This window comes from Humulus lupulus, chromosome 8, assembly GCF_963169125.1.
Source record: "Humulus lupulus chromosome 8, drHumLupu1.1, whole genome shotgun sequence".
NCBI classification, from domain to species: domain Eukaryota; kingdom Viridiplantae; phylum Streptophyta; class Magnoliopsida; order Rosales; family Cannabaceae; genus Humulus; species Humulus lupulus.
The window spans coordinates 40,386,293-40,457,818 of record NC_084800.1 but is presented as its reverse complement, the minus strand read 5'-3'; the positions used below and the strand labels follow the sequence as shown (position 1 = coordinate 40,457,818).

The window sequence follows — 71,526 nt, the reverse complement described above, 5'->3', positions numbered from 1 at the left end:
TGCCTCCGGCGTTGTCTGCCGTGCATAATGTATTTCATGTATCAGCTCTTCGGAGGTATGTATCTGATGTGGGCCATATTCTGAGTTATGAAGATTTGGAGCTTGAGCCAGATCTCTCCTTTGAGGAGCAGCCAGTTCAAATACTTGATAGAAAGGACAAGGTCCTCAGGAATAAGACAATACCTTTGGTTAAGGTATTGTGGAGGAACAGCAAGGTCGAAGAGGCGACCTGGGAGCTGGAGTCAGATATGCAGAGTCAGTATCCCGAGCTGTTCAGGTAAATTTCGGGGACGAAATTTCAGTAAGGAGGGGATTGTTGTAATGCCCCGAATTCTCCGATGTATTTAACGGCGTGAACAGTAGGCCGAGAGGGCCGTACTTGCTTAATTATGTTATTAATTGATTAAATGCATGTATATGTTGATTATATTATGATATGATGTGAAATGCATGCATATGTGTCCATATTTCTTTATACAGGGGTGTGATGGTAATTTGACCCGTTGAGGGTAAATTGATTATTTATTCACATGTTGGTGATATAATTTGAGACCACATTATAATGTGGGTTTGTTCGAGCTATTTGGCATGAGACGATCAAGGAATGTTAAATATCGGTTTGGTCATAACGGGCTTAAGCTCGGGGCTCGGGGTGAGTCTCGGGGTGCTTTTAATGTTTAGAGTGTTACCGGGTATTAAAGGGTAACGGAATGTGAAATATTGGTGTTTGAGAATATTGAGATTAGCGAGAATTGGGAAGCGTTAATTATCATTGACGGTGTAGGTGGAAAATGTCAAAATTGCCCTTGAGTAGTTTTAGAGACTTTTAAAGACCTAGGGGCATTATGGTCTTTTGGTATATGGATATATATGATGTATGGAAGGCTGTAAAACAGAACCCAAAACAGAGCTCCCTTCTTGTCCTTCCCGTACCTTCTTCTTCCTTGTGAGTTTTGTGAACTTGTTGAAGGTTTGAGCTTGGGAGCTAAGCCTTGATACTTTGGGAGAGTGTTCCACAGTGGAAGAGCACCATAACCTGAACTTGAGGTAAGATTTAAGCCATTAGTTTCCATGTATGCTCTGTTTTCGTTCATAGCTTTCAGCTTTAGATTTTGGTATGGAAAGTTGGAATCAAGAGGAGTTCTTGGGATGTTTTACTTGGGTTATGATGAGGGATAGTTATGAGTGATGTTTGGAGGTTTAAATGGGTGTTTGAGAGAGGTTTGGGTGGTGTTTAAATTGGGTTTGAAGGGTTGGTTTCAAGGGAAAACGCAAGGGAAGAAAAACAGGGGTTTTGGCTGAAATGGGCGTTGCGCCGCGGCATGGCCAGGGTGTGCCGCGGCCCTTGGGAGCTGCTGGGTTTAGGCGCCTCTGTTTGAGGGGCGGGCCGCGGCATGGCCAAGGAGGGCCGCGGCCCTTAAGGCATTTTTGGCCAAAGAGAGCTTTTTGGCTTGGGGATGCAAGCCTAAGGCCTCGGGATTGAACCTACTACCCGGTTGAGTAGTGTTTGAGGTCCTGAAGGTTAGGTTTTGGTTTGGGAACCTTTTATTATTCATTTTATTGATGGAATCCCATGATTTGGTTATGACCAGGTAACCGCTAAAGGACCAAAAAGTCGATCGTTCTCAGGGTTGTTCTTTTATTCGTTCTTGCTCGAACCAGAGGTAAGAAAACTGCACCCCAAATGTGACATGCGTGGATATACATGAGGCATGTGATTGTGAAAATATGGACATGGATTGAATATAGAATGCTTAGCATATGTTGCTCATTTGTGCATGGCACTGACTTATTAGTCAGGTTTGGCAAGGGTGCTAGTATCAACTGTGAAGCTGTGACTTATTAGTCAGGTTCGGGGGTGGTACTGGGCACTGGTCACTTTGAGCTGGCTTATTAGTCAGGACGGCCTTAGCGTGTGTCACGCAAGCCAACAAGTTTTGATCTGATAGATCACCAGCATTGAATGGCTCAGAGAGCATTAATGCCAGACCGACCCCGAGGGTCGATGAATGAAATAAGCGCTTGGAGGCTAGTGGCTTACTCAGCAGCCACTCTCCCATCTGAATTAGTGACTTGCATGGCAGTCACTCAGTGTGGTTACCAGAACCTGTTGAAGGCTAGTGGCTTACCCATCAGCCACTCTTCCATCTGAATTAGTGACTTGCATGGCAGTCACTCAGTGTGGTTTATCAAAACCTCATGTGGTGTTCACCCATTTGTTTGAAAGCTTTATGCTCAGTGTGATTATAATGATAATCATTTGATAATGTTATATAAAGTGTTATGTTTTCTTGCTGGGCCTTGGCTCATGGGTGCTATGTGGTGCAGGTAAAGGGAAAGAGAAGCTCACCTAGCCTTGAGTGGAGAGCTGATGTGGTGGTGTGTACGTATGTAGCTGCTTGACCACCACGGTCAAGGTGTTCTCAGAGGAACTAGGGGGTTTACCCTATTTTTGCCGCTTAGGTCGGCGGGATTGTAACTTTACAACAGTAGTGACCTTTTTGTACTGAGAACAGCTTGTAAACGTTTTGTTTAGCTCTGCAGAGCAGTTTGTAATAAAAATTTCCATTTCCTTTTTATTGGTTTTATGCCTTAACCTGTTAATTACACTTAGAGCACGTTTTTGACCAAAGGACTCAGGTAGTGAGTCAAATTTCCAGTCCACCGTTCACCGTAACTGTTCTGGGGTAGCCAGGGCGTTACAGCCAGTGTCTAGAGCACCATAAAAAATGGCCCCAGATGAGTTGAAAGAATTGAAAGTGCAGTTGCAAGAGCTGCAAGATATGAGTTTCATTAGACCTAGTTTCTCACCCTGTGGTGCGCCAGTTCTGTTTGTAAAGAAGAAAGATGGTTCTCTGAGGATGTGTATAGATTACAGGGAACTGAATAAGTTGACAATTAAGAATCGATATCCTTTGCCAAGGATAGATGACCTGTTCGATCAACTGCAAGGTATGAAGGTATTCTCTAAGATCGACCTTCGTTCTGGTTATCATCAGTTGAGGGTCAAGGAGGGAGATATACCGAAGACTGCCTTTCGTACCAGGTATGGGCATTATGAGTTTCTAGTTATGTCATTTGGGTTGACTAATGCCCATGCTGCTTTCATGGATATGATGAACAGAGTGTTCAAGGATTATTTAGACCAGTTTGTGATCGTCTTCATTGATGATATTCTGGTATATTCTCAGACTGAGTTAGAGCATGAGCAGCATCTGAGGTTGGTTCTACAGAGACTGAGAGAGCACAGGCTGTTTGCAAAGTTTAAGAAGTGTGAATTCTGGTTGTCTCAGGTATCCTTTCTTGGGCATATTGTCAGTAAGGAGGGGATTAAGGTGGATCCAACAAAGATCGAAGCGGTCAGAGATTGGCCAAGGCCAAAGAATGCTTATGAGGTTAGAAGTTTCCTTGGATTGGCAGTTTACTACAGGCGGTTCGTGGAAGGGTTCTCGAAGATTGCTGGTGCTTTGACTGAGTTGGCACGCAAGAGCCAGAAGTTTGTGTGGTCAGATAGATGTGAGAACAGCTTCCCGGAACTGAAGCAGAGATTGATTACAGCTCCGATTCTGAGTCTTCCGACAGATCAGGAGAAGTTTGTGATTTACTGTGATGCTTCTAATCAGGGTTTGGGCTGTGTTTTGATGCAATCAAAGAAGGTTATTGCCTATGCTTCTCGTCAGTTAAAGGAGTATGCTTCATGTCCGGGATGAGACTAGGCTTTATGCCTTGCGACCCATTTGGTTTTAAACCCCCTAGACCATTCATGTCGGGGATGGGACTGGGCTTTGTGCCTCGCGTCCCATTTGGGTGTACCCCTCCCGGACCATTTTTGTGTCCAGGATAGGACTAGGCTTTGGGCCTTGCGTCCCATTTGGTTTTAAACCCCCCAGACCATTCATGTCGAGGATGGGACTGGGCTTTGTGTCTCGCGTCCCATTTGGGTTTGTACCCTCCCGGACCATTTTGTGTCCGGGATAGGACTAGGCTTTGTGCCTTGCGTCCCACTTGGGTGTGCCCTCCGAGACCATTTTGTGTCCGGGATGGGACTAGGCTTGGGCCTTGCGTCCCATTTGGGTGTGCCCCTCCCGGACCATTTTGTGTCCGGGATGGGACTAGGCTTTGGCCTTGCGTCCCATTTGGGTGTACCCCTCCCGGACCATTTATGTCCGGGATGGGACTAGGCTTGGGCCTTGCGTCCCATTTGGTTTTAAACCCCCCAAACCATTCATGTCGGGGATGGGACTGGGCTTTGTGCCTCGCGTCCCATTTGGGTTTGTACCTCTCCCGGACCATTTTTTCAGGGATGGGACTGGGCTTTGTGCCTCGCGTCCCATTTGGGTTTGTACCCCTCCCGGACCATTTGGTGTCCGGGATGGGACTAGGCTTTGGTCCTAGCGTCCCATTTGGTTTTAAACCCCCCGGACCATTCATGTCGGGGATGAGACTGGGCTTAGGCCTTGCGTCCCATCCCGGACATAAAATGGTCTGGGAGGGGCACACCCAAATGGGACACAAGGCCCAAGCCTAGTCCCATCCCGGACACAAAATTGTAACGCCCCAAACTCCAGGAACCGTTACGGTGTGCCTTGTAAACAGTGCTAAACTCGCTAACCGAGTCATTTGGCCAAAACCGTGAACTAAGTATGATTAGCGGTTTAGGGATTAAAAACTTTGGTTAAGATGTAACGTCTCACTAGAACGTTTAATATATACATTGGGATCTCGAAAATATAATTTCAAAGTTTATTACAGAAAATATTTACAACAGGCCGTTCTAAGCGGCAAAACAGGGTTCAACCCTAGTTCCACTTTAAACCTCGGCCGTGGCGGACGAGCAGCTGCATATGTACACGTCATCACCTAAGCTCTCCAACTCAAGGATGGTCCAGCTTCCTCTTGCCTTTACCTGCACCACGTAGCACCCGTGAGCCGAAGCCCAGCAAGAAAACACAATATAACATGATATAATATCAACTATAACCATAGTAACCATTTGGAACCAATGGTCCATCCAGATAGGTGACAATAGCCAAAAGTCACAATAGCGAGCATCGCTCCCTCTAGCCTTGTGACGATAGGGTCACCTGGGCTTAACCGATAAATGATCCTTTCTTAAGTTCGAGTAGGACAGGTGCAAGGTGATTAGTCACCAACATAACCTTCCTCACGACCCTAGAGTCGGAACTATGGACAACGTCCCTTAGCCATGTGACAAACGGTCATCGGGGTCATATACCTTGGCTATAGTCATCTGGTCGTAGACCAGGCAAGCGCTTATAAGATCTCATTGACCTTCCGGTCGGTCCAGCAGTAATACCCCATATGAGTCATTCAATGCCGACCTTGATTAGATCTAATCTTTATTTGGCCTGGCGTTCACAACGCACTGCCACTTCTGACCCTTGGGTCGGTATAACACAACCAGTGCTCAGCCCGCGGTGAACTTAACTAATAAGTCACAGCTTCACAGACGGATCTGGCACCATTGTCGATTCTGACTAATAAGCTAGCGCCATACACAAGTAAGCCATGCCACCAAACATATATCACATGTCCAATATCCATAAACAAGGTATTTGGCACGCTTACTAACTAGATACCAGTACAATTAGGACCATGCACAATCACAGAGGCTCAAGCTCCGAACAATATCATACCCAGTATATAAAGCATGTCCTAATCACATGTTTCTCATGCATCATATGCAATATATCCAGCAATCCAACATGCACCAATAACAACCATGCATGTCACGTTTAATAGTCAACCAACACGCATCAAGAATAGCCATGCATGTCATACATAATAATCAACCGACATGCATCAATAATAACCATGCATGTCTCATATACACAGGGTGCAGTTTTCTTACCTCAGGTTCGAGCGAGAAGTATGATAAGGACGACCCCTGAGAACGATCGATCTTTTAGTTCCTTAGCGGTTACCTAATCACAACCAATTACAACCTCCATTACTGAGAATCCATAATAATAGGGTCTTAACCTAAGAACCACCCTCGGGACCTCGAAACATGTCCACACAGTGAGTAAATTCGATCCCGGGCCTTAAGGATTGAAACTCCAAGTCAAAAACCCTTAAAAACACTCAAAACGGGGTTTCGAATGAACAGGGTAGCGCTACAGCGCTCAACCCCTAGCGCCACAGCGCTCTACACAGAGCCTCCCAAGCGCCAAAAAGCCTCTTGAGGAGCGCTATAGCGCCCTAGGGTGGGCGCTGTAGCGTTACCTCCAGGCCCAAACACCCCTGAACCGACCTTCTTCAACTTCTTCGATTCTAACTCGATTTGCATGCTTCCAAAGCCTATTCTTGATGCCAAATAAACCCAAAAACCATCCCAACACACCCCAAACATCACAAGCATGGGAACCATAGCCAAAACTCCCAACAAAACCATGAATTCACCCTAGTAAACTCAGCTGCAAAACAAAACCAAAACAGAGCAAACCAGAGAAAACCATGGTTAGAAACTTACCCAAAGCTCGGCTTATGATGGTCTTCAATGGTGGAACACACTCCTAAACTTCCAAGGCTTGCTTCCTAAGCTTGAATCCTCAAAATTGGTTCAAAAGCCACAAAGAACCGTGAGGAGAAGAAGGTACGGGAGAACTCTAAAGTATACTCTGTTTTTCCATCATTTCCTTCAGCCATCAAGAGTTATTTCTATCCTAGGGGTGAAATGTCCATTTTACCCCTAGGTCAATTAATACTTTCTAAAGGCTCCCAAGGGCATTTTTGGTACTTCCTTCCTATCTCGTTAATCATAATTAACGCTCTCCGATTCCCGCTATTCTCAATAATCATAAACACCAATAACTCACATCCCGTTACCCTTTATCTCCCGGTAACGCTCTAATCATTAAAATCACCCCGAGACTCAACCCAAGTCCCGACACTTAATCCCGTTGTGACTAAACCTCTAATCAATATTCTACGATCGTCTCATGTCGACCAGCTCGAACAAACCCACATCATAATGTGGTCTCAACACACATCATCGACATGCGTACAATTAACATTATATTATAATATAATTCTCATAAACATGCATAATCACATTTAATGGCATACTTAAGCAGTTATGGCCCTCCCGGCCTACTAATCCAGCCATTGAACCACACCAGGGAATCCGGGGCATTACAACTATCCTCCCCTTACAGAAATTTCGTCCTCGAAATTTACTCAACAACTCGGAATCGGAGTTCCACTCACTGGATATAAATTTCCTTAAGTCATTCCTGACTTCAGTATTTCGATAGCCTTATCTTAACCCAAGGTACATTCTGTTCAATAGAACCTCATTACTTATGTCGTAACCTGAACTGGCTATTCCTTACCGGAATACTTAACCTAACCTTCAGATCCTCATAATCGACCTCATAAGTTCCTTCAGTCCATGCCCACTACATGGAAGCACATAACTCACTGTATACAACTGCCAGTGCCAAAAATAAAACTTATTCAGAGTCACCCTGTTCAGACCCATTCTGGATCCAACGGCTGAAACAAACTAGGGCTTAACTTAAACTGGGGTTTCCTCACTCCTTTCCCCATAGTGATACCTTAGAGAAAAAAAAAACATTCTCCTACTTTCCAGTTCAATAGTACTGTTCTGTCTACTCTGAGACATGAGCAACCAAAATTCAAGCTCTAGCAATCTCATAACTTCCCTGAACCACCTCAGGATCCAGATATATATACATTTCCTCACTCATCTTATAAGATGTTCCTCCAATAATAATTGGATAACCCTCTCCCTCTGATTTACCACCAGTCTGAGAGTGATAAACTATACTGAGTTCCATTTATATACTCATTGCCCTCCTAACCCTTCCAAAACCTGGGAGTCACAATGAAGTCTTCATCTGATAAGATAGACCTTGAGTTCACTAAGGCTCTCTATCATTCTCACAAGGAGATTTAAATATAAATCAGCTGTACTATTCACCTATCCTTACTGATGGAATAAATTCGCCAGTCCACAATGACTGAATACTCATTTCATACCGATCCATCAACCTGGGAATCCCATCGCGAAACTCATCGCGATGCTCACTTATTCCCTCTATAAAAATATCCAAAGGTTGTAATGGCCTTGCTGTTTCCTGATATATTGTCTTGACCTGCTAACAGGTAAAAGCTTTACACATGCCTTACTATATGCCTCTTTATCTCAGGCCATCATCATAAAATTTCCATATCATGCTACCCTTTCACAATGCCTGAATGAAACGAATAACAGAATAGCATGAGATTCATCCAGAATCTCTCAGATAATCTCGATGTCCATCGGATCCCTAGTCCGACCCCCATATCACCATAAATTCATGTCCGCCACTAGACAACCTTTAGCTAGTCCAGCTAAAGCTTTCCATTCACCCTTGCCGTCTGTGGCTCACTTAACTATCTTTCCTTTTATCTTTCTCGAGATAATAATCCCAAACGATAAACTGGCCACTTGGCCCGCCAGAAACTCTATCCAATCCTGGCCAAATCCTTTAATCAACATGTTGCATAGGCAACCACTTTCCTCTATCTCTAGGATGTCATAACAACCCATTAACTGATCCTGGTCTATAAAGACCCAGCACTATCTCCCCAAGGCACCTAAAATATCTTTACTATTCATGGACACTCCTGTCCCCAAGGCACTCTTTACTCTTGGCAATTCTCCGCAGAGAAAACACCACTATTCCATCGTCCAAGATGATCATAAATCCCATTCAGATAAACCTTTGAATGCTCTATTCATCTGACTCATAAACACTTAGTATCAAACCAATTCTCAAGATATACTCAGCACTTGCAGTGCTCTAACCTGATACCAACTCAATCCTTTACATAATTTTCTCACTCTGATCTCTAACTGGTCTTAACCAGATCCAAGATCCACCTTAAAGGATTCCATCTTACTCAGCAACTAACTCTTTAATTCTTATAACCCCATTGAGCCACTCGACACAGTGTTTACATCTAATTCCATCTCTGGTACTAAACCAATTACCATTCCAATCTTCTTTTAATAAAAAGAAGGCCTGGCAGACCACCTGGAAACACATTTAAAAACCCACAGACTAATCCAGTCTGTCCTGAGCTCACCGGTATAATCTAAGTGGTATCTACCACACTGGCTAAGAGTTCCATGCACCTCCCTGCACAAACTCCAGCCCTCACATCCGGTATCATAAACATATCAAATCCATGCATAGTGTCAATTACCACAAGACTTTCCGCTCACAAGCTCAGGAATTTTTACACTTTCCTTGCCATTCAAGACCGCTCTCTAGTTACTAAACCAATCCAAACCCTGGATCAACCATAGTCAGTCATAACTAACTCATGGAACCAATGATAAGTCCTTTCCATAACCCAACTTATCTCTTGAGTTGCCAATACCAACTTACTTTTTTTTCCATCACAACATAACCATGTGATCTACATATACCATCAATATACCCTTCTCTATATACATACCAACAAAAGAATAGCATGGCGCCAAAGTCAAACAGCATAATTCACATCTCAGAACTAAAAATCTGACCTGTCATCCCCGAGGAACTAGTCTCGGTCTCAGACTCCGATTTCCCCGGGATAAACACTCGAGTTGGAATCGAGCTATCTATCCCCTTTTGCTCATTCTTCTTCCGCATTGGGCAATTCTTCTTACGATGTCCGAACATCCTGCATGAGAAACACGCCCTTGCTCGACATACCCCAAGGTGATGCCTCTTGCACCGGGTGCATATCGGATATGTCTTCCGACCTTCCTTGCTACCTGTTCCAAGAAGTGGAGGTACCACTGTCTGAGCTCCATGCTCTCCAGCACTCTGCTGCCCAGCTACTATACTCTCAACAACAAGAGCCTTCTCTACCACCTGAGCATAGGTAGAGACTTCATGCACTGGGGCAACTCTAATGCCCTGAGCTATACCAGGATTCAACCCCTGAGTCACTCTCTCCTTCCAAGCCACATCTGTGGGTACCATGTCTAAGGCAAACTTGGCCAACTCATCAAATTTAGTAACATACTCGGTCACTGACACATTACCCTGAACAAGATTCAGAAACTCACTCACCTTGGCAGTCTTAGCCACATCACAATAATACTTCTCATCAAACAGCTGCCTAAATTCTTTCCAGTCCATCACAGCTGTGTCTCGTGTCTGGGATACTACCTCCCACCATGTCCGAGCATCATCCCGCAATACACATGTAGCACAGATCACCCTATCGTGACCCACCAGTCCCATACTATCCAGAATGGAGCTGATCATACCCATCCATTGCTCAGCTCTGAATGGATCTAAGCCTCCCTCAAAGATCGGAGGATAAAACTTCAGGAATCTTCCACAAAGAAATTCCCATCTGTTCTCAACCCTAGGCTGAGCTGAAACTGATGTCACCCCTGGCATAGAAAAGGAAGAGGTACTACCCAACAGACTCCGCTGTTGCTTCAAATACCTGATCTCTTCCTCCTGCCTCTGCAATCTTAATTGCAAGTCTGTAAGTGTCTACTGAATATTCAGAGATGCAGACGAAGAACTGATACCCTGGCTGTAACTCCCAGCCCCTGTATAACTATCACCAGGCCTCATAATCTGCCTTGAATATAAACCTGCTAATTCAATCTGCAGTCAATAACTTGACCCATCAGTCACAATAACCATATCAAGGACTTTTCCCATGGGATAAACCTTACCACACCAAAATCATAAACCACTTGCAGTGCTGCAAACATGCCCATGGCACTCATACATACTCATAATCCCTGCTCTTCCAAAACTCAAACCATGCTTCCAATCCCAGCATGCAATAACACAATTATATATATTCACAAAGCAGGTAACCATATGATCACAGTCATATTTACATATATATTCACGGAGCATATAATCATATAGTCAAGAGCCAGGCTCTAACAAAATCTCATGCTCCCTAATACAATGTGCAGGTAAAGCATTCACGTTTTATTCAAACAGCTATGCACATAGCTACAGAAATAGTTACCATTCCTTAAGTGAAGCTATCTTCAGTGATGAGTGTACATGCCCACCTTGTCTTCAGGAACCATAAACCTTGGCTCGCTCTGATACCAAGTTGTAACGCCCCAAACTCCAGGGACCGTTACGGTGTGCCTTGTAAACAGTGCTAAACTCGCTAACCGAGTCATTTGGCCAAAACCGTGAACTAAGTATGATTAGCGGTTTAGGGATTAAAAACTTTGGTTAAGATGTAACGTCTCACTAGAACGTTTAATATATACATTGGGATCTCGAAAATATAATTTCAGAGTTTATTACAGAAAATATTTACAACAGGCCGTTCTAAACGGCAAAACAGGGTTCAACCCTAGTTCCACTTTAAACCTCGGCCGTGGCGGACGAGCAGCTGCATATGTACACATCATCACCTAAGCTCTCCAACTCGAGGATGGTCCAGCTTTCTCTTGCCTTTACCTGCACCACGTAGCACCCGTGAGCCGAAGCCCAGCAAGAAAACACAATATAACATGATATAATATCAACTATAACCATAGTAACCATTTGGAACCAATGGTCCATCCAGATAGGTGACAATAGCCAAAAGTCACAATAGTGAGCATCGCTCCCTCTAGCCTTGTGATGATAGGGTCACCTGGGCTTAACCGATAAATGATCCTTTCTTAAGTTCGAGTAGGACAGGTGCAAGGTGATTAGTCACCAACATAACCTTCCTCACGACCCTAGAGTCGGAACTATGGACAACGTCCCTTAGCCATGTGACAAACGGTCATCGGGGTCATATACCTTGGCTATAGTCATCTGGTCGTAGACCAGGCAAGCGCTTATAAGCTCTCATTGACCTTCCGGTCGGTCCAGCAGTAATACCCCATATGAGTCATTCAATGCCGACCTTGATTAGATCTAATCTTTATTTGGCCCGGCGTTCACAACACACTGCCACTTCTGACCCTTGGGTCGGTATAACACGACCAGTGCTCAGCCCGCGGTGAACTTAACTAATAAGTCACAGCTTCACAGACGGATCTGGCACCATTGTCGATTCTGACTAATAAGCCAGCGCCATACACAAGTAAGCCATGCCACCAAACATATATCACATGTCCAATATCCATAAACAAGGTATTTGGCACGCTTACTAACTAGATACCAGTACAATTAGGACCATGCACAACCACAGAGGCTCAAGCTCCGAACAATATCATACCCAGTATATAAAGCATGTCCTAATCACATGTTTCTCATGCATCATATGCAATATATCTAGCAATCTAACATGCACCAACAACAACCATGCATGTCACGTTTAATAGTCAACCAACACGCATCAAGAATAGCCATGCATGTCATACATAATAATCAACCGACATGCATCAATAATAACCATGCATGTCTCATATACACAGGGTGCAGTTTTCTTACCTCAGGTTCGAGTGAGAAGTATGATAAGGACGACCCTTGAGAACGATCGATCTTTTAGTTCCTTAGCAGTTACCTAATCACAACCAATTACAACCTCCATTACTGAGAATCCATAATAATAGGGTCTTAACCTAAGCACCACCCTCGGGACCTCGAAACATGCCCACACGGTGAGTAGATTTGATCCCGGGTCTTAAGGATTGAAACCCCAAGTCAAAAACCCTTAAAAACACTCAAAACGGGGTTTCGAAGGAACAGGGTAGCGCTACAGCGCTTAACCCCTAGCGCCACAGCGCTCTACACAGAGCCTCCCAAGCGCCAAAAATCCTCCTGAGGAGCGCTATAGCGCCCTAGGGTGGGCGCTGTAGCGCTACCTCCAGGCCCAAACACCCCTGAACCGACCTTCTTCAACTTCTTCGATTCTAACTCGATTTGCAAGCTTCCAAAGCCTATTCTTGATGCCAAATAAACCCAAAAACCATCCCAACACACCCCAAACATCACAAGCATGGGAACCATAGCCAAAACTCCCAACAAAACCATGAATTCACCCTAGTAAACTCAGCTGCAAAACAAAACCAAAACAGAGCAAACCAGAGAAAACCATGGTTAGAAACTTACCCAAAGCTCGGCTTATGATGGTCTTCAATGGTGGAACACACTCCTAAACTTCCAAGGCTTGCTTCCTAAGATTGAATCCTCAAAATTGGTTCAAAAGCCACAAAGAACAATGAGGAGAAGAAGGTACGGGAGAACTCTAAAGTATACTCTGTTTTTCCATCATTTCCTTCAGCCATCAAGAGTTATATCTATCCTAGGGATGAAATGTCCATTTTACCCCTAGGTCAATTAATACTTTCTAAAGGCTCCCAAGGGAATTTTTGGTACTTCCTTCCTATCTCGTTAATCATAATTAACGCTCTCCGATTCCCGCTATTCTCAATAATCATAAACACCAATAACTCACATCCCGTTACCCTTTATCTCCCGGTAACGCTCTAATCATCAAAATCACCCCGAGACTCAACCCAAGTCCCGACACTTAATCCCGTTGTGACTAAACCGCTAATCAATATTCTACGATCGTCTCATGTCGACCAACTTGAACAAACCCACATCATAATGTGGTCTCAACACACATCATCGACATGCGTACAATTAACATTATATTATAATATAATTCTCATAAACATGCATAATCACATTTAATGGCATACTTAAGCAGTTATGGCCCTCCCGGCCTACTAATCCAGCCATTGAACCACACCAGGGAATCCGGGGCATTACAAAAATGGTCCGGGAGAGCACACCCAAATGGGACGCAAGGCCCAAGCTTAGTCCCATCCCGGACACCAAATGGTCCGGGAGGGGTACAAACCCAAATGGGACGCGAGGCACAAAGCCCAGTCCCATCCCCGACATGAATGGTCTGGGGGGTTTAAAACCAAATGGGACGCAAGGCCCAAGCCTAGTCCCATCCCGGACATAAATGGTCCGGGAGGGGTACACCCAAATGGAACGCAAGGCCAAAGCCTAGTCCCATCCCGGACACAAAATGGTCCGGGAGGGGCACACCCAAATGGGACGCAAGGCCCAAGCCTAGTCCCATCCCGAAAACAAAATGGTCCGGGAGGGCACACCCAAGTGGGACGCAAGGCACAAAGCCTAGTCCTATCCCGGAAACAAAATGGTCCGGGAGGGTACAAACCCAAATGGGACGCGAGGAACAAAGCCCAGTCCCATCCCCGACATGAATGGTCTGGGGGGTTTAAAACCAAATGGGACGCAAGGCCCAAAGCCTAGTCCCATCTTGGACACAAAAATGGTCCGGGAGGGGTACACCCAAATGGGACGCGAGGCACAAAGCCCAGTCCCATCCCCGACATGAATGGTTCGGGGGGTTTAAAACCAAATGGGACGCAAGGCACAAAGCCTAGTCTCATCCCGGACATGAATGGTCCGGGAGGCCTAAAACCCGGCACCTAAAATTTGCTCGACCTAATGTGGTCTCGGATACCCAAATCCGTACCCGGGATATTTGGATTTGATCCAGGGGAGTAAGGCAAGTCTCCACCATGCAAACGTGGATGAAGACTTAGGGGGTAAATGTTATCTCTTTTTTCCCCCGGGACGCATGGCGTGACACGATGGGTGCATGAGCTCCCTCAAAGAGATCCAGGACCATCCTGAGCCCAATGAACAGGGAAGAAAGTCCTGATAGACCTTGTCCAGAATGAACTGGGCCATCAGTAAATGAACCCGGACAAGGTGCCCCGTCCAAAATGAACCGAGCCATCAGTAAATGAACCCAGACAAGGTGTCCCCGTCCAGAATGAACCGGGCCATTAGTAAATGAACCCGGACAAGGTGTCCCCAATGGGTGCATGGCGTGACACAATGGGTGCATGGTCCAGTTCATTCTTTAATATGTCGAAATATGCTATGATATATATTCGATAATATTTTTTCAGTCTTATTGAAAGTGATTTTTCTTGTAGTGTGTGTTTTTTATTTAAGGTTGAAAAAAAATACAAAAAAAACCTATATTCTAGTAACAAATGGTGCTTGGCACAATTTGACCATGAGCAGAAGCTCTCCTAAAGCAAAGTTGTAGAATCTTAAAATATATAATTAACCTTGAATGATGTTTTATACTAAAATAACATTTACAGGCGCAATGAAAGTTTATTGGTCGGCATATTTATAAGTTTGAAAAACTTGGGATATTACTTTAAGTGCCTAATTTTTGGTTTGGGTTTATATTTTTTTGGACCCTGTGTTTTTTTCCATTACCTGTTTGAACCTTGTGTTTTGAAAAATTACTTTTTGGACCCTATGTTTTGTAAAATGGTTAAAATAGAACACTAAACCCGATTTTGGTCAATGTTTTCTCAACTAAAATCACAAATAATTTACCAAACTAACAATTCAGAACAAAAATAAAATCATTCTGCTTAAAAACGGTGTTGTTATATTCAATTTTTTCTTCATCAAACTTGAGTTTAGGGTTCTATTTTAACAATTTTACAAAACATAGGGTCCAAAAAGTAATTTGTCAAAACACAAGGTCCAAACAAGTAATGGGGAAAAACATAGGGTCTAAAAAGGTATAAACCCTTTTGGTTTTGTATTTTGAATTTATCGTAGCAATAATAAAACAGGAAAATATATTGCTAATAATGGGAAATTACATCTCCGCCTATGTTAAAAGCAACACATTTATTATATATAAAGATATATATTGTACGCCCTGGTTTTCCCACGGGCTGATTAGCAGGTCGAGCCTCGGACTAATCATGGTTAGTCCGTAAATTTCCCCAGGCCGGGGCTCCTGTTTTCGAGGTCGTACTCTATTAGCTCGAGGTATCCTCAAGGACTCGCCAAGGTTGCCCAAGACTGGGGGAAGGAGTCTGAAGGCCGAAGGTCGGGTCAGGGGAGAAGCTCGCGGTACGAGCTGCTCCTGGTTCTCTGACCCTTTGTAAAGTCAACACACGCAAGATAAACGTGCCTATATCTAACATCACGTGTCCGATATTTCCCTGACTTTTCGGACACGCAGCAGGAACGTGCGTATTCAGACACCCACGGCTGGGTTAGGCCGTGCGGCCCATTATCTTTTTACCTATCGATTTGACCATACTTATGTGTCAGGTTTAGGAATTAATCATGAATGTCACATAGTTGATATGACAAATAAGAAGGTCACGGGATGACCTCCCTACCAACTTCCAGGTGCCTTCTCCTATAAATATGGAGACCCTGGGAGTTGATAGGGGTTGGAACAAATAGTCTCTGGAGAGATATACTTTGTAACAAAATACTCATAATATATCAATAATATTGACTAGTGGAGTAGAAGGATTTTAACCTTTGAACCACTTAAAAACGTGTCTTGAATCACCAAGTTCATCCTCTAAGATTTCATATCTGTGACGGTTCTACTTTCAGCACTAATCCCTTTCTCTTCTTTTCTTAATTACCTGTTGGCGAAGAATCGCGTCAACAGTTTGGTGCTTTCATTGAGAGCAAGTTCAATTAGTGCTGCCACAAACATCCAACTATGGTGACCACTCGATCCAGGCATGGCAACGAAACAGAGCAGCAGGAGGGGCAGGAGGCCCACCATATTGCCATCCCTGATGAACAAATTCCTGAAGTCCAACAGAGGCCAGGAAAGCAGCCGGCGGGCCAAGACGACACTGGTAGCTCAGCGCCCCGGCCACCTAATCCGAACCCGTGTTATTATACTACGGTGGAGATGGAGAATGCTCAACTGAGGAGCCAGTTAGCAACAGTCGGTCGGCAAATCCAGGATATTCTGGCCCGACTACCCCCTCTCACAACCAACGTTAACGTTGGAGAGAGGCAAGGTGAGGCTCCTAAGTCTCACCGGGGTAATCGGCCCAGGCATAGCCGGTCGGATAGGCCTCATGCAGGCAACTCCACCCCTTCATCGCACCATCAAGAGGCAAACTTCAGGGAAATGCCTGGGGTCGGACAACAGCAATACAGCCGTTCGGTCAGGACGTTAACTCCTAGTTCTCAACCTTCCTCGAGAACGCTCAGGAGAGCTCGAGGAAACTCCCGAAGGAGATCCGGGGAGGGCCAGCAGTGCCAGCCTGTCCCAGAAGATCGTCCTGCGCCTCGTCCAACTCGCCCAGGGCGGGACCAGCAAGCTGGCAGGGCCGAAAGTCCCCCACCAAATTTGATCCGTCCAGACGGAACTAGGATCGCCTCCCCAGTCAGGCATCCTCCTTCTCCAATCAGATATCCGTCTTCTCGGCCCTTCCGAGACATCTCGACTTACTGGAGTAGTAGGAGAGACCCACCATCAGCGGGACCTTCCCGGCGTAGCAGGGCGCCTGAAGAAAGCTCAGGTCCTCACCACCAAAGGCGGAATCCAAGCCTGTCTGGCAGGAGTCATTGGACCGGCAGCCACCGGAGTGATCTCTCCGGAGGAGACCTGCGTCAGCAACTGAGTTTGGCACAGAGCCACCAGACCACCCAGGGAGGCGACCTTCGAGATCGCCTCAACTCTCACAGAGAGGATAGGGCTAGAGATGGTAGTCAAGCCCGCTCAGCGGGAGTCCGATCCGAAGTACGCAACGGAGGGAATGTCCCAAATAACCTATCTCAAGAAATGAGGGGCAACAGCCCACCTTATATGTACAATGGGTTTGGAGCTGTGGAACAGCCCCGGAATAACCCAGGATCTCAGGACCCAACCCTCGAGCGCCTACTTCAGATGGAGGAACTGATGAGGAAGCTCCTATCAGAAAAAGAAAAAGACGAATATGATTCGGGTGACGAAATGGAACTCTTCGCCCCCAATATAGCAGCGACGGCATACCCATCTGGTTTTCGTATGCCCCACTTGTCAAAGTTCAACGAGGACGGGGACCCGTCGGACCATTTAGGGATGTTCAACACCCTAATGATGGCCCATAACATTGGCCCGGAGCGACATTGCTTGATCTTCCCTTCCACACTGATCGGACCTGCCAGGTAGTGGTTCAAGCAGAGTAAAAGGCACTCAATCAGCTCCTGGAAGACTTTCTCAGCTGACTTCAAAAGGGCGTTCTGCGCCTCTCAGGCCGCTCGAGTCCAAGCCGATTCCCTAGCTAACGTGAGACAGCAGCCCGGTGAGACGCTGAAAGCCTACTTGAGCAGATTCGCGAATGTCGCTGCTCGAGCCAGAGACGCAGACGATAGCTCCAAGCTCATGGCCATGAGAACCAGAATCCTGGTCGGGGGAGACCTGTGGAAAGACATCCAAAGGAAAGGAGTCAGCTCGGTTAACGAATTCCTTAACAGAGCCCAAGAGTGGATAAACTTAGAAGAAGCTGAAGCTTCAGCCGCGGGGACCAGCCAAGTTCGCGAGAAGCCCGCTGGAACAGGGACAGAGATCATGGTGGCGATCCCCGAGATCGCGCAGAACAACCAGCCCGGCGGTGGCAAAAGGAAGGGAAATGGTGAAAACAGCTAGCACGGTCAAAAGAAGAATAAGTCTGTGGATAAATTCAAGCCTGTGTTCACAACATATACCGAGCTCACCCAGTCCAGGGAAAGTATCTTCCTGGCCAACGTTGCTCGGGTCCCCTGGAAGAGGCCGGAGCCATTGAAACACCACAAAGGAAAGAGAGACGCTTCAAAATTCTGGCATTTTCATAACGACATCGGCCACAATACTGACAATTACAGGCATCTAAAAGATGAGATAGAGACTCTCATCCGAGCAGGCCCCTTGGCGCAATATTCACGAAACAGGGTCCCAGCGGGTCGACCCACTCCAGAAGTCCCAGCCAGTAAGCCCGGGCCTCGGGTAGATCAGGACGTCCCTCCTCCCGTGGTCGAGGGAGAGATATCCACCATCTCTGGAGGGCCGCACATGGCTGGCACGAGCAGAGGCGCCCAGAAGAGGTATGTGAACGAATTAAAGGCCCACAACGGGGCAGAGTTTGTTCCGGAGCAGCGGCAGTCAAAACATCAGTGGTTAGAGAAGCAATCGATTACTTTTATGGAGGAAGACGCAGGCCATGTCCAATTCCCCCATAATGATCCCTTGGTCGTAGCAGTCCAGCTCGCCAACCGGAAAGTGAGGAGAGTGTTGGTGGACAACAGAAGCTCGGTGAACCTCCTATTCCGATCCACCTTAGAAAAGATGGGTCTAACCGTCGCCGAGCTAAAGGCAACCTCCATGATGCTATATGGTTTTTCGGGAGAAGGATCGGCAGCGATAGGGACGATCGAGCTGGTGATCAGCCTAGGTGAAGAGTCTCGGACAGTCTCCAAGCTACTTGAGTTCATGGTCATTAACTGCTCCGCTGCCTACAACGCCATTTTGGGCCGACCAACGCTCATAGCTTTCGAGGCCATCACTTCCATTCGACACCTCGCCATGAAATTCCCTACTTCAACAGGAATATGCACCATCAAGGGCGATCAGCTCGCTGCCAGGGAATGCTACAACATTTCCATGAAGGGAAAGTCTAAACCCGGGCAGCTGGCTATGGCCATTTTGAGTGAAGAGGAATCCTAGGAGCCCTTGGTGGCTCCTGAGATTGAAAAACCTCAAAACGCCCAAGGGGAAAGTGTCGCCCTTAGTGAGGACATTGACCCCCGAATAGGCGAAGATAGGTCCAAGCTCCAGGCTATTGAGGAGCTCGAGGAGGTGAACCTTGATCCACAAAATCCATCACGGACGGTTAAGCTCGGGAAGAACCTCTGCGACAAGAGAAAGGTGGAGCTGATTACGTTTCTGAAGAATAACTTGGACGTATTCGCGTGGTCCCACGAAGACATGGTGGGGATCAGTCCGAGTATCATCACGCACACGCTCCATCTGGATAAAAGCGTTCCTGCCAAGTCTCAAAAGCAAAGGCGTTTAGGAACAACCCGAGCTGAAGCCCTAGAAGAAGAAGTGGCCCGACTCAAAAAGTGTGGCTTTATCCGCGAAGCCAAATTTCCAATTTGGGTCGCCAACCCCGTGCTAGTTCCAAAGCCCAACGGGAAATGGCGAACCTGCATTGACTTCTCCGACCTTAATAAAGCTTGCCCCAAGGATTGCTTTCCATTGCCAAGGATCGATAAGCTGGTGGATGCTACGGCGGGGCACGAGCTCATGTCCTTCATGGACGCGTACTCAGGCTACAATCAGATCGCGATGAATCCGGCAGACCAGGAACATACCAGCTTCATGACCCCAACGAATGTCTATTGCTATAAGGTCATGCCATTTGGCCTGAAGAATGCCGGAGCTACCTACCAGAGGCTAGTAAATAGAATGTTCGCGGACCAGATCGGAAAGAACATGGAAGTGTATGTTGATGACATGCTCGTCAAGTCAAAGACTGCCGACAACCATGTTTCCGACCTGGAAGAATGTTTTAAAATACTACGGGAATACGGCATGAGGCTTAATCCTCAGAAGTGCACGTTCGGTGTCGCATCGGGGAAATTCCTGGGGTTCATAGTCAATACCCGAGGAATCGAGGCGAACCCCGACAAAATCAGGTCACTGCTCCGGGGAAACAAGAAGTTTGAGTGGACAGTAGAGTGCGAAAGCGCATTCCTCGATCTGAAGGCGCATCTGGCTGAACTGCCCGTGCTGTCCAAGCCCACGGCAGGAGAGCCTCTTTTCCTCTACATGGCAGTCACTGAGGATGCAGCTAGCGCCATGCTGGTACGAGAAGAGGACCAAGTTCAAAAGCCAGAGACTCCTCGGAGCAAAATCACGGTACCCACTGATGGAAAAATTGGCGTTTTGCCTAATCACAGCCTCGCGAAAGCTCAGACCGTATTTCCAGTCCCACTCGGTACACGTCATGACCGATCAGCCTCTAAGGCAGGTTTTGCAAAAGCCTGAAGCATCGGAACATTTGTTAAAGTGGGCGGTCGAACTCAATCAGTTCGAGATTTTCTATACTCCACGAACTGCCATAAAAAGTCAGACATTGGCTGACTTCGTGGCGGAGTGCACGGGATTCCAGGAGGATCCATCAGAAGGCCTACTTCAAGTCACCTCGCCGCATTCGTCGTGGAAGATCTTCGTTGATGGTTCATCTAACGAGGGCGGCTCCGGGGCTGGAATCATTCTAATATCCCCCGAGGGACATAGATTCCACTCGGCGCTAAGGTTCGGGTTCAAGGCGTCTAACAACGAGGCAGAGTACGAAGCTTTGTTAGCTAGGCTGAGAATAGCCAAGGAGTTAAAGGCGAGCTCCGTCCAGGGCTTCAGTGACTCCCAGCTCGTGGTAAACCAGGTTCTGGGCGAATATCAGGCGCGGGGACCCAAGATGACCACCTATTTGGCAAAGGTAAAATCCGAGCTGTCTGCATTCGAGCGAGGATCGATCGAGCAGATACCTCGAGAACAGAACGCCAACGCAGATGCTCTCGCCAAACTCGCCACCTCGGGAGAGACAGAAACCCTGGGGTTGGTGCCAATAGAATTCTTCAAAGAACCAAGTATAGAAGGAGATCGGGCAGAGGTCGAGATTATTGACGCTAGGCCGACTTGGATGACTCCCATCATTGAGTATCTCACAGAGGGCAAGTTGCCCGAGGGACGTAACGATGCGCGACGAATCTTGTATCAAGCTCCGAGGTATACGCTGGTCGATGGTGTGTTGTACCGACGTGGACATTCCCTGCCTCTCCTCCGGTGCGTTCATCCAGGTGGGGCACAGGCCATCCTGCAGGAAGTTCACGGAGGATTCTGCGGAGACTATGCTGGGGGGCAAAGCCTGGCCTTAAAGGTTCTCAGGCAAGGTTATTACTGGCCAACTCTGTCCAAAGACTCGATTTCACATGTGAAAAAGTGCGACAAGTGCCAGCGATTCGCTGTGGTTGCTCGAGTTCCTCCAGTCGAACTGAACATGATCTCGGCCCCTTGGCCATTCGCCGTTTGGGGGATAGATTTAGTAGGCGCCCTGCCTACCGGAAAGGGCGGGGTCCGCTACGCCGTGGTGGCCATCGACTACTTTACTAAGTGGGCCGAAGCAGAGCCGTTGACAACAATAACATCGAAGAAGGTACTCGACTTTGTGGTTAAAAGCATCATCTGTCGATTCGCCCTGTCGAAGAAAATTGTCTCCGACAATGGCACCCAGTTCGACAGCGACCTGTTCACCGAATTCTGTGCAAGACACGAAATTGTGAAAAGCTTCTCCTCTGTGGCCTATCCTCAGGCAAACGACCAGGTCGAGGCTGTCAACAAGACTCTAAAGGCGAGCCTCAAGAAAAGATTAGATGAGGCAAAGGGGGTCTGGCCAGAGCAGCTCCCCCAGGTCCTTTGGGCATACCGGACCTCGCATCGGACTCCTACGGGTCATACTCCTTTCTCCCTAACCTTTGGGAGTGAAGCAGTCCTCCCCGTGGAAGTTAAGGTTCTGTCGCATAGAGTTCAGTCCTACGACCAAGATCGGAACCACGAGCTCCTATGCCATTCCCTAGACCTCGTTGATGAAAGGCGAGAGGCTTCGCAACTCCAGCTTGCCCATTATCAACAAAAGATCACTCGCTATTTCAACTCTAAAGTCAGAAAACGTACCTTTAGCGTTGGCGATTTGGTCCTAAGGAGAGTTTTCCTGGCCGGGAAAGATCCCAAAGATGGAGTCTTGGGACCGAACTGGGAAGGACCATACCAGGTCATTGAGGTCATCAAGGAAGGAACTTATAAGTTAGCTCGACTTGATGGAGGGGCAGTCCCGCGGACTTGGAACGCCATCCACTTAAAGAAATATTATCAATGATCCACTTGTAAGGCCTGGAAGGCCACTTTTTGTGTATTAATAAAAAATCAAGTTTTTTCTTTTTATTTGCAAGTGTAATCTTAAAGTAACCATGAAAGACCCTTTCCCAGTTACTTGGGGGGCATATGGTACCTGGATATAACCAGGTCTCCTTAACGACTTAGATGTTGATTTTTATCTATGGATCGTTGCTCTTCCTAAAGAGCTCGAGACACGGATAAGGGTTAACGCCAACTAAGTCCTATCCTGGTTTTAACCGGGTCATAAAACTTAGAAGTTAACTTAAATTTATTGATTGTGGTTCTTCTTAAAGAAGCTCGAGATATGGATAAAAGTTGACACGAACTAAGTTTTCAAAATAAGCTCCTGGTTTTAACCGGGTCATAAAACTTAGAAGTTAACTTAAATTTATTGATCGTGGTTCTTCTTAAAGAAGCTCGAGATATGGATAAAAGTTGACACAAACTAAGTTTTCAAAATAAGCTCCTGGTTTTAACTGGGTCATAAAACTTAGAAGTTAACTTAAATTTATGGATCGTGGTTCTTCTTAGAAGGGCTCGGGATATAAATAACGGTTAACACAAACTAAGTTTACAAAAAAAAAATATGTGTATTGTAGCCAAAAGCATGAAGAAATACATAAGTTAAAATTGCAAGGCAAATTGTCTCGAGGAAAAAACACCTCGCGATAAGGATTACACAATAACTTCAAAATAAAAAAGAGAAGAAAAGGCGCCCTAAGCCCCGTCAGTCGGCCCCTTGGAGGTCGCGGTCTCACCCTGCTCCGCTGCGTTAGAGGCTTCCCCAGTCTCCGAGGGCGGCGCCTCTTTGTCAAGGTGGGCTTGGAACTTCACCAACAAGCGCGCCCAGAGAGTCGGCGGCATGAAAGAGAAGTCAGCCTCCAGGTTGTGGGCCTAGCAACGATAGAACAGTTCCTGCATGGACTGTTCTGAGGTGGTCCGTTCGGCTTCAAGAGCGGCCTGGGCCTCGGTCTTCGCTGCCTCGAGGTCTGTTCGCGAGGTGGCAAGGGATGCCTCAAGCGCTTGGACCTTCGAGCGGGTCTTCTCTAACTCGGCCTTCGAGGTCGCCAGCGCATCTTTCGTCGCCTGAGCCTCCTGAAGGGCGGCCTGGTGCTCAGCCCTCATCTCCTCGAGTTGAGCCCTGGTCCTGGTGATGCCTCGATGTACGGCAGCGATGCCCTGCGAGAAATGAAAGAGAAATTGGCTAAGTAGAAAAATAAGGCGATGTGTGAGGGGTAAAGCCTTAAAAGAATAGGGCAGCTTACCATTAGGGTCATGTCCATCGAAGACTCTATTACGTGGACCGGGCTCATTGTCTCAATAGCCCGAAGCTCCTTCTCTTTGAACTTGTAGAAATGGTTGACGGCGTAGCTCGCTGACTCGTACACCGTCCCCCGGAAGGCTTCTGGGATCTTCTCCAGATCCTGGGGATCGACCGGGATGCGTACGCCGGGGGCCACTACGGCCGAAGTGCCGACCTCCAGTCCCACGTCCTGGGTGGCTGATGGAGATCGCTGGGGCGGCGGGGGCATGTGTCCTGCTCGAGCAGCAGAAAGAATTGCCCCCTCGACCTGGGAGGATGGGGTTTTTTCCTTCTCCTTTGCCGGAGATTTAGTGGAGCCCCCAGCCCCGCTCTTGGAGCCTCGGAGCCTTTTCAATCTTGGCCATGCTGGGGGATTCCCCCCGAAGTCTATGCCCCGCAGGCTATCCTCGGGCTGAGACATCTCTTCTGCCAAAAACAAAAAACATGGTTATTACAAGTTAGCAATCAGGCAGAAATAAAAGCAAGAGGTTAAAGGCAAAAAGTATGCGAATACTAAGGGAGCCCTACCCCCCGAGCTGGAAGAACCTAAGACGATTATTTCCCGAACAGCGCAAGTTCTGGGTCCGGTTCTGACTCAGGGCTAGACTCTTCTACATACTGCCTAAGCCCCAGAGCATAGATACCTCTCTGGAGTGATGACCATGTGCGTAAGTTGGTCCCATACTCCTAAAAAATGATCGACCTAAAAGCTAGGGTGTTATCTACTACTACGGTACCCCTAGGCCGACTATCTTGGTGATCTAGCACGAGCCGGTCAACACAATGGAGCAGGAGTGTGTTCAGGTCTGGGTTCCTTCGGTGACGATGGACGATCTGCCTAGGATTGAACCTAACCAGCCGGGGGTCCGCAATGGCCCTATCTACATTCTTAAGCAAAGAAGTGTTACCTTGACCGGAAGGACCTGCGGCTGCTCTGGATTGGATCCTCTCCTCGTCCATCCCCTGGGCGACCTCCAAGGCCCTCTTCCTATTCCTCACGAGCGGAACTTCGGCTGCCTCGTCCTCCTCTTCCGCGACCTCCTCCACGATGATAGGTTTGTTGGCGCGGGCTGGGGGCGGCCCCCGGGGCCTCTTCAGGTTCAGAGTCTGATTTGGGAAAATCAGTTTGCAGAACACCATCGTCTCGTCCGTCACGAGCACGCGATAGTCCTTTTCACTGGGGGCAAGCCCACCAGTGTTTCATATTGACCCCCGAGGGTCACAGACTTTTCGGTCCTCGCGTAGATGGCTGCAAGATTGGCTGGAATCAGAATGGAATACGGGAGGAGCTAAAATAAAATAACACTTAAAAGGCGAGCTAAGATCAGGGTTCACTTACGAGGACAAATTGAAGTAGTGGTGCTCGCAGTTCCGGAACCCAGATGACATGAAGAACTGGTCCTTGAAGTCATTTGGATGGCTTGGCAGCTCGATGACCGCCGCCGTATTAGGAAAACGGGTTAAATAATAGAACCCGTCGCCTCGCCCCCGCTGGTCCGGACTGGCTTTTAGGCAAAAGAAGTATAAAATATCCGCAGGAGTGGGGACCTCCCACTCCTGCTTCTTGAATAAGTACCTCAATCCTGCCAGCAAACGATAGAAGTTGGGGGGGAGCTGAAATGGGGCCAACCCCACATAGTTCAGAAAATCAGCGAAATACTGATCCAGGGGAAGGAAGGCCCCTGCCTTGAAGTGTTCACCGCTCCAGGCCGCGAACGATTCGTCGAGCGGCGTGCAGTTCCGCTCGCCCTCCGCAGCAGGTCGGGCAATAACGGAGGCTTTCCCCAGTGGAATTTTGTGGGTGAGGAAGAGTTTGTTGATCTTCGCCTGATCGGTTATCTTTGAGACGATTCTCTCCACCTCAAAAAATGCGTCAGGGGCCACCTCGACCTCCTTCTCCACGGCCGGCCCAAAGTGGGGGATCAACGAGCTGGGCATCACCGCCTTTCCTTTCTCCTGCCGGGAGGCCGAGCTTCCAACGTTCTTCTGAGGGAGGTTCTTTTTTGGAGCCATCTGGTCGCCTAGTGAACACAAGAAAACACTTTAGAAAAGGCGACCCAAGCAGGAGGAAGAATAATTATTATTTGCACGAGCTGAGGTAAGCCCAGCTCGTGGAAGATGGAACCACGCGGCTCAGTGAACATGCGCGTGTACTCCCAACAGATCCCAGATTACTTGGAATTCGCGTGTCAGGGGGTTCAGAGTAAAATTTGCCTTGGGAGGAAAGTTTCAGTAGGCAGGAATTGCAAAACCGCCCATGAGGCGTGTTCCCTAAGCTACCCAGTTTTGCACCAAAATTCCCAAAACTCCTACCCAGAAATTGTTCCAGAAAAAGCATCCTGAAACCCATGCTCTAAGACGATTCCCTACAACAAGTATGTCCTAACCTAAAAAGGGTTGTCACCCTCCATATCCATGCAATCCAGAAAACCCTTGCATGCGGCTATAGTAAAATTTTTTACCTAAGCTACAGTAGCATGTTTTCAAAGTAAGCAGGGTCAGAAAACTTACAGTGTATGGCTGGAAGGTAGACGAGAGTGTTGCGTTGGTAGGAGCTTCGTCGGTGTACTAGCTTCCAAAGCTTCGGAGAAACTCGTGCGCCTAAGCTTCTTGAACGATGAAAATGGCAGCAACAGAGTCGAGGGTTTCGTTCTTCTGAAAGTTAGAGAGGGAAGAAGAAAAGAGATTTGGGGAATTTTGAATGAAGGAGTGGCCCGTGCGTAGGGTGGCCACCCCCTTTTTATATACGTGAAGAATCACGTGTAGAAGGCTCTTGGATGACCCTAGTGAGGGATCCGAGGCCTTCCACTCGAAATACGAAACGACGGCTGGGCATAGGCTAGGCCATTAAATGCGGTTCTTGTAAAACGTACCGTCACCACCCACGACGTTCCACGTATCAGACGCCTGCACAAAAAGTGGAATGTGAAGGGTTGTGGGGAAGTCTAAAAGCCCCTACTGTGGTCTTCTATATATGACGTCATATACCACGAGCAGGAGCTTGGGGGGCAGATGTACGCCCTGGTTTTCCCACGGGCTGATTAGCAAGTCGAGCCTCGGACTAATCATGGTTAGTCCGTAAATTTCCCCAGGCCGGGGCTCCTGTTTTCGAGGTCGTACTCTATTAGCTCGAGGTATCCACAAGGACTCGCCAAGGTTTCCCAAGACTGGGGGAAGAAGTCTGAAGGCCGAAGGTCGGGTCAGGGGAGAAGCTCGTGGTACGAGCTGCTCCTAGATCTCTGACCCTTTGTAAAGTCAACACACGCAAGATAAACGTGCCTATATCTGACATCACGTGTCCGATATCTCCCTGACTTTTCTGACACGCAGCAGGAACGTGCGTATTCAGACACCCACTGCTGGGTTGGGCCGTGCGGCCCATTATCTTTTTACCTATCGATTTGACCATACTTATGTGTCAGGTTTAGGAATTAATCATGAATGTCACAGAGTTGATATGACAAATAAGAAGGTCACGGGATGACCTCCCTACCAACTTCCAGGTGCCTTCTCCTATAAATATGGAGACCCTGGGAGTTGATAAGGGTTGGAACAAATAGTCTCTGGAGAGATATACTTTGTAACAAAATACTCATAATATATCAATAATATTGACTAGTGGAGTAGAATGATTTTAACCTTTGAACCACTTAAAAGCGTGTCTTGAATCACCAAGTTCATCCTCTAAGATTTCATATCTATGACGGTTCTACTTTCAGCACTAATCCCTTTCTCTTCTTTTCTTAATTACCTGTTGGCGAAGAACCGCGTCAACATATATATATATCTCTTCTATATAACAAGTGTGTAGAATACGAAATTTTTTTGTTTTAACAGTTTTTTGTTTTTTTCGTTAATTTTAACAAAATATTTTTATATATAACAATATATTGTAAACATGATTTAAACTTAAATCAAATTAATTAAATAAATAAATTATAATAAGATATTTTACAATGGCAATTATTTAAAAATAATAAAAACTATATATTTTATAACTTAAGTAAAATTTAATTAAACTTAAACTTCACGTATTAGAATAATATCATATTAAACATATAACATAATATAATCTACTATCAACTTGAAACAAACTTCTTTAAAAAAAAACTAGCAATAAACTTAAATTTAAAATTTATGTATAACATTAATATTATATTAAATATATAATATCTTATTGTCACTGCCAAATTCAAAAACTAGAACAAACATAAACTTAAATAAAAATAAAAAAATTAATTAATTAATTAAATTATGATATTTTTAAGATATTTTATGATAATTTAAATAATTAAATTATATTTATTTAAATATAATAAAATCATACATATCATTTTTTTATCTTATAAATTTGTGCGATAATTTATTTTTTATCAAGTGATTTGAGCTCTTTTTCTTCATCAAATTCATCAAAGGACATTGCGAGTTACATTATAAACTAAAAATAATTTATGCATGTATACCTGCACTATGACTTTTTTTATTCTTATTTTATTCTATTATTAATTTCTTTTTAAATATTATTGTAATTTATATATATATGATATGTATCCATGTAAATATATATGTATATATATCTATGTCAATGTGTTTATATGTCTTATATGTAGAGATTATTGATATAAATATTTATATATACTATAGAACTGTAATTCATTCTATTATATATTAAAAAAAATGAGCCGGTTTTTATTAAAATTACAAACAATGTTTTGTTCTAATTTTTCAATACATTTATGTCATATATTATATTCAACATATTTTATTTATTTTTAAGATATTATTTATTTATTAAAAATTTATATGATAATTAAAAAAATAATAAAAATATATATATGTTTAAATAATCATTTTTATAACTTTAAAACTTACCAAACCTTTTTTTTTACCTAGTATATATATGGATAGAATTTATACATTTAGTTACAATTACAGTTCTTTATTTTTCTTTTGTTGCCAAAATGCTACATTTCTTAATTTTATAATATATATACGTGTATATATATGCATCATATTTCTTTCCTCCAATTATTTATTTATTTTTGAATAACTTTCCTCATAATTATTAATTGCATTTATATATAGTATATACATTATCATCCATATCCAAGAACGAACCGAATTTCATACTTCAATTAATTTTTTTAAAATAATTATAAAATTTAAACGTTCAATCAAACAATATAATCCAGTTAACAAAAATCCGACTAAATATTCTCATCCACAACCAAATACAATTTACAAATTTTTAAATAATCTTATCCTCCCTAATATTCTTATAATTTTGAACTCCTTACACTAAACCCACCCTTATAAATTTTGCGTCACAGAAACCGCCAATAGAATTATGGCTTGTTTGGGATAGCTTTTACTTTTACTTTTGGACACTAGAAGAAGAGAAGTAAAAGTTTGAGCTTTTAAATTAGTGTTTGGATTTATGTTTTAAAAGAGCTTTTTTTCCATTAAAGAGCTTTTGAAAGTGTTTGGTAAGTATAATATAAAAGCTCTTACAAAATAATATATGTCAATTTTGTCCATAAAAATAACAATAATAATAATTTTTTTTTTTTGCAATCATAAAAAATAAAAATAATAATATAAGCAAAATTAACCATGTGCACAAAAATAAATCTTTAATTATTACATAATCATAAAAAAAAAAAAATTAATACTCATGTTTATCTAAGCATGAGTTCAGCTACGATTTTATCACGAATAACTCACATTTCAGTCTCATCTCTTACTAAGTTAATATTTGGGTCACCGTCATTTACAAAATCATCATTTGCTTCATCACAAGATGCGAACTCTATGTCATTAATGGTCTCTCTCCTGATAAAATTATGTAAAGCCATTGAAGCTGTAACAATAGCTACTTGTTTATCAAACTTATAATTTGGCATTCGTTGCAAAATTTCCCATCGTGCTTTCCATACACCAAAACAACGTTCAATAACACTGCACAATGATGAATGAGCGTGGTTAAATACTTCTTTAGAGCCACTAGGTTGACTACCTTGTTGAAATTGAGGAAGATGGTATCTTGTCCCTTTATATGGAGCTAAATAACCTTTCATATTTGAATACCCTGTATCAACTAAGTAATACTTACCTGCAATAAAAAAAATTATCATTTTTAAAAAATTTCAAATCATATTCACAAAAATAATATAAATGATTACAACATACCATTGGGTGGTTTAGGAAAATTAAGATGTGTATTTCTTAATGCTTCAAGAAATATACGAGTATCATGTGATGTTCCTTCCCAACCCGCCCATACAAATGTGAATAACATATCAAATCCACATACATCCATAATATTTTGTGTAGGACAACCCTTTCTTCCAATGTATGGTATTTGTTTATCTACTGGAAGTGAAACTCGAACATGTGTTCCGTCTATTGCTCCAATACAATCCTATTAATAACAATTTGATAAAAAATATAAAATCAAAATCTACATAGGGAGTTAAAATATATATATATATATATGCATATGGAGATGACGTATTCATACCTTAAAGTATGACCAATATCTAGGATTGTTTCGTATATAATATGGGACTTCATCAAAATTTTCAGGTGGTCTAATTTCATCCAAAGCAAACATACTCATTTTTTCCAATACATTTGAAAATTATCTACTAACAGTTTCACCTGAATGTTGAAAATGCTCTTGAATCATTCTATTTCCTGCACCATGTCCTAAAATCATCATAAACATACCAACTGACTCTTCTAGTCTCACACCTTCACTAGATTTTAGTCCATAACTTCTCAATCTATCACATAGTTTACAAAAAACATGTTTTTCCATTCGAAACATCTCATGACATCGTCGACCATTTCCATCCATAATTTCCATCATAAATTTCCAGCCAGTGTGAGGTGAATTTCTACATGGTTCCTTAACCAAAAAATTATTATGATAATATACTGATGTTCTTGCAACAACAAGGACAAGTTCATCAATTTCCATTTCTTCTGCTATGACTTGTTGTATATATTATTCATTCATGTCTTCTGAATTTGTGTCACTATACATTCTGTATTTGAAAAAATGTACATAATTTTTATTTATAAGATAAATGAGTGGGATATAATACACTTTAAAAAAGATAAGCATGTAAACATATAATATAAAATTGTATTATTTTGGATTATATAAAATAAAAAAGATAATTAAAAAATTAAAAAAACATATTGTGTCTTTCATAAATATTAAATTCAAGAAACAAAACAAACCACGTTGTTCAAGAAATAAACAAACTACATTGTTCAAGAAATAAACAAACCACAATGTTCGACAAGAATAAAAAAACAAATAAAATATAACTTAGAAATCGAACTCTTGTTCTTTTAGCCATTCAATTTGATATTTAGGCTCCTTCAAAGCTACAAAAATTTCCCTATTTGCTTTCTTTGTGAACAAAGAAGTACCAACTTTGAAAAGAGGGCTCATTGCTTCACAACCTGGAAGTGTAACTAACTTATCGATAACTTCTTGAACACTACATTCCGGTGGATCGGTACATATGTATGAACTCCTATTTCTGATCGCCTCACAAATCTCATCAAGCTGTTTGGAAAACTTTGATGTTGTACAATTATTCTTTTTTCCTTTCTTAAATTGCGTTCTTTTTGGACCAAGTAATTTGGTCTCTTTTTTCATTGGATCACCCACTCCCTCATGATCACTTTCCTCCAAATTCTCATCAATCTCTATATCATTATGATCCTCGGTGTATAAAGGAGGTAGTGAACCAGAGGTTGGTGCCCAAGCTCTAGCTCCTGTAGCAGTAACATCTCTAAACAACTCATCCAGTTTGAAAGAATGTTCTAAACCTTTCACTCGAAATTTAGCAGCATCCGGATATTTCTGTTGATGATTTATTAATTAGGAAACAAAATATATAGTAAGATTATTAATTATAAAAAAATCATAATTATAAGAGCTTTGTACAGAAACCTACTTGTAACTTTGCATCCCACCATTCATCTGGAACATCAACTGTTTGCCTCTGTATGTCCCAACCAAGTCCAGTCTCTCCTCTAAGTAATGAATCCCATAGTTGCCACTCTTTTTTGACATTAACCCAATGATTTTTCATTTGCTTTCGATCATAATTTCTTTTTGTTGCAAGATTAAATTTTTCAATAAAAATTTTCCAACCTAATTTGCTCAAATGAGATCCATTTCTATTACATGCTCTCACTTGTTCTACAGCTAAATCAATCCATTTCTCATGTGTTGGTGGATCTCAAATTGCTTTTGATTTTCCTTGTGTTACCTCACCCTCACTCGCCATTCTATTTAAAAAAAAGTTTCGTATAAGAAATGCAAACTAACAAAACATAATAATATACACACATAATATTTTGTTTTCTCAAAATGGGAGCAATAATTATTAATAATGTGAAATTTAACTAAATAAAATTGAGTACAATAAACTGAAATCTAAAAATTAAAGAAGTATAATAATGGATAGACAATAAATCCAAAAAACATATGCAGATTTAAATGACATATATAGAAATCGATTCTCATACAATTAATTAATTTATATGTATATATATATATATGTGTGTGCGTGTGAAAAAGGTCTCTTCTCCATGATAGAGGAGGAAGACAAAAAGATTAATAGAAACACTACTTATCAAGAGTCATTAAGACAACATATTAATCACAATGGAAGAGAAATTGGATCACTCATGGATCATATTAATGATCACATTGTAGAGAAGCAAGCAAAGGCGGAAATACTTTCAATATGTGAATCAAATTTAATTATATCATAATGCTGTATTATTTAAATAACTTCATCCCTAAGCTTGCATGTTTTCTCTTTTTCAAATTCAGTAATAAATAAAAGTCTACGGTCTAGGATAGTTTTTTTAATAATAGATATAAAATAATAATAATAATAATAATTAATAACAACATAAATGATATATTTGACCAAAAATAAAAGTTTTGTTATAGATACATATATGTCACAAAGAATAATAATACAATTGTGATTTAAAAGCACTAAAATCTAATATAAAAAAGTGTTGGAAACCTCTTGTTCATGTATTTAATGATGATCAATTGATAGAACTTGAGAAGTACTATTCAAACAAATATTTTTTACATAATTATAATTCTACAATTTACATATATCCATTTAGGCTAGAATGCATACACACTCATATATACTTTTGTAAATAAAAAATTACATATGACAATTAATAATTATACTGTTTAGGAATTTTTTTTTTATATACACTGTTACGTAGTCTTTTAGGGACTTTATTTTCTTAAGTAAATGCAATTGATATATATATACATATAAAATGTGCTATGTGAAAGAATGTGAAAAAATAACGGAGCTTCAATTTAAAATAAAATAACAAACAATAATAATGAATGTGAAAAAAATTAGTCTCATGTATATGAAAGTGTAAAAAAGATATAGTAGTGAAAAAGCACATCATACTTCTATAACAAAAAATAAATATCTCATTATAATAACAACCAAAATTTCAAATAGAATATTATAATACAAAAAAATCTAAATATGGTTATGAAATTAATTTCTATTTATAAAATAAAAAAATTAAACAAATAATAAAAGATACGATTTGTTTAAAATTTAAACTTAAAAACGATTTGTAAAAAAAACAATCGTAGTTTAATAAGAACTTTGAATACGATTAGCAGAAAATATAAATAAAAAAATTACTAACCTTGAATTTTTGTTGATCAAAAAATGAGTGAGATTATTTTGAAAATGACTGTTACATAAATGAAAAGTAGAGAAAATTATATTATATTCTTCATGAAGAAACTAGACAAAATAGATCAAAGAAATTACTAACCTTCAATTTTTTCTTGATGAAGAAATGACTACTGGTTTTTTTTATAAAAATGGCTGCTAGGTTTTCATTGTGAGATGAATGAAAGATGTGTGTAATATATCGTAATATATAATTAAGGATGATGATGTAATTTAAATTTTTTCTTTCATAAAAAAATGGGTAAAATAAGAATTATGAAAGTTTCATTAAAACAATAAAATAGCTTCCCGTGTTTTTTTAGAAGTCCTTCCTAGAAAAGCTGATGAGTCATTACTTCTCTAGAAAGCTCTTCTAAATTAAAGAAGCTCTTTTAATGTATCATCCAAACACACTTGAAAGTTACTTTGAGACCCCAAAAGCTCTTTTAAAGCTATGCCAAACAACATACCAGACCAGACCACATAAATTTCTTGCGTTTATGAGCATTCACCATATCAAACATGGAATTCTAATCATTTTCCATAATGACATTTCTGTATGTCAACAACTTTTATTAGTGTGAAAAACCAAAATTCTTAAGAAGAGACATTACAAATTTTTATTTATAACTGCCTGAGTTTGGAACCATATTTCTCACCAACACATCGCAGTACTGACACGTGGCATGAACCTCTAAAAGCTAATAGAAAATTCCTTTATTTTGAATTATTTTGTCTGAGAACAGATTGATATTATTCTGAAATCTAAGGGCCCAGCTGGATCTTATTCTAAATCAAAGGGCCCATAATTGATCGAGTTGTAGGAGCATATCGCTGGATAAGATCCGGCTGGGCCGTAATGTAGCATTTGGGATAGTCTGAACAACAAAAACACTAAGAAAACGACAATCGCTAACTTATAACTTACAACTTATAACTGGGTCTATATTCTGTTCCATTCTATTCTAGCTGAGTCTCTTTAACTGTGTGTGAACTCAAGGAGAAGGGAGAGAGAGAGAGAGAGAGAGAGAGACCGTTGCTTTGTTTGGTTGGGTTGGGCATAGATAAACCTTGCTTCGTCTCCACTCTCCACTCCAATTCCAGGTTTGTACATGTGTACCACAACTTTGATCCCTCTTTCCTATTCATCGTTACTACTTTAGTACAATGTTTCGATTTTGTCTCAGATTTCGTGTTTTTTTATTATTATTATTTTATTGTTCAAGGGCCTAAATTTTTTAAATGGAAAGAAGCATTGCTTCTGATTTTCAATGGGCTTTGTTATATTATTTTTAATTAATATTATGGAATAATTGTATATTATGTGAATTATGTCAAATGGTAGTGAATAGTTTTGATTTTTCGTCGAGGGTTGGGACGGGGTAGCTAGTCCAACTCTAGTTGTGGGGTTTTTTTTATATTGAATAATATTGTCGTACTGCGTGGAAATCTCATAGACTCTTGTTGGTTATATGTTAAAATTTATATTATTTCCTTATAAATTGTGTGGACTGTGGAGTTATCATGTCGGAGAAATTCCAAATGGGTGTCTTTTTTGTCTCATTTTTAGTGTATGTTCTTTTGTTGGATTACATTTTGTTTTTCTTTTTAAAGTAGTAAGAGAATGTGGAAAATGTGATCTAGGTTGAGTATAATTTTATCTTGGCTTTATTGTTTGCAAAGTGTCTAAAGCATAAGAAGTGAGCATTTTTTGGTGTTGGCAACTTAGCACAGCCTGGAAATTGATTTTTATTTTTCCTTACATGAACACCGGACTATTCACTCACCCAACTCCCTAAACAGAGATGTGATCTAAATATATTTGCATCTTTCTTTTGCCATCTCCCTAATGTCTCAACTTGGGGCAATCTAGAGAGGGTCTCCTAGCTTTTCTGGGTTGCTCAAACAACCAAGTCCCTCTTTTAGAAGAACTCTGATTTGGTCTAAAAATTGGTGTAGATAACAAATCTACATTTACATTTTGTTGTTGTTGCAGGATCTGTGCTATTCTCAGTGATATTTTTGTTGGGGGATAATATGAGCTTTACTGGCCCTTCTGTGGGTTCTGGTTAGTTAATTTTTTTTTTCAGTTGTCACTTGTATAATACTGATTAGTTTTGAGCTCTTACTGCTTACTGCTTGTCCTTTTTTTTTTTTCAGTTGTAACTTGTATAATACTGATTAGTTTTGAGCTCTTACTGCTTACTGTTTGTCCTTTTTTTTTCCTTCTTCATATTGAATGAAAACCTATAGGTTTCCTTCCTTCCCATTTGGGTGTCTGGATTTTCTTTCTTGAAATTTGTGTCAAACTGGATATTTTCAATTTGTGTCTGTTCTTTTTGCTTGTATCATTTTCCATTCAATTTGTTTGGATTTTGTTTACAGGTGCTAGAACTGCTAGAAGAGCATTTGAATTTGGACGGACCTATGTAGTCAGACCCAAAGGTAGACATCAGGCCACTGTAGTTTGGTTACATGGTCTCGGCGATAATGGCTCAAGGTATTACTTCCATCAGTCATAAAATGTATTTTTCTTCTTTCCCTTTAATGGTTGTTTATACAATCAGTCTATAGTAAAGATGTTGAATAAGCAAAAAACTTGTTTCGTTTATAATTTCTCAAATCCCTCCCTCCCCTTCCCCATCATACATTTCTAATGAATATACACAATATGCTGACTTACTTTTTTCTGGACCATAATGAATGAAGTTACAAATTTTCATTTAAGCTTTAATTTTTCTTTGTGGCAGTTGGTCCCAGCTTTTGGAGACCCTTCCTCTACCAAATGTAAGGATATGAAGTAGCTGTAGCACTCATTTGTGTCTCTTTCTTTTAATTCTAATGATTTAGAAGTCCATATATGTCATCATAGATATGCTAAAAATATGACATAAATAATATGATGCAGATTAAATGGATATGCCCAACTGCTCCTACTCAACCAATCTCTGTGTTTGGTGGCTTTCCTTCCACTGCTTGTAAGTCTATTTGCACATAGAGGCCTGAATATAATTATCTTAATAATAACCATTAGGGCAATGACGTATTAAAAGAAGAAAGACTAAGTTAAGATGTCTCTTTTAATTGGCAGTCAAAGAAAATAACTGTAATAAAAATAATAATCTCGGTTGTATGGAGTAGGTTTGCTTGGCTGTAGGACCTTATTCATCTTTTTGGATGCTGTAATTTTATCAGGGTTTGATGTGGGAGACCTTTCAGAAGATGCTCCTGATGATTTACAGGGTTTGGATGCTGCTGCATCACATGTTGCAAATTTGCTGTCAAATGAGCCCGCTGACAGTGAGTTTCTTCTTGCATTCGTTTTGCATCGCATTACATATATTCTGCATACAAAAGGTATTCCGAATACGGCTAGTTTCCACATGTCTATACAAAAGGTATTCTGAATTCGGCTAGTTTCCACATGTCCTTGTAGCATCGTGTAACATTACAGTTTTTACATAATAAAAAATCAAATACTTGGTGTATTCAATCCATGTTTGATGTAACAAAGTTGTTTCTCACAGCATTTGCATTTCCACTTTTGGTTGATGAATGCTGATATGATATGATTAATTCAGCTTTCCTCTTATATAAATATACACACACATATACACGTGAGCAGTCGAGTGGGTGTGTAGAGAGAGAGAGTGAAATAGAGTAATCCCCTTCTATTTTAATTTTTTAGAGAAGGTTGTTTTCATGATATAGATATTAGCTTTCACTGATGCTCTTTATTTTATAGTTAAACTTGGAGTGGGGGGTTTCAGTATGGGTGCTGCTACCGCCCTATACTCTGCAACCTGCTTTACTGCTGGAAAGTATGGGAATGATAACCCTTACACAGTTAATCTAAGTGCAGTTGTCGGCTTAAGTGGATGGCTTCCATGCGCCAAGTATGATTTCTCCTTTTTATAGTTGACCCTGTTTTATTCATTTTTTAATGGATCTGCTCTGTAATTATAAGTTTCATTCTTTATCAGGGTGTTACGTAGCAAGATAGAAGGGGTGGAGGAAGCCACAAGGCGTGCTACATCCTTGCCCATTTTGTTGTGTCATGGGAAAGGTATACACTATGATTTCTTATATGCATATTGTGTGTGTGTGTGATTTTTTCATTCAATGGAGCAATAAATTCATATATGCTTGATTCAAACATGTTACAACCTTGTTATGATTAACTTTTGCACTTCTATTTGTTGAGAGACTGAAAGTAAATTGAGATGGCTGATAAACTGCATAGCTTAAGTAAAATGGCTATTTCTTGTTTGATGGCCACAAATTTTGGAAACTATGTGGGCTGAGTATTTTGTTTTCCAAAGACAAATATAGTCAGCCAATAAGGTTTGAAACTAAGTACTTGATACGTCATTAGGAGATCCTTTTACTGCATCTACCATCTCTCTTTAGTTGTGCTTCCACTAAGCTAATTATATGGTCATGACATGTCTCATGTTATTTTTTGTCTCGTACCATTTTAGAGTTTCATAGACTACAATTTATGGATTTTTTGTATTAGTTTTGATACTTTAGTTTCATGGATAGTGCTTTTCATATTCTTGATAAGATCATGAGCTATTTGTGAAAATGATCATGTTTTAAGTTAGAAGTATGAAAGCATCTAATACCTATGTAGTCTGCATTTTTGAGTCTGTATTAAATAGATTCATAGGAATGATTTATGTACCTTTACCTTGAGAGGAAGCTGATTTAAATTTTGTATTACATTTTGTTTTTTTTGGTAACTGAGGACTTCGAATAAATTTCATTGGAAGTGCAGTAAGATAGGAATGTCAGCCATTTGTTTATGCTGATTTATGGAAAATGTCCACAATCAATACCATGCTGTGATTGACTTGCAGTAGAAGGTTTTAAACAACCTCAAGTGACTGGACCGAAAAAATAAAAGAGTGGAAACTATAATTAAATCTGCCATAATGTTATTGTAGTGGTCCGTGCCCATATAAAATGAATGTATATATTATGATTTATTTTCACCTTTAGCTTCAGCCCTGGCATAATTTTTGCAGTTGATGATGTGGTCATCTACAAATTCGGGGAGAAATCTTCACAGGTTTTGAATTCAACTGGATTTCAAGACGTCACATTCAGATCGTATTCTGGGTATGCTATAGTTTTATCTCGACAACATATTACGTGTACTTTGACCAGCTAGGAGAAGAATATGAAGCCTTCTCATTTAAGAAATATAGACAATTTTATCACTGTTATTTTGTTTTTACTGAGTGTGTAATGGAACTCTTTCTTTGATTGTGCAGACTTGGCCATTATACTATTCCAGAAGAGATGGATGAGGTCTGTGCTTGGCTGAATTCAAAGTTGAGCCTTGAGGGTAGTGGTTCATGAATAGCATTGTGCGGAAATCTGAAGACACAGCAGAAAAATGGTACGGGGAAATATTTGGATGGCAACAATGGAATCACTACAAGTGGTATTGGATGCAATGTGGACTTTTTTTACATTTGACATCGGTCTACTTTTTTCACATTGGTCTATTTATAACTTGATGTTATTTGACTTTTTTTCGCACTTGGATAGAACCATATTTGATGGTTTGTACTAATGAATCCTCTCATAAAAGGGTTGTTTGGATTTCAGTATTGTGTTGCCACCAAAAAGAGAAAAACGAAACTTAAAACTGCGAAAAGAAATACTCTACTAGCCCTATTTGCCTATGAAGTGAGGAGTTTTGATAATCCTTGGAAGGCTCCGTTAGTGGAACTCAATATCTACTCTGCATAACGAGCTTGGCTAATTTGGAATTGCTGTATAATTATATAAATATATATATTTATATTTATATAACATAATTTGTGCCACTCTCCTATCATGCACCTTCAACTAATATAGTGTTGTACCATGTGGCAGCTCGGTAAATTTTACTCATTTTCTCTTCATGGTCAGTTGTGAGATGGCCATGAAAGCAAAATAGTTCACTTTTTTCGTTCTTGATTAATATATAGTTCACAATGTTAAGTTTACCGAAGCTCCAATATTTGCCGGCTATGTAAAATCAAAATATTTAAATTGCTAAGGCAGTGGAAGTTTACAATTCCTATGCCATAAATAAATAATGAAGATAACCATATACTTCACCGATTTAGTTATATACTGTAGCATGCTGACAAGGACAGACAGATTTACCAAACCAGAATAAATAATCTGCATTTGAATGACTTCCACTTCTTTTCCAAACCAGAATTCATTTCAAAGAATGAGAAAGATGAATGCATCATTTCAACTTCCAATAATATCCACATACAAGAACCTCAACAGCAATCAATGATACAATCTAGTCCAGAATTTTCTTGGTAAAAATAAATAAATGAATGACAAAAAAAAAGGGGGGGTGTGGGCTGAAAAAACATGGATGACTTGATTTTTTTTTCTTTCGAGTAGAAGTGAAAAAAACAAAACTACTACAAATAAACGATTATGCACGCAGGTAACAAATACAAATTCAAAGAGAAGAGTTACTTTCTAAAATGGGGGCAAGCACTTTTTCATCCATGTAGTAGCCATTACCCTAAACAAAGAAAGGAAAGGGCCTAAAGGGGTATTGCATTTCAGGAGTAGTTTGTCAGTATCGATGCCAACTTCCTAAACAGCATTACATTTCACCTGTGAGTCTGTGACCCTCTTTAACAAAAGACACATCCCCAGTTCCCTCCAATGGTGAAAGCAGGCGCTTCTCTTGATCATCATCGATTTCTGTTGACTCACGGGGGGTACTTGATGGAGACTCACTACCATCATCTTCTGAAAATAATAAACCCAGAAAATCAACACATTAGGGTACTCAAGGTAATGCTAGAACTGTCGTCAAACTAGATATCTAACTACATGTGTGTGAAAAAAGTGAAAGGGTTAACTCACCAGACACTTCGTGGTATTCTGGCAATTGTTTAACTGTAGTTACTTGAAGGCTTTCAGGTAGCAGGCAACTGCATAAAGCACCTGAGATTTTATAAACAAAAGCATAAAAGGCAGTCTTAGTAATAACATAATGAATCTGATGAATTCATATATTTTTTATTCATGAAGGAGAAATATTATTAGAGTCGAATATGCAAAGAAAATACAATTGAATATGATTTTTAAGAGGCATGGTAGAAGGGCGAGGGAATTCACCAAGAAAATAAACCAATCGACTCCTTGTATCATTTCCCTTGAAGACATGTCAACTAACGAGAGATTATTTCTCAAACATGGTATTGTGAAAGAACATGCAGCCAACCTAAACAAGGCCTGGGAGAGAATCACCCATTGTATAACTATATGGATCCTTGTAGAAACAATAAAACAAATTCATCTCATTGGTGATTTGATTAAATTAGAACTTTGTTCACCAACAAATTAATTTTTTTTATCAGTTCATAACAAACCTATGAATTAATGGCTACAAGAGATTATAAGAAGTTCAGCTACAAAGCATTATGGTCCAGCATAGAACAAAATTTCACGCAGATGAATTATTAGTGATAGTAAAAGCTCTTTATTACCTAGTCGAGCAAGCCGATTCACCCAGCCTGGGATCCTTTTTCCTGTCAACCTCCACGAAATGTCATCTGTGAAATGGTTGCAATTCTTGGAGATAAGATGATAGGTATCCCCATGATACTCTGAAGCAACACCCTCAATAAATGTCCGGAATTCAGAGTGTGGAAGGTTTGTGGAACCCAGGGAGAGAGAATTTCGGTAAATAAAACCTGGACAGCTCTTTGGTTCCACTTCAAAAACTCCACTAGCTGGGAAGTCATGGGCTCCAAAACCATACTCCTTACCATGGACTGTTCATACACACATTCAGAGAGACTATAAACACCAAAACTTTATACATAAAAAGAAATTAAATGAAAGAAACCCAAAGGAATTCTGAAATCGATAAACTTCTAATGAGTCCGTTCTTCAAAGAGCAGAGTCAAGAAAGAAACATCTCCTGTGAAAATGCCTCTTGAAGAAGCAAAACGGTTATCCTAAATTTCATTTAATTTTGATAACACGCCCTCTGTATAGTCTATATAGTATATACCCGTGGACCAAAATGCAAACCAATATGAATGCATCAGAGCAAAACTGGTTCCGATTTTTTACAATTTATCTATATATATATTTACCTCCTTCACAATAGGCCATATAACATTAACTGCTGATTTACCTAACTAAATTCATCTAAAATAAATATTGGTTTCTCAAAAACTAAACTTTAGTAGTAATCTATTAAATGCAAGATTCTGGCTAAAATTCTGTCTAACAGGTTATGATGGATTATAGATAGAATTGTTGGTCCCTATCAAGCTGCTTTCATCCCTGGTAGATGGACGGGGAATGCTCTATTTTGGGACAGGAAGTCATGCATACAATCAAAAGAGAGGCAGTGGTGGTTTAATGGCGATAAAGACTAACATGAGCAAAGCATATGATCGGATTGAATGGAAGTTTCTTAGAAGAGTCTTGATTGCGAATGGTTTTCATGATAGAGCAGTCAACCTTATTATGTTTTGTGTCTCTTCGGATTCCTACTCGGTTTTACTCAATGGTTTCCCTCTCAAAGCAATCACTCCCAGCAGAGGTCACAGGCAAGGAGACACTATGTCACCTTTTCTTTTTCTCCTATGTAGTGAGGTTCTTTCCAAATTATTGACGCAAGCGAAGAGAAGAGATTTGATTCATGGGGTTAAAATTTCTGCTAACAATGAGGCGGTATGGCATTTGACGTTTGCATATGACAATTTTTTCTTCTGTAGAGCAAATACCATGGAGTTGGAAACTTTGCAAGCAATCTTCCCGAAATATGAAACTTGGTCTGGCAGAAGATTAATTTAAGTAAATCTTCTATGTTTTTTTCTCCTAACATGAATAGAAGATCTCAGGAATGACTTTTGGAGAAGATGCGGATGAAAGAACTCAAAAAGATGGACCTCTATTTGGGCAGCCCTATCGTTTTGACAAGACAAAGATGTGCAGATTTTGATTTCTTAAAGGACAAGTTGAGAGTTTCCCTGGAAGGATAGCGTCATAAGTTATTATCAAGGGCTGGTAGAACTACGCTTATCAAATCGGTCGCTATGGCTCTTCCTAATTACACCATGGCTGCCTATGAAATTCCCAAAAAACCTGTCGTCAGATGGATGCTATGATATGATGCGAAAGTTTTGGTGGGTTGGAGGCTCTGACAAGGAGCGGTTTTTATCGCTCGAATCTTGGGATTACTTGTGTCAACCTAAGTCTAGTGGTGGTCTGGGGTTCAGAAGATTTGAGGATGCAAATAGAGCTCTCATAGCTAAATTATCTTGGTTCGTGGCTTCTAAAACTAATAAACCTTGGGTGCAGATGCTGCTGCGTAAATACTGCAGAAATAACTCCTTTTGGGAAACTCAGGATACTAGTTCTAGATCTTCTATTTGGAGATCTATAATTCATACTAGAGGGTTGATGCTTAAGGGGTGCCTTTTTCAGGTTGGATCAGGAATATCAATTTCTATTTGGTATCATCCGTGGGTGCCTCAGCTTGAGGATTATTCTCTGCAATCTCATAGGAATCCAGTAGTACTATCACAGGAAGCTTACAATTTCAAGATGGTGAGTGAGTTGATACTGCCAGGTACTCGGAATTGGAATCAGTCACTACCCTGCCATCTTTTTCAGCCTCAAATTGCTTTGTTGATAGCTAGCATTAAAGTTCTTCCATTGCCATTGGAGGATAAGTGCATTTGGACTGCTACAAAAAAATGGCAAGTTCAATAAAAAGAGTGCATCTTATGTGGATCAAGAGATGAGATTCAATGAGAAAATGGAGGTGTGGAACAAGATGTGGTCTTGCAAATCTATTGAGAGACAAACTAATGATGTGGCGCATAGCAAATGATGCTCTGCCATCTGTTGAAAAGCTAAAATTTCTGCATCCTAGCTCAATAAAAGCCAGCTGCATCTTATGCAATAATGCTGAGGAATCAATTATTCATCTCTTCAAACATTGTCCTGCAACTAGAGCTATTTGGTTAGCTTCTCCTTGGGGCATTAGAAGTGATGCAATAGATGTGGATTCAGGTCTCAAACTAATTGAATGGTTAACGGAGCAAGATTCTAGAGCTAATTTCAAAGGAATTCTGCCTTTTGCAGCTTGTGTCTTTGAGAATATTTGGTCAGTGACGAATGACATGTGTTTTAATGGAGGGTCTGTTGACATATACAAAGTGATTGCAAAAACTCTCTCTGACTTTCAGTAGTTTCAATCGACTCTGGAGAATGATCACAGTGAAGATGGCACAAGCAAAGGTCCTTGTCAAGGACAGAAACCAAATATCAGGAACATGGATACAGCTTGTGTGGATGCTTCCTACAGAAACAACTGGGCTGGCTCAAGAATCATTTTGTTTGAATCACCGGCTTGGGAGGATCCACTGATTTATGGCCATTCCTTTCAGGCCTCATGTGCTCTTGAAGCAGAAGCAAAAGCTCTGATTCAAGCTTGCCAATTAGGAAAAAACAGGAAGTTGTCTAGATTGCAGGTTGTTAGTGACTGCAAGCTTCTTGTGGATTTTCTGAATGAAGAAGGGGACTCTCCGGATTGGTCTTTGAACCACATTTTGTTTGAGGCTTTAAACTGTGTTAGATCTTTTGATTATTGTAAGGTTTACTATATTCCTAGAGGCTGTAATTTGAAATATGACTCTATAGCTAAGTGGTCAAGGTCTAATTTGTTGAATGGACAATTTCATCTAGGGGATCTGCCCCATGTGGCAGACATTTTTTAAGTAGTTTGTGAAGTTGTTTTTCTTGAAAAAAAAAAAAAGTGCCCAGATTTACCTTGTACTATATTCACAAGTTGGTATCTTTTTCAAGTCAAAAAAGAGCAACTTGTGCCAATAATGAAATTCAAACTTTCACCTTTAAAAGTATGCTAATTTTAGTTCAATTATCATCATCCGTGTGTTAACTTCACAAATTTTAGGAGTCACACCAAGGTACACGATTAAAGTTTACACTTCAAACGAATATATAAATAGAAAAGTAAGAATGATTCAACGTTGAAACACAAAAAAAAAAAAAAAAAACTTAAAACATTCTAATCCCAGATACAAATGCATATTCAAGATTACTAAGAGCACGCATAAAAGTAACAATAACAAGAAAGGAGAAACAGATTATGCACAAGAGTGTTTCTCAAGAAACCCACCGGAAAAATTAAAACTAAAAATACAGCAGAACCCAGATCAGAAAAACACATAAAACATCAAAATCCATTTAAAGCAAACAATAGAAAGAATGAATAAATATAATTGTGAAAGAAAAGGAGAAAACGTGAGAGACCTTGAATACCCGAGTGGAAAATACCAAAACCGAACCAATAGGTGTAACTGTTAACGGGTGTAAGATCATAGATATTCAAAACCACTTCGGTTTCGACACAATTATTGGTGCTGTGAAGGCCACCGCTGCCGGAGGTGCTTTCTGCCCCCATTTCCCACAACGGATTGGAATCCGAAATCAACCCCAAATATAATACGAGCCTCACAGATCCACCTCCGGCTGTGGGTGTCGCTGTGGCTGTGGGGGAAGGAAAGCTGTGAGCCTTTTGAGGAATTATATCAAATTTACTGCCTTTATTAGCTTTTCCTTCAGTCTATTTATGTCTGCGTTTAAATTAAAAATCTACTTTTACTTATTTCCTATGTTAACTAAAATTAGTATAGAAAATAAACTTTTAAACAAACGACATTAAAAATAATATAATAATTAAATATAAAATGAGGAAAATGGAATTGCGATTCCAATAATGGCCTATTGGCTAAATGGCTGTGATTAGGTGGCACTATGAATGATCTGTGACTGTGACTGTGTCTGTGAGACAACTAATATCTTAAAAAAAATCTAATAATAATTAACATGTTAACATGTGCCTTTAATTTAAAAATGCATACTCAAATTAAACCATTAATTAAGTAAATAAAATCAAAGAACACAAGTGCAAGAATAAATACTATTTCTTTGGCTGTATTTGGAAGGAGACACACGGCTAAAAAATTTAAATTGAGGAACCTAAATATATATTAATTTTATAGGATTAAAAGACATGTTTTTTTTTTTTGAAATTTCACTTGATAAAAATAATAAGATAATTATAAAAAAAAAAGTTGAGAGGGCTTTAACTCTCTTGGCACATTAATTTTAAATTTAATAAAATAAATCATTTTATCTTATTGTGTTATCTAATCGTATCATCCTATTATCTCATCATTTTGTTATTGTCTTTATGATTTTTTTCAGTTTAAATTTCCTCAGTCAACTTTGTAAAATATGATTTTGCTGAGAGAATTTCTACCCAGGGTCAAAAATATTTCACTAAGTTGAGTTCTTAGTAGATACTTAGGTAGGGCACCTTACACAAGATCAATAGTGATTTCCTACTTTGCATAAGAAGAAATTAACCTTATTATGTAAATGTGATATAATAAGGTTGTCCCATTCTTCATCCTTTATCATTTTTTAAATTAAAAAAAAAAAGTTAATATTCGTTTCGATTTAATCATTTAAGTGCTTCTTTGCCTTAAATAAAACGTAATAAATTATAATTGTTTTAAATTATTATTATACAAAAAGAAGTATCAATTTATAATTGTTTTAAATTAAGTATCAATAGTGGTATAAAATTAAAACAAAAGCCTCGAAATAGTATTAAATAGACTAACACTTTAAATACATACCATGTGCCATGCACTTTAAATCATCAAGTTTAGTAAAATAAGATCATATTAATTTTATATATAATTTAAAATACATGTCATATCATATTATTACTCTTAAAAGCCAATACCAACAAATGGATCATGAAAAAATTCAAATCGTGATATAGTGTGATTTAGAGCAAAGTTACTTCTTAACCATCAGTTTCTTTACTCTTGTAAGTAAATCACAGATTAATCAATGTATTTGTCAGTACTTTACTTGTGTGAAAAATATTAAATTTGCACATTACTCAATTATTTAGTTTAACCGGTAATTGTCATCTCGTAGATTTGTCTGAAACTGAACATTGATCGAAACAGAGCAAAAGCTTCTGCTTGTTAGACGGAGGGGCAGTATATATGGATATTGAATGGCATCATAAGAGCTTGCTTAAGTCACCAGCTAATCGAAGCATAGGCTTCTGTGGTTGGCCTCTCCTTGGACCATTGTGCCAAATAGCGAGGTGATCAGCAGCTGCTGCGAATGGCTATCTCACATGATGTGACTCAGGGAGTCCACAAAATCAGGGAGTTATTGTTGCTGAGTTACTCCTCTATGTTTCGATTACTACGGATACCATCTGGAGATGCAGGAATTTGAAGGTCCCGGACAATATTGACCAAAATAAAGCCCAGTGTGTGAGAGACATTTGTATTGCTTATGAAGAATATAAGGTTGTCCTCATTCTAGAAACCCAGCACACCAAGAGCCAACTTCAAGGGTGGCTGCCTCCGGCGAATGGTTGGGTCAAAGTCAATTTTGATGTGGCTAATGGAACAAATCACACGGTCCTTGGAGTGGTGGCTCGATCTCAATCAGAGGAGTTTGTTTGGGCTCATTCCAAAACAATTGCAGTATCTCCTGCCTTAGTGGGAGAAGCTTCTACTGCACTCCTGGCTCTCTCAACAGCAACAGACAACCAATGCAAGTTCATCATTATTGAGGGAGATTCCACTAATTAATTGATGCTTGCAATGGAGTGGCTGCCTTTTGGGAAATTGAAGCCATTATCTCTGAAATATCTATGTTGTCTACTAGAGTTTTTGTTAGTCATTTTAGTGCTGTCCCCAGACAGCTTAATTGTAATGCTCATAACTTAGCCCACCGGGAGCACGGACACTAATGGGACTATTGATTTACAGTCAATTTCCCCAGAATATCCTTATGTAGTGACTTTCTTCATTAATGAAGCACGTTTCTATAAAAAGAAAAAAAACTGTAAAAAAGTACCATTGTATTCAGAACATGTTTAGCTTTTGTATTCACACAACATAGTCCATTTTTAATTTATTTCATGTTTATATAGAATTAAATATATATTAATATATTTATTTACTATGTTGATCAGCATTTATCTGTCATTGAAATTCAGAACGACAACGACTCAGAATATACTAAGCATGATGTTTAAAATTATAGATAGATATAAGAAAATTACAAGTGTAACCATTATAAACATATAATTTATCCGAAACCAAATAATTTATAGGATCAAAATTCAACAGACCTCACAAAACACATTGATGTCATATTCCAGACAAGGCTTTAACTTAACACAAGAGGAATATTTTGAGTATGTTTAGGCTCTGGAGTTTTAGAACTCTTGCATCAGGAAACACCCAGAAAATGTGTACAAAGGGCCAAGTATACCTCTTAATATAGCCTCCTAATGTGAGGTCACTCAGGTCAGTGAATCTACAAAAGCAATGGGCAGTGATCATCAAAAGGAACCGGGCCAAAAATTTGTCTCCTACAACATAACTTGGGGATTGGAATTGGCTTGTTCACCAGCCAAATGGACTTACAGAAGTTCAGCAGTACTAGTAGGAATCCAATATGCACTGCAGACAACAATAATAGATACAACCCAACTCATCTCATGAGTCTTCACATAGCAACGTCCGGATCCAGCCTTCTCTGAATTGCAGCTGCAGCCTGCAACAATGAAATAAAGATGCATCAAGCCCAGAAAAAGTCTGGAGTAACAACAGGGAGTCAGCTCAAGTCTGCGATCATTACCTCCAAATTTCCAACCTTGAAATGGTAAGCCATCTCCTCCCTCAGTTGAGCTTGCTCTTTCATTGCTTGAGCCTGGGATATAGTGTGCAAAAAGCATAACAAAAAATCATAGATTAGTGGCTTAAAAATTCAAACTTCAGCTATAATTAACAATGCAGCAGACACTAACCATTCCACCCTGCATAGACTGCTTCAAGGCTGCCACCTGTTCTTCTTTCTGCTTTTCACGTACTATCATCATTTCTTGCCTGAAGAAAATATTGTGAATTAGGCCCATAATTGTCCTATCTCATACTCTTCACACCTTTAATAAACTCCCATTCCTCTTAATGAGAAAAAGTGATAATTTAACACTTGAGAGATAGCAGAGGAGCTACTTCAAATGAATACTTTTAATAATGTATCAAAAAATTTACTTTCTTTGTTTTCAAATATCACAGTAAAATATATAAAAACAACTTTTTTGAGCAAACTTAAACAAATCTTCACCCCAAACCTTCTTCAGCAGCAGGCACCCTGTATCCCAACTACCATAATACCTTAAATGATTAAAGTCTTTCGAATTATGTAAATGCAATGTATTGAAAATGATATTTGGCGCAGTAATTTCCTCTTAAGAGGCAACTCAAAGAATTGTTAATCAATACAATTGTTCAACTTAATTTAAAAGAGTTTGTTTTCATTATTATTATTAAAAAATAAAAAGTAAAAAAATTATCGTTCTAATCAATTAAAACATGAATAATGTAAATGCTGAAACCTCGTGCAATAAGTTGAACAAACACAAACACATACAACAGTAAGAAAACAGAAACCCTGATATGACAAATCACCTTAAAAAAACAAAAACAATCCTTGAACTAAAAGCATACCGGCGTATTTCTTCATCATTAAACACCGTACGTTCTTTTTCCTGAACTTTCTTGAGACCCTTTTTCATTTCTTTTTCCAATCGGTGCCTGAAATGTGCATCAAGGCTATAATACCTGCAACCAAAAGAATTGAATTAAACACTAGACAACCAGTAATCTACATTTCATTCTTGTATATGCTTTACGAGTAGTGCTGCAAATAATAAGATATAAAAACTCCAAACACACTAAAAGCTATTATCTTGCATTTATTTCATGGTTAACGCATCTATATTATTATTGGTAATTGATCACATTCTTGCAAACCTATTTTGGATGATGCCAGTCCATAACAATACTTCAAAGAAAGCAGGAAAAATTAAAAAGATGTGGGAAACGCATATTATGGGGATATATTGCAGCAACAGCAAAATGCATGACAAACTAAACTTTAAAATGGAGGAAACAACTGTGTGGAAATAGGCCTTCCAATCTTAAAAGAAAGGGATACTAATCAACTCTATTAAACACCGTTTGTCAAGCATTTATAATTTCCACAAGACCTCTTAAAACAGGACATGGAGAAAGCTATCCAACTAACAAAATTAACTCACTTTTTAGAAGGAAAAGTTGCTGTGTTGTGGTCTTCCATGAATCTGTACAAAATAAAGTGGAGCGATTTTAGAATTCACAAAATAGACATGAAAGTGCCTTGACTAGATCAAATTAACAATCATAAGCGAGTTACAATTAATACGTTCATTTATTTTTTCCATGAGGAAACATTGGCTTACTCTTTAAACATCTGTTTTTCTTCCCAATTGGGCAGGCTTTCCAAATTAACCTGCAAATAGAGCCAGCCATGTAATAACTATAGAACTATTCTCAACAAAATAAGTGAAATTGTTCTTCTTTTTTATTCAACTAAAGCAAACTTGCAGAAGGCTTTGACTAATGCGAGTAAAATTACCTGTTTCACCTCTGCCAACCAAGCAGTGAACTCCGGTCGTTTGGTCCTACAAAATGCACGTAAGGCAAATAAATCACTAGAATAATTGTAAGGTCAACATATATATACATATATATATGTATATAGACAATAATCGAATATCTGCTTGCTAGTAGTACTAGTAGAATCAATAACTCATCCTACAGCAAGAAAAGAAAAATTACGTAATATGTATATTCATCATACAATTTTTATTATTATCGTCATTTTGGCAGATGCCATTTGGTGGCATTAATATTATGAGAAGCATAGTGAGACAATACAAGACAGTAATTCACAGCTCCAAAAGCTGCGACTGTGATAAGTTTAATATTCATTAGCTTTAATCCGCCATTTTATGAGTACTTTCACATTCTTCAATATAATAACCATGATACCCATAATTTTCCTTCATTCAGTCCCTAAAAAATTCTTTAGCAATAAATCATGATCTGCAAAGCTGAGATTTTGATAAATGCAAACACCCAGATATTTATATAATCTCAAAAAGTAATGACACAAAGTTCTCACTTAAATTTTCTACTCTTCCTACAATTTCTTAGTAGCCGAAGAGAAATTAAAACAAGAAATGGGAAGTAAAGAATAGCTTACCACATATCAGTTTCTCTGATAATCCCATACTTCCCCCACGAATTCGTCACAGCACCTTTCTTCCCCTTTTCCTTTTTCTCCTTCTTTTTCTTCTTTCTCTTCTCCTTCTTCTTCCTCTCTTCCTCTCTCTCTCTTCTCCTCCTCTTCCGCTCCTTCTCTTTTTTCCTCCTCCCCCGCTCTTTCTCCTCTTCTTTCTCTCTTTTCCTCTTTTCTCTCTTCCTCTTCCTCCTCCTCCTCTCACTCTCGCTCTCCTCCGAGCCCGAACCCTCCAACACAGACTCGGACTCCGATTCCGAACCAATATCCTCAGAATCTGTGTACTCGTATTCGGAGCCCGAACTCGTGTCCTCCTCGCTGCTGTATCGCCTCCGCGATTTTCCCTTCCTTCTTTGGCTTTTCTCGTGTTTTATATCTTCTTCACCATCAGAATCGGAACTTTCCCGCGCTTTCCTTCTGGATTTGCTGTGTTTTCTATCGTCTCCGGATTCAGGGACAGAATTTTCCCGTAGTTTCCTAGATTTTCTTTCACTTTCTTCTTCTCTCTCAGAACGATTCTCATCTTTCTCCGGCATCGCACCGTTCCGATCTCTAGCCATTTAGCTGTCAGAGTGAGAGCGAAACGTAATTTGAAGAGGCGGAAAGGAGCGTACAACTCAGTCGCCAATAGAGTGTTCATATAAACAGCAAACCTCGGTTTGGAATCAAACCGCACCGCACCAATCAGCCAAAAACCGTAGTTTGGTCATGATTTTTAATTTTTTAAAACTAATTAAATCGGACGGATGATTTTTTTAAAAAAAATAACTTATAGAAATGATAATTTAAAGATTTGAACCCTATAATGTTAATATAAAGTCTACCAAAATGTTAATATAAAGTCTACAGGCCAAACAATCTAATTATTTATCATATATTTTTAGTAGTATTTAATACATGCACAAATTTTTAAAATTAAAAATAATCTAAAGTAAATATTTATTTTTCTCACTTCTATAAAATTTAAAATACTTAAACTTACAACAATAATAATAAATTTTTTGTAGACTTTCATGGTCTTAAAAGTAAATCTAAAATTATTATTATTTAAATATAAATTATTTAGTTAATTATTTTATAATAAAAAAAAATTAATTTTAATAATTTGGTTATATAATTAAAATCAAACCAAACAACACCAAATCATTTATTTATGGTTTGATTTGATTTAGGTTTTTAATTTTAATAATTTGGTTTGCTTTTTAATAATGTTTTGATTCAAACATTCTTCTAAACTGTATCAAACTAAACCATGTACAGCCCCTAGCTGCCAATAGAGAATTAAGGCCACTTTGTACTATTCTTGGACTAAGATCAAGCCCAGGTTCATTGAAAACGGTAATTTAGGCCCACATTTACATGTGCCTCAATTTGCAATCAAGGTACACAATTCGGCTTTGTGCAAATTATGTGTAGTATGGATTTTTTTTTAGGAAATTACATGAAATATGAGATTTTTTTTAAAACTTTGATAAATATGGTATTTTTTTCCTTAAGTTTTGTATGGCATCATTTATTTATTTATATTTTTATGGGATTTTTTCCTATATTTTTTTAATTTTATTAAAATATACCATATAATTTCAATATTGATTTTTTTTAATTGTGGGATATTTTTATTACTATATTTTTTTTAATCATATTTAAGTTAATAATATATTTACATATATATATACAATTAATTGTATACATAAATCCATATAATTTTTTCCATTATATATATACATATATTATTGCTATTATTATTTTTATATGTATATACATATATATATATAAGATTATAAAATAGTACACATTTATATATATATAGATGTATTATTATTGTTATTATATTAATTTTATATATACATTCAAATATGAGGTGATGAGAATGATTTTCACTAATTGTGATGATGATGATGATGATGTCTAGGTTATGTCATTATATATAGAAAGATTTACACTCACAAACCTTATAATATAAATAATTACAAATATAAAACTCATATTTTAATATACCCATATTATAATATTAATTAACATAAACAACATACAATCATATTTTATTTACCTATTTATTATACCAACTTTTTTTTAACATCATATATCATTCTAATTATATTTCCATATATTACGCTCTTTCATTTTTTTTTTTTTTACTGTTACGATTTTTTTTTGAGATATTAAAAAGCTATTATTTATTTCCTTATTTACATAGCTATAATTTATTTCCTTATTTACAAAGCTAAATCATTTCTAATCTTTATAATTAAATGTATCCTCCCAAATACTATTGTAGTACACAACTATCATTACCATGTCCATGTTCCTACAAATTCAATATAAATACAACATATGTTAGACTATAATTATACTTGAAAACATAGTATCAATATGATTAGTGTTCTAGCTTGAAGTATACTATTTGGTATCCATAACCTAATTCTAAACAATAATTTCAAATGTTATTTAACATTATATAGTTGGTAGTATATAATACACCAATATACCTCTTGGTATTCAAATTCCAACCTAATGATATGCTAATACTTGATAATACTTTATACTAGCTATGTCATTAATCGAACACTATTAAAATACTACTTTCAAGTATCCAACAAAAAAACGGTAGAATCATTCCCTTAACAAAACTTGATAGAAAATCAGTTGCATGTCATAAACAACAAAACAAATAAAATCCTTTAATAAACATGATTATTATCAATATCAAATCATATAAATAACTACTCTTATTTCTATAAAGATAAACCCTTAATCATCATCATTTTACACATTTAAAATCACATCAATTTATCTATATAATAAATGGTATATTTTAAATAAATTATATACTTACTAGTATCAAATGACATAACCATTAAACTATGCCATGGTAGAAATGGTGTATATAACTTTATATTTTTACAATTACATACTTACTAGTATCAAACGATATTACTAATTTAAAAAAACATATCATTATAATTATTCAACTATCGAAATAAAAGATTCACACACTGACCATCAAAGCATATGATCTATCATTTTAGCACTTGTAGAAAATAATATTAATCGAACAGTATTAAAATACTACTTTCAAGTATCTAATAAAAATACGGTGGAATCATTCCCTTAACAAAACTTGATACAAAATCAGTTGCATGGCATACACAACAAAACAAATAAAAGACTTGAATAAACATAATTTTTAACAATAAAAAATCTTATAAGTAACTACTTTGATTTCTAAAAAAACTAAACCCTTAATCATTATCATTTTATACACTAAAAATCACATCAATTTATTTATATACTAAATTGGAAAAATTTTAATAAATTAAATACTTACTAGTATCAAATGACTACTTCATGGCACCTTATGATCTTCAGTCCCCCTTTATATTACTATTCAAGTTGGTTACTAGTAGAACAATGGAGTTGTGTTGCTAGTAGCCAAACTATATACAATAGTGATTTCTGTATTGTTTATATTTGATTCAAATGTTATATAAGATGTGAATTAAAACAAAAATATGGGGAAGATAAATGTGTAATAAAGCAATGATATTATGCAATGATTTGGTTAATACATATATATATATATATTTTTTTTTATACACGAAATTAATATATTTGATTAAGGAAAGATTTTATCATGGGAGTATATATAGATTCATTTTGTTTTATTAAATCAGAAATTGTTAAATACGTATACATTTATTTAAGGAAATTTTATATCAATGTGAGTAATATATGGGATTCTTATTGTTTTAATACATCATATGAAAATGTTAGAAATGTTAATAATTAGTAGGATTTCGGTAGATAATTTTTTCATTAACAGATTTGATATTATTTAATGTTATTAGTATAGAAATGTAAACTCCCCTTATATATATGTATATTTTGGATTATTGTTGGAGATGTATATATGTTATTTAATTTCATTTTTAATAATAACTGATTACCACTATAAAAATAAATTTAGATTTTTTAATAATGTGGCAGTAACCAGTTACTACTATCAATTTTAACTGTCATGGCAAGTACTCGAGTGAATTGTAACTGGTTACTGACAGATTTGGAAGAAAAAAAAACAGATCAAAATACATCCAGTAAAGAAGAAGAAGAAGAAGGTAACCGGTTACCCCTATTAAAATAATTGATCGATAACTAGTTACTGAGCCAAACCTATAATAAAAAACTTAGAAAATAAAAAATTAATCTGAGAAGTAGTAGTAGAAGAAGAAGAAGGTGGTAACTGGTTACCCCTATCAAATTAACAATTAATTGGTAACTAGTTACTTAGCCAAATCTTTAGAAGAAAAAAAACAACTACATTTGAAAAACAAAATTAGATATGAAAATAACCAATAAGAAGAAGATCGAAGAAGGTAACTGGTTACTTAGGTAGTTTTATAAAGAAAATCAAATCTGAAAAATAAAATCAGATTTAAAAATAAACATGAAGAAGGAGATTAAATAAGGTAATGGTTACAACTAGGTCCACAAAAAAACTCAGATCTAAAAAATAAAATAAAATCTTGACAGTAACTGGTTACTTATGTAGTTTTATAAAGAAAATGAGATCTAAAAAACAAAATCAGATTTAAAAACAACCATGAAGAAGGAAATTAAATAAGGTAACTGGTTACAACTAAGTCTACAAAAAACTCAGATTTGAAAATAAAAAAGAATCATGACAGTAACTGGTTACTTAGACAGATTTAGAAAAAAAAAAAACCAGATTTGTAAAAGAAAACCAAATCTAAAAAGAAAAGAAAAAACAGATCTGAAACAACAAAGAAAACACAGAAGAATGTAAAGAAGAAGAAGAAGAACATGAAAACGAAGAAAAATACGAATCAGAGATGGTGTCGGCGGTGACCGGAGATACGTCATCCATTTGCCGGTGTGAGAGAGCTTCTATTGTTGTGAGAGAAAATGGTTGGCTGCCATTGTTGTGAGAAAAATGGAGAGAGCAAGTGAAGAATACGTGAGAGATGGAGAGAAAGAGGAGAGATTGAGAGAAAGAAGAAAGTAAGAGAGAGAGTGTGTATTTTTTTTATGGTATTTTGTTCATAGTATTTTGTGGGATTCCCATATTTAAATTTTATTTTTTTTGCTAGAATTACCATATTTTATGGCATGACTTTAATGCCCATAAATATAGAAAGTAATTTATTTTTTCCCATATTTTTGTAAAGTCTCTTTTTGTTTTATTCATAAGATTTAAAAATTTATCAAAACATATGATTTTCCTTATTTTAAGCTAATTATATGGAAAAAAATCTATATATTTTGTGTATGTTTGAACTATTGTCATATTTTTATTATAAATTTAGATTTTATAGTTTTGTATTTTTTTTATTTTTTTATTTCTTTCAATTTTTATAAGAAATGTGTGTAATTTTATAGGGAATTTTTTTAAAATATGGCTTTTATGTTATCACTGTGCAAAAATATGGGGATTATACTTTTGCTAAGTTGTATGAGAAAATTTATTAAAGAAAAAAACAAACTATGTGTAACACAATTACAAGCTAACTAAATATGGAAGCTTTCCACCCCAGTCACACAAACCCTTTCTATCTCCAAACACATCCACACAAACTCATTCTCTCCCCAAAACCCAACAGCACCATCCCCTCCAGCTCCGCGTGACCCCAACCGCGACCCCATCCAGCATCGACGACCCTCCATTTGAGAGCCCCAACTGTTTGAGACCCCAGCAACGCCCGAGCCCCACCATCTGAACCCAGGTGCGAATTCGCATCACCTTCACGGCATAACTTCGAGCCCATCCCCACGACAACCCACACCTGGACGCGAAACCACCCTCCTCATCTCCATCTCCGTCGTCAATCCCAAGATCCATCGCAACCCCTTTACAATCTCACTCCAAACCCAACATTCCAAGCCAAGAACCAAGAACCCGAAAGCTCCACCATAACCTCGTCACACCCAGGCGAGTCCCAGCCTCGAGTGCCGGTGATATTTTCATATTTGAATTTTTTTTCCAAATCTGAATATTTTATCTATTTTCGAGGTGATGAAAGGAGGTGTTCGGAGTGGAGGGTCAGTAATGAGAGGCAAGCGGCGCCTGGGGTTCTTGATGAGGGAAGAGAAGAAGATGGGAGAGAGAGATAAGGGTGGATCTGTTTTTTTTTATTATTATTATTTCTATCTTTAGGTTTGTGGTAACTGGTTACCTTCTTATTCTTTGTGTGTATATTTCTAGGGGTAATTGGATACCTTCACGTTCTAATGTGTGTGTATTTATGGATCCTTTATGGTAATTGGCTACCTATTGTAATGCCCCAAATTTCCTAATAAGGTTTAGGACCTTGATTGGGAGGCCGGGAGGGCCATAATTGATTTATTATGATATTTAATGATTATATGCATGTTTATGTTAATTATATTATTATATGACGGTGAATGCATGCATGTGGGCTCATATTTTAAATGCAAGGGCATTTTTGGTAATTTGGGCGTTGGGGGCGTGATTGTGTAATTTTATGCATATGGGTGAATTATAATTTTACCACATTATATGTGGATTGGTTCGAGCCGTTCGACATGAGACGATCATGGGAATGTAAGTGTTCGGTCTAGTCATAACGGGTCTAAGTTCGGGGCTCGGGGTGAGTCTCGGGGTCACTTTGATGATTAGAATAGTACCGGGAATTAAAGAGTAATGGGGTATGATTTATTGGTATTTGAGAATATTGAGAATAGCGGGAATTGGAGAGCGTTAATTATAATTAACGGTATATGTTGGAAATGACGAATTTACCCTTGGGAGTGTTTAGAAGCTTTTAAGTGACCTAGGGGCATTAAGGTCATTTGGCAAGGGATATGTATCAATTAGAAGGCTGTAGAAAAACAGAACCCAAAACAGAGCATCATCATCATCATCTCTCTCTCTTTGCCGTACACCATTTCCCTTCTTTCTTCCTTTGGAATTTTGAGAGCCAATTTGAAGGAACAAGCTAGGAAATCAAGGTTTGGGCTTAGGGACTTGATTCAGCCATTGAAGGGGAGTGAAAACCGAGCTTGAGGTAAGGAAACTCAGCCATGAAAGTCTGAATATACTTTGTTTTCTTTTAAGTTTCAGCTTGTGATTTTGATGTGTTAGTTGGAATTAATGGGAGTTTAATTGATGTTTCACTTGGGTTTTGATGCGGGTGAGTTATGGGTGATGTTTGGAGGTTTAAATGAGTGTTTGGAAGAGGTTTTGAGTTGATTTGAAGGGCTGGTTTGAGAGGAAAAACGCAGGGGAGTTTGCTGGTGCGTTGCTGGTTTTTGGGCTGATCAGGGTAATTGTAACGCCCTACCTCCTTAGAGCCGTTACTAAGTGTGTTTAAAATCGTGCTTTCAACTCGCTAATCGAGGTTTTAACTCAAAACGTGTCATTAAGCCCTAATTACAAGGAAAACATTAGAGAAAGTAGTTTTTCACATTCAGTTATAAAGATTTACATTTGGGATCCCAAAACATGGTTTAGAAAATATTTACAATACAAAACCGGTCAGAGTCGACTAGGCGACAAAATCTAAGTTCATTTACAAGCATCTTCCAAAATCCCCTAGCTAAGACAGCCAGGCTGGCTGGACATGTACACGCCGCCTCACGCCAGCTGTGCTCATGGTTGGTTGATCTTCTCCTTACCCTTACCTGCACCACAGAGCATTTGTGAGCCGAAGCCTAGCAAGAAAACCCATAACAAATAACATATGAAATACATGAATCAAACATATAGGCAGGCCACCAAAGGCTAAACACATACGGCCTAGCCTTCCCAGGCGTTTACCAAGCCCTGGGTTCGTGGACCATGCCGTAAGGATATCCCAAGTATCCTATTAGGGACTCGCCCTAGCAACTCGCACCCCACGTGCTCAACGCCGCTCTCGGCCTCTTGCCGTTCTCGGCCTTGCACTCATCGTGCTTGACGCCGTTCTCAGCCCCACGCCGTTCCCGACTCTAGCCGATCACACATATAATATCAAACACGATATAGCAACAAGCACAAAATTCAAACATATACAGACAAAGAGCCATGCTCAACAATTCTAGTATTTAGGGCTCGGCCCTGCATGTCATTTCCATTCAATATACTGGGCTCAGCCCTGCACACAAGCTCTAAGGGAACAGGGGTTTTCTTACCTGAGTTCCAAGCTTCCTGAGCACCGATACCCCGAGCACAGTCCGCTAACGTGAGCCTCGCCGAAATCCTAGTCACAACACATAATAATATCCGACCATCAAATTCCAACCCAACAAATAACCACAAACTGTAACCCTAACCTCCGGGATCTTGAATTCCATCAATCCGAATGATAAAATCCATCCCGAGCCTTACCCTTTAAGTTCCCAAGTCAAAAATATCATTAAAATCCTCACTGACACTAAAGGCCGCGACCCCTCCCACTAGAGTCGCGGCTAGCCTCAAAACAGAGGCTAGCTCTCCACTGACCACCACGCGGGCCGCGGCGCGCTTGAATTTTCTCAACCTCCCATGGCTGCGCGCGCATGCAGGCCGCGGTACACCCCTCTTAGGGCCGCGGCTCCATACGACGAACCCAGATTTTCCATCAATTTTTCATCCCTTCCTCAAGCCAATTACCACCAAAACCAAGCTAAGACTCCTAGATATTCAACATAGTTACTCCAGCATAGAAACAACATCAAAACCTTATCAAAGTATGCTCCAAAACTTAGCTAAAACACCCAAAGATTAAGCAAACTTAGCTACATGCAAACCTCTAGAACCAGCAGAAAATTCAAGACTAGCCTTTAGTATTTAGAGCTTACCTTGCTGAGCTTAATCCCAAAATTTTGATCCTCAATCCCAAAGCTTCAAACTCCTAAAGCATCCCAGTTGAAATCCCCTCAATTCCTTGGTAATTCCTTTAGGTTTCCTCTTGAGTGTTGTCTTAGAGAGTGAGAGAGAGATAAGCTCAAACTAACTTCAGTATGAGGAGAAGTATGAGTCGGTTTACAAGTTTCTAAACAGTTCCTTTCTTTTATTTGTTTTATATAACTTAAGTCTAAAGGTTACCTCAAGGCTCGGGGTGTCAAAACGTCCCCGAGGGCAAAAATGGTAAATTCCCCAAATATTCCCACCTAGGCATTCTATCCTCAAATATATCTCCAAATATTTATTTCCATGTCCCGATAATCCCATAACTCAACTAATACCCGATTTACCCCTCGACTCGCCAACTGCTCCTCAACCCCGTTGTGACTCTCTGGCCAACTGCTCCTCAGGACTGTCTCGGATCGTGCTGTACAGACATATCACACATATACAACATATATACACATAAATTCACATACAAGCAAATTAAATCACTTATTGCCCTCCAGGCACGCTAATCAAGGCCTTAAGCCCAATTAGCAAATTCGGGTCGTTACAGTAATGTGCCGCAGCCTGGCTATGGCGTACCGCGGCCTAAGTGTGTTTCTGAGGCAATTATGCCTCTGTTAGGGGGATGAGCCGCGGCATGGCTATGGTGAGTTGCGGCCCATCAAGGCAGATTTGGCCAAAATGAGGTTTTTGACTTAGGGATGCTTGCCATAGGCCCCGGGGTTGATCCTAGTGCCCAGTTAAGTGGGGATTGGTGTCCCGGAGGCTAGATATTGGTTTGAGGACCTATGTTGATCATTTTTATTAATGGTATCCTATATGTTTGGTTATGACTAGGTGGCCGCTAAAGGACTAAAAGCTGATCGTTCTCAAATGTCGTTTCTTTTATTAATTCTCGCTCGAACCCAAGGTAAGAAAACAGCACCCCATATGTGACATGCATGGCTATGATTGATGCATGTTGGATGTTTAAATGTAAACATTGATAGCATAATGAATGCTTGGCAATCTTGCCCATTTGCATATGATTATTACTGAGGCATGCTAGATGATTGGGTGTGATGCATGTGATGCACGAGAAACATGTAATTAGGGCATGCCATAAATAATGAATATGAGATTGGTCAGAGCTTGAGTCTCTGAATTTGTTCATGATCATAATTATGCTAGCAACTGTTTAGTAAGCATGTTGAATGCCCTGTTCTTGGATGATTGGCATATGATACACATTGATAGCATTGCTTACTTGTGCATGGCACTGACTCACTAGTCAGGTTCGGCAGTGGTGCTGGGCACTGGTCACGCACTGACTAATTAGTCAGATCTGGCAAAGGTGTTGGTATCAACTATGAAGCTGTGACTCACTAGTCAGGTTCGGTAGTGGTACTGGGCACTAGTCACACAGGGCTGACTCACTAGTCAGAATTGGCAAAGGTGTTAGTATCAACTGTGAAGCCGTGACTCACTAGTCAGGTTCGGCGGTGGTACTGGGCACTGGTCACATTGTGCTAACTCACTAGTCATGACAACCCTAGTGTGTAGTGCAAGCTATGTCGATTGGACCCAATCGACCCTCTGCATTGAATGACTCAAAGAGCATTAATGCAGGACCGACCTCAAGTTCGATGAATATAAACAAGCTTTTATCTAGCCAAGGGCTAGCCATGTAGAGCCATTGCGGGAAATGGGCACTGGGCCCCTAGTGACTTGGTTGTCAGTCACTCAGTATGGTTTACTAGAACCTCAAGTGATATTCACTCGTCTGATCAGGGCTATGAGCTCTGTATGATCATTTTGATCATCATATGCATGGCTTGGGCACTGAGGCCCCAGTGACTTGCTTGTTGGTCACTCAGCATGGTTTATCGGAATCTCTAGTGTTACAACACTCATCTGATTAGGATTGACTTGATAGTCCTCCAATCAGAAGGCCAGGATTTCTTATCCTAGATACCCCAGCATTTGTTGAAATCCATTTGCATGCTGAGTAGAGCTATGATTGCTAGGCATGCCAGATATGATTTGATGTCATGATATGACTGTTTATGAGCATATGAGTTTTCTTGCTGGGCTTCGGCTCACGGGTGCTTTGTGGTGCAGGTAAAGGCAAGAGGAAGTTGGACCATCCTTGAGTTGGAGAGCTTAGGTGATGACGTGTACATATGCAGCTGCTCGACCAATACTTGGGCGAGGTTTGAAAGTGGAACTAGGGCTGAACCCTGTTTTGCCGCTTAGAACGGCCTGTTGTAAACACTTTCTTGTAATAAACTCTGAAATTATATTTTTGGGATCCCAATGTGTATATTAAACGTTCTAGTGAAACGTTATGTCTTAACCAAAGTTTTTAACCCCTAAACCACTAATCACACTTAGTTACACGTTTATGGCCAAACGACTCGATTAGCGAGTTTAGCACTGTTTGCAATGTGCACTGTAGCGGTCCCTGGAGTTGGGGCGTTACACCTATGTTACTAAAATCATAGTTACTTCTTCTTCCTTTTTTTAATGAAGTGTTCTTCCTCTTTTTCCTTCAAATTTGATGTTTCTATTTATATTTAATATGAGTAACCCGTCACTCCTCTTATGGTATCTGGTTACCCCTCTTATGGCAGAAGGTTACTCCTCTCAGGGTAACTCGTTAACCCTCCTGATACAGTTATTAAACCTAGCTCTAGGATTCTTTTTTACATATTTGTCAAAGATCAATCAAGTAGCTGGTTAACTTACCCAATATTTGAAAAAAGAAACGTACAATCTAAAAAAAAGGAAAAAAAATGTTTATAATAAATAAAAAATATAATAAACACAATTCATATTAAAAAAACGAAAAAAAAATTGCAAAGAAAAATTTAATATAAATTTAGTTATATAAAAATAATATAAAAAAACAAATAAGTTAAAAAATAATAATCAAATTACAAACATACCCTTCCAAATTAATAAAACTTGATTAAGAGTAAAATTATGACATAAACCAACTTTTATATAAAAATATGAGAAACTAAACTCATTAAAGTGAAAATTCACTACAACAAAATAAGAGTTTTATGACTTTATTTGGGAGACATTGAAAGTCTACAATGTCTCCCATATGGGGAGACGTTGTAGGTGGGGTCATTGTAAGTATATATCTCACGTCTTCCAATGGGAGAGGTAAGAGACATCCCACGTCTCCCAGTGGGAGAGGTTGAAAGGTGTCCAAAAACGTTAACTTTCAACCTCTCCCATTGGGAGAGGTGGGAGACTTCCCACGTCTCCCAATGGGAGAGGTTGAAAGTACTGACATACTAATAAAGAAAAATCTAGATTTATTAAATATTTATTTTTAATTTTTTGCTTTTCACATTATGTGTTTTTTTATTCAATTTTCAGATTTTCACGTGATGTACAATTTAAAAAAAAATTCAATTAATATATATTAGTTAAAATAAAACCATTATATATAATTTATTTGATAAAAAAAAATTATATAATTAAAAAAATATACCACTGTTCTTAAAAAATGTACGAAACCTATAAATGGAAAACTCATATACAGAATGAAATTTGAATATTTCTAATAACTTTACTCACAATAATAAAAATAAATCTACAATTATAGTTATCTAATCACAAAATTTAATAGAAACTCAATAATTTCCCTCAATTCAAAACCTAATAAACCCTAACCAAAGAGCATATTATACATGAATAATCTATGTTCATGATAAACATGAACAACAACAATATACCTATAATCACTCTAAAATCACAAAATCAACACAAGACTAGCCACAAATCTTGCCCCGTCCTTGAGCGCCCATCTTTACCAACCAAGCCTCGTCCTTCACGCGCCCAATGTTGCCACAAGCCCAGCCCCGCTGCAAGCCGAGACGTCTCCCGCCGTCGAAGACCACCGCAAGCCCAGCTCCGCCGGCACCTCCAAAAGAAACAAAAGAGAGACTGGGAGAGAAACATTATATCTAGAGATAGAGAAGAGGGAAGAGAATAAGCTAGAAAAGGGAGAAGTTATGAGAGTTTGAGAGAAAAAGATGAAGTATAAGCGGCTGATAAAAGAGAAAGGGAGGTTATGAGAGAAAGTTTAGGGTTTTCTTTTTGTTTGAATTATTTAATCAATTTATTTAATATAAAATGGCAGTTGGAAACATGATATGATGAGGGGAGAGAGAGAGTTACATGGGTTATTTTTATTTTAATTAATTAATTTTTTAATATAAAAATGGGAAACGTGAGATAGGAGAGAAGAGAGAGACAGTTACAGTGACAACTTGCTTTTTTGCTTTTTTTTTTTATTAGTGGGGACATCTAACATCTCCCACTGGGACACGTGACACGTCTTCCAGTGAGAGACATTGAATGCCCTCACATACGTATGTTTGGATCCCCAATTTTCAACGTCTCTATGCACTTTTAATGTGCCACGTGTCCCACGTCTTCCAGTGGGAGACGTTGGATGACCATGACTTCCAACGTCTCCCACTAGAAGACGTGGGACACGTGGCACGTCTTCCAGTGGGAGACATTGAATGCCCTCACATACGCATGTTTGGACCCCCAATTTTCAACGTCTCTATGCACTTTTAATGTCTTACAATTTTGGTAATTAATAAATAATTTCAACGTCTCCCAACATAAGACATTTAAAATCCCTTCTAATTTTTAATGTCTTACACTATTGATGTAAGATATTGTAAGGAGTCATTGAATGTCAAAATTGTTATAGTGATTCTTAAAAAAAAACTATAAATTAACTTTTTTGAAAAAAAAAAACTATATTTTTGCACACTCTATTAAAAATCTCCTATAAAATATAATTTCCTCGATTTTATATATGTTTTTTAATTTCAATTTATTCATTTTTTTATACATCATTTTTTCATATAATTTTTTTTCCATATTACTATTAGGGGTTGTTTGGTATGAGAGTTTGATTTGGTGGGAATGAGAATGTCAAATTTAACTCATATTTGGTAAAATTATTTTTAATGACTTAGTGTTTGTGTTTTCAAGTGGGTCCTATTTTTTAGTTTGATTTGAGGTTAATCTTAATCATTTTAAACACTTGAGTTTCACATTCTATTAATCTAAACTTCCTCTAACTCTAATCCCACAAACTAAAACCTCGTATCAAACACACCCTTAGAGTAAGTTGTTACTACTATAATATTCTATTAGGTTACCAGGATAATCTATTTCCATTATGAATATTTGTCGGGTAACCTATTACCATTATGGTAACCTGTCACCATGAAGGTAATCAAGCATCTTGCCATCGCTCACACAACACGACATCTTTATATATATATATATATATATGGGTCTCTGGTGTATTTTTTAAAATAATTTTGCACTGTAGTCTAGTTTTAATAATTATTTGCAAAATTGTCTCTCATAATTTAGATAGTTAGTCGAAAATTTAGATAGGTGGTCGAAAAATTTAAATAGTTGGTCGAAAATTTTAGATAACTGATCGAATTTTAGACAGATGTCATTTTGCAAAAAAATTATCAAAAGTAGGCCAAAGTACAAAACCACTTAAAAAAAATAGGCTATTTTCACCAATTTCTCTCTCTCTATATATATTTTTAATTGATATATATATATATATTATGTTTGGTATATTTAAATTCACATAACTTTCTCAAAGAAAAAGCTTATTCACATAAACTATAGATGAATTTATCTCATACATTGTTGTTTTTTTTTCTTAGGGATCATACATTGTTATTCATTCCAAAATAATTTTAAAAAAAATTGAAACTGAATTTCATATAAAAAAATATAGATCTTCTTACAATCAGGAGAAAAAGAAAAGAAATAAATGGAAAAAACATCAAAAAAAAAAAAAAAGTATTAAGTTTTTGTATCTTGAAAAATAATGCACAACTAATCTATGAGAAACATAAATTAGAGATAGGCTTGTAATTGGAAACCAAACTTAAAAACATACATAAATAAACAACTTAAGTATAAAAGTAATTCAGGAAGAAAACAAAACCAAGATCACTGAAAATAGCTAGAACAATACTAATCATGTCGAAAAGCCTCATACAATAGCTCACTTGAAAGACAACCATCATCAAGCTTTTATACAGTACTAGCCAGGGTTTTTTTTTATTTCTAACATATTTTGGTTGTGCTCGGTAAAATTTTTGTTTTTGAATTTTTTAAACACAAAAATAGAAATATAATTTTATTTTTGTTTCATTATTTTGAAAAAATAAAAATATGTTTGGTAACTATTTTTATTTTTTGTTTTTAAAAACAAAAAATAATAAACGCGTTTGATAACTTTTATTTTTATTTTTTGTTTAACAATATGAAGTGTTGTTTTGAAGAAGTTAAGAAAAAAAAAGAAAGGAAAAGTAAAAAATGGTTTAAAAAAATTTTGAAAGTGAAAAAATTATATTTTCAAAATCTAATGAATTTCAATTAAAAATTAAAAAATAATAAATAAAAATAGAGTTAACAAAATATTACCTGTTTGGTAAAATTTCTGTTTTTGAATTTGTTAAACACAAAAATAGAAATATAATTTTATTTTTATTTCTTTATTTTTAAAAAATAAAAATATGTTTGGTAACTATTTTTATTTTTTGTTTTAAAAAAAAATAATAATAAACGCGTTTGATAATTTTTATTTTTAATTTTTGTTTAATAATATAAGGTGTTGATTTGAAGAAAAGAAGAAAAAAAAGAAAAGAAAAATTAAAAACTGTTTAAAAAAAATTTGAAAATGAAAAAATTCTATTTTCAAAATTTAATAAATTTTAATTAAAATTAAAAAAAATAATAAATAAAAATAAAGTTGCCAAACACATTTTATGTTTAATTATCAAATTTCTAATTAATTAAATAAAAATTTTACTTTTTCCTTTTAATTGTGCAACTTCTACACCAAACGCCTCTCTCACTCACAACTAGAACAAAATCAATGTTGATTTCGATGAAGTTTGGACTTTGGAAGAGCTTGAGTTCGGAGCTACTGCACGCTCACTGATGTTTCCAGTGATGAGTTGGTTTTCTCCATGAACAAATTCAATGTTGAAACCTTTTTAGTATCTTTTTCTCTATATGTTTGATATAATGCATATGTTTATAACCAGGGAAGGAAGAACTCTAATTCAGGGGCAAAGGAAAAAAAAATTGAAAGAGGTCAAATATAAATTTTGGAAAAAACAGAGAATATTTTAATAAACGTGCTATCAACGCATGCGAGTTTTTTCTTTTTCTCCACATTTCCACTTGAATGGGGAGGTTGTCTAAGCTGAGTAAAAATTAGCACCACCGATAGGCACCAAGGATCATTGGACAAACATAATTGTTTCAGAAAACTTACCTAAAATATTATTATTAATTTTTTTTTTAAGATTAACAAAAAGAAAGATCAGACATTACTTCAGGCCTTCTTGTAAGGTATCTCCTATTAAAAAATGAGGGGGGCATCAGAACAGAAATCAGCGAAATAAATAGTTTCAGCAGTCAATTTCCAAAGCCTTCGAAGTTTTTTCAGTATAAAATTCTCACTGGACAGATTTAATTATACTTGGTAGTTCTTTTGCTCCAAAATCAAGCCCAAATGGAACATTGTATATCCCTCTTGCTGATGATGAACTGATGTGAAAATCATAAACACATGAAAGATCAACCCAGAGCTTCTCATGCCACCATGTCAGTTTTACTTTCACCTTGAGCTTAGTATTTCCTCTGTTTCCTCATTCACTTCTATGTTATCTTTTTTCATGCTCTCCAAAACCCAATCCACTTCTTTCCCAACTCTTAAATGTGCCTTGATCAAGGCATGGTACATCATTCTATTCACTGGAATAACAGTTCTCAGTGAGCTCACAAAAGCTTGAACTTCTTCAACATCTCCTTTATCTGCAATCCAATCCAAAATATTTGAAATCACTTGAGGTTTGGGCCTCCATAACTTATTTTCTGCTTGCACAGCCAAAGCTTTCTTCATGCACTCAAAAGCTGTCTCCATGTTCTGTCTATCCAAATAGGCTGCTGCAATGATGGCCCAGCTATTTGGAGTTGGAGTTCTTCCTTTCTCAATAATTTCATGAAGCATTGCCTCTGCTTTTTCAGTCAATCCCTTATTACAATATCCGAGGATGAGGATATTTGGGACTCGAAAATCATAAAATTGATGAGATGACTCCCACACCTTTAGCAAAACTTCAGCCTCTTCAAATTCCCCAAGCTTCACAAGCAAACTGATCATGGTTCTATAGTCCCTATTGTTTTGGTTCTTACACTTGGCTTTTTGAAGCCCCCACAATCTCATCATCTGTTCTTTATTACCAAGACTGGCATAAAGTGAAATCAGATGGTTGTAGCCAAGAGCATCTTTATCTACCAGTTCTTCACATTTCATAAGGGAAATCAACGATTTATCATGGTCACCAGCTTTTATATAGAAATTGGCCACCATAGAATAAGTAGTCCAGTCAAGTGAGATGTGGGGTTGATTCTTCATTTCTTCGAAAACTTTCTCCATGCTATTTAGATCGGATCTCAACCAATGCGAGTTCATACAAACTCTATAGCTAAATATGTCAGGTTTAACACCATCCTCCTTCATCTCAGACATCACACCAGGGATTTTATCGAGTTCACCTGAACGTAAATAGAGGCACATAATGTCATTGTAACTAAGAGGAGAGGAAGCAAAGCCCAGCTCTTTCATCTTCTTCATATGTGAGAGAGATTTATCAATCAAGCCTTCTCTTACATAACAATTTAAAAGAGCACCATATAGTTTGTCAACTTTGACTTGATCACTTAAGCTATTAAAGTAACTCTCAGCAGAATCCAGACCACGAACTTTACCAATCAGATCTAACTGTACAGCATAGTCAGATGGTGCAAATGGGCAGAGTTCCCTGCTATTCATCCATTCAGAGACCTGCAATAATCGAGCAACAGAAACAAAAAGATAGTGAAACATAGCTGACAATTTCTATGGACGAGATCCTGAAAAGTGTAGCGCCAAGAACTCATGAAATAGTCCCCACAAGAAAAGTTCCAAATTCAATGAACAGACATAGTCACATAGATAGTACTACAAAAAAGTTTCAGTAACAAGGAAAAAAAATTGTCTTGGACTGCAATGACTGTATTTTGGAGAGGCGATTTGAGATGCATAAACCTTAACTAGCAAAAGTTTACATTAAACGGCTTAATTTAAGGTCACTGATGGCATGCATACTTAAAATGTAAAATGGTTGAAATATGGTCATGATCATATGCAGCACTGATTTGGATTCAAAGCCATTCCTGACTTCTATAATTAACACTTGACTTTATCACATAAGTGAAATAGATATTGCACTTTGCAGATACAACAAAACACCGATTTCCTTCCTGAATATGAGCTGTTGATGCAAGTTATAATTTTTTGGTGACATCCACAACACTTATGTTAAGATTCTAATGTGAAAAGGTATGAAACTATAAAAAACAATGTGTGACTTTCTTTCTCCTGAATATAAGCTGCTGATGCAATTAACAATTTTTTTGGTGACATTCACAATACTTATTTTAAGATTCTTATGTGATGAAAGCATGAAACTATAAAAAGCAATGATTGACTTTCTTTCATTGAGAAGGATGCAGATTGCAGAAATTAACCTTCTGGAGAAGACTAATGTAAGTAACTAATGCATATGTTCCAACCAAAACATTTGGTAGATAATAATTGAGCTTAGAGACATAAACTATAGATACCATTTTACTCCAAAAGAATTCTAGAGTTCTATAGGAAAAAGATCAAAACCATTTTGTTTCTAAAGATCGAGCCTATTAAATAAACTAATAATCTTAAATACAATAATCAGAAGAGGACAAAATGATAACTGCCCAAGAATTCAAATTACATCTCTAGTCTTACTATCAAACAAAATTGGATAGAAAAGCTCCACAGTATATTTTTCACAGTGTCATGAAATGGGCAAATTTAAAGAAATGGTAACAAACCCATAGCCAAATACATAATATAAGTTAGACCCAGAAAATGTTTTCCCTTTTTTTTCCTTTTCACTTTCTGAGCAACCAAACAAAATCATCGAAAAGAAATTCACTGACCTCAAGGGCCTGATTGTATCGCTTGCGGCTGCGAAGCTCTCGTAGGATGAAACGGAGGTCATTCTGATGGACAGTCCTGCCTTCTTCGACCCACTGGTCAAGAGTAGGGACGACACTGATGGAAGGCAGCCCCAGGGGGCTGATTCTCGAGAATAGATTTTTTCTACTTCTTCTAATGCTAGTGCCGCTGCCAGAGACACTTTCGGTGCAAAATGATCTTGTAGAGATTCTGTTTACTGTAAGGCTTCCGTACCTTTTGATGATTGTGAAAATCAACGACGCCATGGACTGAACGATTATGTGATAAATGGCATTGGCAAGGGTTTAAGGTTTTAAGCTCTCTGAACTCTGAAGAATAATAAGAAAGAAGACTCAAGTTGAAGAAAGTAGAACAATTTTTCTTAGGGTAAATATGACTGGGTGCCCAAGCTTTACTATCTATGACTTATGTCCCAATTTTAATTTGTAGATTACTAACCTTTACTTGCATGTTTCAAATATTATATTTTATTAAACACATCCTAATTCATAATATTATCATAAGATTTTAGCCCATAAAAAACATACTCATTTTTTTTTTGGGACTGGGAGCATAATAGCCCCAAATTTATTAGTTAATTAGATAAATAACTCTATTTTTAAAAAATTAAGAAAATGGCCGAATCTCATATTTCAAAATAACGAAATTACACAAATAGCTTTATTCTTATTACTTTCTTTACAACTTTGATTTACGTGAAAGTTTCAATTTACTTTTGGTCTTAATTTTTGTTTTTTTATTCATTTATTTTTAATCACTAACAATTAAATATATGTATATATACATAAATTTTGTAATCTAAGTGTAATCCATTTAACTGTAAACTTTAGTTAATTACTCTTTCTTAAAATTATTTAATTATTTTGTAAGATCAACATTTATATGTATTTTTATCTTTTTGTAAATAAAAAAATCTTATAAATTCAGATTTTTTTCTTCTTATCAATCATCACTTCATTTTTGATATCCTACACTTACAAAAAAAATATAGATAAATAAGAAAATGATTTACTTTTTGTTAATCTCATATGCCATAATTTTATTTATTATTATAACCTCTGGCTAAATATAAGATATCGTAGAATAAATAACATATATGTCATATTATCAAACTTATATATTATAAATAAGTTTTTCTCTTATTACTTTATTTTTTATATAGTATAGTACAAAGGACACACATACCATGCTATTAATCATATACATAATGAACATTTTTATTTTCACCCTAAGTTATAGTTATCTCCAATATATCATAGAACAAATAAAATATATATCAAGCTATCTATCAGCCATGACTATCACTTAGAGTGAATAAAAAATCATTTATGGTATATAACTTATATACCATAAATATTTTTTATTCATTCTAAGTGATAATCATGACTAATATACTATAATACAAATAACAAATATATCATAAATAAATTTTTTTTTATCCTAAGTTATAGTCAACTTAGATATACCATAGTACAAATAAAATATCTTGCTATTAAACTTATATATCATA

General features: G+C 38.3%; 6 protein-coding genes across 7 annotated transcripts; 1 reads left to right on the top strand and 5 right to left on the bottom strand.

Moving 5' to 3' along the window:
• Positions 1-29,736: 29,736 nt before the first annotated feature.
• LOC133795299 (uncharacterized) lies at positions 29,737-30,998 on the bottom strand. Its single transcript, XM_062232754.1, has 3 exons — positions 30,669-30,998; positions 30,206-30,437; positions 29,737-30,128 (listed from the first exon to the last, which is right to left on the bottom strand). Exons 1-3 carry the CDS (start codon positions 30,996-30,998, stop codon positions 29,737-29,739), a joined length of 954 nt encoding a protein of 317 aa, XP_062088738.1.
• A 357-nt stretch (positions 30,999-31,355) lies between these two features.
• Positions 31,356-32,130, bottom strand: LOC133795298 (L10-interacting MYB domain-containing protein-like). The gene is made up of 2 exons (XM_062232753.1): positions 31,993-32,130; positions 31,356-31,898 (listed from the first exon to the last, which is right to left on the bottom strand). The coding sequence occupies exons 1-2, from the start codon at positions 32,128-32,130 to the stop codon at positions 31,356-31,358; spliced, it is 681 nt and encodes a 226-aa protein (XP_062088737.1).
• A 2,539-nt stretch (positions 32,131-34,669) lies between these two features.
• LOC133796929 (uncharacterized) lies at positions 34,670-39,395 on the top strand. The gene is made up of 10 exons (XM_062234633.1): positions 34,670-34,881; positions 35,774-35,845; positions 36,163-36,277; positions 36,528-36,564; positions 36,686-36,755; positions 36,973-37,077; positions 37,523-37,673; positions 37,761-37,843; positions 38,808-38,901; positions 39,057-39,395. The coding sequence occupies exons 2-10, from the start codon at positions 35,815-35,817 to the stop codon at positions 39,142-39,144; spliced, it is 774 nt and encodes a 257-aa protein (XP_062090617.1). The 5' UTR covers positions 34,670-34,881; positions 35,774-35,814; the 3' UTR covers positions 39,145-39,395.
• A 586-nt stretch (positions 39,396-39,981) lies between these two features.
• On the bottom strand, positions 39,982-45,395 carry LOC133796930 (deSI-like protein At4g17486). Its single transcript, XM_062234634.1, has 4 exons — positions 45,112-45,395; positions 41,301-41,588; positions 40,675-40,755; positions 39,982-40,557 (listed from the first exon to the last, which is right to left on the bottom strand). Exons 1-4 carry the CDS (start codon positions 45,260-45,262, stop codon positions 40,409-40,411), a joined length of 669 nt encoding a protein of 222 aa, XP_062090618.1. The 5' UTR covers positions 45,263-45,395; the 3' UTR covers positions 39,982-40,408.
• Positions 45,396-47,908: 2,513 nt separating this feature from the next.
• Positions 47,909-51,731, bottom strand: LOC133796928 (DEAD-box ATP-dependent RNA helicase 42). Of its 2 annotated transcripts, XR_009875546.1 has the most exons (9): positions 50,998-51,731; positions 50,368-50,413; positions 50,192-50,241; positions 50,012-50,053; positions 49,419-49,532; positions 48,716-48,794; positions 48,547-48,618; positions 48,333-48,462; positions 47,909-48,222 (listed from the first exon to the last, which is right to left on the bottom strand). XR_009875546.1 is itself a non-coding variant. In XM_062234632.1 (8 exons), the coding sequence occupies exons 1-8, from the start codon at positions 51,591-51,593 to the stop codon at positions 48,415-48,417; spliced, it is 1,047 nt and encodes a 348-aa protein (XP_062090616.1). In that variant the 5' UTR covers positions 51,594-51,731; the 3' UTR covers positions 47,909-48,414. The 2 variants fall into 2 exon arrangements, 1 of the variants encoding a protein (XP_062090616.1); XM_062234632.1 differs by having other exon boundaries at positions 47,909-48,462.
• A 15,488-nt stretch (positions 51,732-67,219) lies between these two features.
• LOC133796927 (pentatricopeptide repeat-containing protein At4g21705, mitochondrial-like) lies at positions 67,220-70,390 on the bottom strand. Its single transcript, XM_062234630.1, has 2 exons — positions 69,977-70,390; positions 67,220-68,798 (listed from the first exon to the last, which is right to left on the bottom strand). Exons 1-2 carry the CDS (start codon positions 70,259-70,261, stop codon positions 67,569-67,571), a joined length of 1,515 nt encoding a protein of 504 aa, XP_062090614.1. The 5' UTR covers positions 70,262-70,390; the 3' UTR covers positions 67,220-67,568.
• Between the last annotated feature and the right edge of the window lie 1,136 nt (positions 70,391-71,526).

Excerpts from the sequence above, each read along its gene's own strand:
- LOC133795299 (XM_062232754.1), bottom strand. The coding sequence starts at position 30,998 with ATGGAAATTGATGAACTTGTCCTTGTTGTTGCAAGAACATCAGTATAT. Across the intron at positions 30,438-30,668 it reads TTCAACATTCAGGTGAAACT|GATTGTATTGGAGCAATAGA; the intron begins GTTAGTAGATAA and ends TGTTATTAATAG. Across the intron at positions 30,129-30,205 it reads TTTTCCTAAACCACCCAATG|GTAAGTATTACTTAGTTGAT; the intron begins GTATGTTGTAAT and ends TTTTTATTGCAG.
- LOC133795298 (XM_062232753.1), bottom strand. The coding sequence starts at position 32,130 with ATGAAAAATCATTGGGTTAATGTCAAAAAAGAGTGGCAACTATGGGAT. Across the intron at positions 31,899-31,992 it reads GGTGGGATGCAAAGTTACAA|AAATATCCGGATGCTGCTAA; the intron begins GTAGGTTTCTGT and ends AATCATCAACAG.
- LOC133796929 (XM_062234633.1), top strand. The coding sequence starts at position 35,815 with ATGAGCTTTACTGGCCCTTCTGTGGGTTCTG. Across the intron at positions 36,278-36,527 it reads CTCGGCGATAATGGCTCAAG|TTGGTCCCAGCTTTTGGAGA; the intron begins GTATTACTTCCA and ends TCTTTGTGGCAG. Across the intron at positions 36,756-36,972 it reads TGGCTTTCCTTCCACTGCTT|GGTTTGATGTGGGAGACCTT; the intron begins GTAAGTCTATTT and ends TAATTTTATCAG.
- LOC133796930 (XM_062234634.1), bottom strand. The coding sequence starts at position 45,262 with ATGGGGGCAGAAAGCACCTCCGGCAGCGGTGGCCTTCACAGCACCAAT. Across the intron at positions 41,589-45,111 it reads TTTCCACTCGGGTATTCAAG|TCCATGGTAAGGAGTATGGT; the intron begins GTCTCTCACGTT and ends GTGTATGAACAG. Across the intron at positions 40,558-40,674 it reads AGAATACCACGAAGTGTCTG|AAGATGATGGTAGTGAGTCT; the intron begins GTGAGTTAACCC and ends TATTATTTTCAG.
- LOC133796928 (XM_062234632.1), bottom strand. The coding sequence starts at position 51,593 with ATGGCTAGAGATCGGAACGGTGCGATGCCGGAGAAAGATGAGAATCGT. Across the intron at positions 50,054-50,191 it reads GAAAAACAGATGTTTAAAGA|ATTCATGGAAGACCACAACA; the intron begins GTAAGCCAATGT and ends TATTTTGTACAG. Across the intron at positions 48,463-48,546 it reads TCAAGGTTGGAAATTTGGAG|GCTGCAGCTGCAATTCAGAG; the intron begins GTAATGATCGCA and ends TCATTGTTGCAG.
- LOC133796927 (XM_062234630.1), bottom strand. The coding sequence starts at position 70,261 with ATGGCGTCGTTGATTTTCACAATCATCAAAAGGTACGGAAGCCTTACA. Across the intron at positions 68,799-69,976 it reads GATACAATCAGGCCCTTGAG|GTCTCTGAATGGATGAATAG; the intron begins GTCAGTGAATTT and ends CGATTATTGCAG.